This window comes from Pristis pectinata, chromosome 10 (assembly GCF_009764475.1).
Source record: "Pristis pectinata isolate sPriPec2 chromosome 10, sPriPec2.1.pri, whole genome shotgun sequence".
NCBI lineage: Eukaryota > Metazoa > Chordata > Chondrichthyes > Rhinopristiformes > Pristidae > Pristis > Pristis pectinata.
In genome coordinates, this window is record NC_067414.1 from 39,652,572 (window position 1) to 39,724,660 (window position 72,089).

Below are 72,089 nucleotides of genomic sequence, written 5' to 3' on the forward strand. Positions count from 1 at the left end.
TTCTGGTCGCCTCACTACAGGAAAGATGTGGAAGCCATAGGGAGGGTACAGAGGAGATTTACAAGGATGCTGCCTGGAATGCGGAGCATGCCTTATGAAAGCAGGCTGAGGGAACTCGGCCTTTTCTCCTTGGAGCGATGGAGGATGAGGGGGGACCTGATAGAGGTGTATAAGATGAGGAGAGGTATTGATAGGGTAGGAAGTCAGAGGCTTTTCCCCAGGGCTGAAATGGTGGCCACAAGAGGACATAAACCTCTTGTGCTGGGGAGTAGATATAGAGGAGATGTCAGGGGTAAGTTTTTTACTCAGAGAGTGGTGAGTGCGTGGAATGGGCTGCCGGAAACGGTGGTGGAGGCGGATACGATAGGGTCTTTCATGAGACTGTTAGATAGGTACATGGTGCTGAATAAAATAGAGGGTTATGGGTAAACCTAGTAATCTCTAGGGTAGGGACATGTTCGGCACAGCTTTGATGGCCAAAGGGCCTGAATTGTGCTGTAGTTTTTCTATGTTTCTGTTTCTATATTTCAAAATATTGATTTGGGAGAGAATAGACAATTGCTATTGATTTCCACTTTTCTTGTTTTACTGTAATATATACTAGGTTACCAGTTAAAGTGTGTTTTTTTTCCTTATTTTGCAATGATTTTGACACCAAACCCATTGCAATTTGTTCTTCATGATGTTGTTATATAATCCATACTAGTTATGATATCTGACCTGAGTCTGACTATCACTGAGCTGTAACAACGGAGTCCACTCCTAAGCAGAAAGGGAGTCTGCACCTGCCCCCCCTGCCATTAACTTTTAATGTTAAGAGAGAACCGTAAATTTATTTAAATTCATCAAGCAATCCACAGAGGTTGTGGTGCCTCAAATTTGCATTTATTATTTTGTATCAACATGCCTTTCCTCATAATAACACATTGTAACAATGAAAAAAAAACTTAAATCATTATGTTTGGCTTGTTTCAAGCAATGGTACCACAGCAATGTTATGAGCAAACTGTACAGATGGACTGAACTGTCCTCCAGACATGGAACCTAGTATCAGGATCCATATGGTGAGCCTAGAGTGCTTATTGATTATTCTGCAAAGGCTATCCATTGGGGACAGAAATAACTTGCTTTGCTGGAGCTTCTTATCATGGATAACTTTTGAAGTTTAGGCACTGTAGTGAAGCAGTGAAAAGACAGCAGCTGGAGTATTCACACCAAAGGAACCAGTGATTAGATGATGGAGATGAAAGTATGGTCCAGGCCACCAGATAGTTTCCCTGTTTACTAAAAAGAGACTTCTGGGATGATGCTACAAATACTGCTATCAGATGCAAAGTGGAGGTGGAGTGCGCTGATAGGGGACATGAGGAGAGGTGAATTCGTCTTATCAAAGATAACACAAAACTGCAGATGCTGGAAATGTGAAATGAGAACAGAAAATGCTGGAAAATCTCAGTAGGTCACCCAGCATCTATGGAAAGAAAAAGCAGTTCACGTTTCACATCAGAAAGAATTCATGTAATTCTTCCTGGACAGAGAGCAGAGGCTGGCATGCTTTTGCAGACATAGGACACTTCCTCATGTTTCAGGAGTGATTGATAACACAGGTTTCATGAAGGGATCACACCAGAACCTAAGCCTGCTTGTTGACCCCAAGAGCCTTACCCCCTAACCATTCAAATATTCCACAACCACAGCCAGATATTCACGGTCCAGTACGAAACGAGTGAGGAGCTCACACATTTCTTACATTCTAAGACAGTTAGCTGAACCATCGTACCTCCACATAAGACCACCCCCCTTGGCTCCTGGGGAACAAGTGCCATTCTCCGATATCCTGGCTTCCAAATCCATTTAGAGCCTCCATTACCAAATCGGATTGCTCTTACATTGAGAGATACAGAGCCGTCTGTGTGTTCATGTAGAACACTATTGGATCATGAAGTAAAGTCTAGACTGGTCTGGAAACACATGTCATTACACTTTATACAGCTGCCTCTCCCTTGTTGTGTACAGCTCATTCTGGCTTTGTAGTAGTACAGTCCTTGGTGACCACTGCACAATAAAGGGAGAAGGAAAAAAAATAGAGAGGAGAGGTGAGAAGTGAAAGGGTGCATGCTCACACAATCATCAGCTTTGAAATCAGAAGAGATTGTGGGATGAGGACAAAGTGGAAGTGCAAAGAGGATTAGAGTCACAGGGTAATACAGCATGGAAACAGGCCCTTCAGCCCAACTCATCCATGCCAACCATGGTGCCCATCAAGCTCGGCCTATTTGCCTGCATTTGTTCTATATCCCTGTAAACCCCTCCTATACACATACTTATCCAAGTGTGCTTTAAATGTTTTTATTGTACCTGCCTCAACCACTTCCTCTGGCAGCTCATTCCATATACCCACCACCCTCTGCAAGAAGAAGTTGCCCCAAGGTAACTTTTAAATCTTTCACCTCTCACCTTAAACCTATCCCCTCTAGTTTTTAGTTCACTTTCCCTGGGAAAAAGATTATGTGTGTTCACCCTATCTATACCCCTCATGATTTTATACCCCTCAATCTCTTATGTTGCAAGGAATAATTAGATCTGAGGATCTTCTCCAATTCAGCCCCACTGCCAGACACGTTAGCAATGATTGCTCCACTGATAATCAGCACGGTTTCCTCCTTGCAAGTAAGGTCATTTATCTGTTCCTATCTCTTGTCCAATAGCTGCTGTCTTTGAACATGTTCTGTATGAGAGGGAAGTGTGTCAATGTGTGTTGTGGAACATGTTTGGATCTGTGGCTATCATTGTTGAATAGTAGGAAATGTGTACAAGCTATGTGGTGTGGGCTGTGCTCGTTGTGTGAGGAAAAGATGAACTTATAATTGTTAGCTAAGAATCCTGATTCATAGAGATTGTTGCTGGATGAATGATGGGAGTGAGGTGCAAGGAGCAGTGACTAAGGCCAGTTATGTCATTGGTGGGGTAAGGCATTTTCTGATCTTGACCACATATATGAGCTCATTGAACATCTTGCAGCCCTGTATCCAATATCCTTGGGGCTCAACTCCTGGCATTGACCGCCACGGCCATTTGGTACCTCTCTTTATTTTTTCTGATGGTCCTTCTGCAGGTCCTGTCACTTCTTGCAGTTATCATGTACCTTCACATTGCAAGGTGCAGGGTAACTATATGCAGTGCAGCTTAACTTCTTAGTGGTAATACCTGCTCATAAAATTTTCCCCTTGCTAATGCCTGCAGCAAGTAAAAGCATTGGCTGGATCAGGCAGAGAAGTATTTCTGGACTGTATGCCTTGAAGCAAATAGGGTTGGTTAGAGGTATATTGCCAGACCCATGTCTGCTTTTGATGGTTATTGAATTTAGACTGCTAAATTTTCAATTATATGCAAAATATTATAAATGCGTACTGTCAAAGAGAGATACAGCACAGAAACAGACCCTTTGGCTCACCGAATCATGTCAAGCATTAATTTTTATGTGAACTCTACCTTAACTCATTTTATTCTCCCCACATTCCCAATTACTTGCCCTTTTCCCTAGATTCTATCATTCATGTACACACACGGGGCAATTTACAGTGGTCAATTAACCTGGAAACCCACACATTTTTGGGATGTGGGAGAAAACCAGAGCACCTGGAGGAAATACACACGGTCACAGAAAAATGTGCAAGTTCTACACAGACAGCACTGATTGCTGGAGCTGTGAGGCAGCAGCTTGACTAGTTGTGTCGCTGTGCCACCCTGTTAATTGACATAGAAATGCTCAGCTGCTTATAAAATAGTCACTGTTGTGGAGTTCTTATTGATACATCCAAAACATGAGAAAACAGGGGAATATTCAGTCCATTAAATCTGTTCCTTTCACGGAACAGCATACTCAATCATAAAACACACACAACTCATTTAAATTCTTGAGAAAAGGTCTTGCATTTTCTTTGTGAATGCATACCTAACCTTACATCCTAGCTTTACATTTCTCATTGGCTGGCATGCTTCTCAGCATAATTATGAAGCTTAATTTTGCTGCCTTGCATGCTACTGTTTCAAATTATATCTGCAGTGTTCTTATGTTCAGATATAGATGTCCAGAATGTGATAATAATGTTGGTAAATTCATTATTGCTGACACATTGCAATTCACTCATGCTCACAATTCATGTGGGAAATTCAAATGTGCAGAAAACTGCATTTAAATTTCCCATATGAATTACAAACATTAAAAACAATTCCACAATTTGAAAGACTTGCAAGAGAATTATGAGCATAAGTCTGCTCTGCTTGTCTGAAGAAAATAGAAATTATTTATTTGACCATACTATTTATCAGCTGCTTGAAGTTTACTTTTTTATTTCTGTGCTTTTTGTTTCCTATGCAATTCTTTATTCAAATATCATCTGCGCCACAGTACGAGGATCTTCTCCCTCCCAGCCTACATTCAAAGACCTTCTAGTAGACTTATCCTTATGTAGTGTCCTTTTATCCTAGGAGACCATCTGCTCCTTCCCCCCAGGAACATTTTCATGCAGCAGGCGTCTAACAAAGTGTCCTCACAAGTTTTTATAATTAATAATCAATATGTTCCAAATACTAAGCTTGCCTCATTGTGAATTATATATGCATTATGCATATCACAGAAGTTGATGTTGCTAAAATATCTTTGTTAGTAAAAGCCAAGAAACATAATCCTGGGGATTATGCTGACACTACAAAAGTCTGTAGGATCAATGTCAGTAAATTTAATTTTACAGAGAGAACATATGTGTAGGTAATATTGTGGTCACACATCTTGTGTCAGGTGGTCAGTCGAGATGTTTGCTTAAAAGAGTGGGAAATATCCAGAACAGGGACATCTAGAAATCATTATACCCAATCCCTCTTGATGCACCTTTATGCAGTACTATCCTATTTCTAAAATAACTAAATTTGAAAGAACGCTGGGTGTTGGGAGCTCCTGCTCCAATTGACTTTACAGCTAGTTAAGGGTTGGATGTACAGTATGTCCCTTCCTTCGCATTCTGGAAAACATCAGAAAACCATGTTCCTCCCATATTCACCTGAATTAATCTAGTTATGGTTATAAATGGGCAAGCTCAAAGTCAAAGTCGAGTTTATTTTCCTGTGCACAGGTGTAATGAAAAACTTACTTGCAGCAGCATCACAGGCACAATTTGAAAGACTTGCAAGAGAATTATGAGCATAAGTCTGCTCTGCTTGTCTGAAGAAAATAGAAATTATTTATTTGACCATACTATTTATCAGCTGCTTGAAGTTTACTTTTTTATTTCTGTGCTTTTTGTTTCCTATGCAATTCTGATGAGAGGGAAGTGTGTCAATGTGTGTTGTGGAACATGTTTGGATCTGTGGCTATCATTGTTGAATAGTAGGAAATGTGTACAAGCTATGTGGTGTGGGCTGTGCTCGTTGTGTGAGGAAAAGATGAACTTATAATTGTTAGCTAAGAATCCTGATTCATAGAGATTGTTGCTGGATGAATGATGGGAGTGAGGTGCAAGGAGCAGTGGCTAAGGCCAGGTCAGATAACTAGCATTTACAAGAAAATTATAAATTAAACATAAATTGTACACAATTTTTAAAGAAGGAACACAATCATAACAAAAAAAAAACAAAGTCCATTGCAGTGCAAAGTCGTCAAAGTGGACATAGTGTTGCTATACTAATGTAGTGATTAGGGTTGGTATTGGTATTGGTATTGGTTTATTACAGGCTGTTTGTGCAGTTGGTTCAAGAACTGAATGATAATGCGACTGTTCTACTTACCATGGGAGTTCTCTGCTGTCACCGTGACTGCAGTCCACATCTTACATCAGGCAGACATCAGGCTAGCACTCGAGGAACTAAATGTCACAACCAACAACAACGAAGCAACGTATTTTCATACTCTGCAGATTTTCAAAGTAATTTGTATCTGAAGGTTCCCCAGAATTGACATTTGCACTCTTGTGTCCTCTATAAGTTGGCACCCAACACGTCACAATTCTGATGAAGTCAGTTCTGATGCCTTTGAGAGGTGAGATCCCAGTTTTGCATATGGCAGATTTTCCAAGCTCTTGTAATATCAGATGGTTCCCTCCATATAAATTTCTAAAGAATATCTTAACTTTATTTTAAAGAAGTCAGTCTTTTATTAATTAATTTAATTCTTGCAGGATTATTAAAATGCAATTATATCTGAACTTGTTATGGATAGTTTTTGTTCGGCCTGTAACAACTGAAAATATGTATGTTATTGCAGGTGATGTGATTTCCACCCCCTCTAGCACCCCCACCCTTCCACCACCCAACTCCCCACACACCACGAGCTAGCAAAGCCAATATCTTTAATGCTGCAAATAATTAAACCCATTTTAGGGCAGGCATATCCTGCTCATTTCTGGTTATTTAAAAGAATTATAGTATCATGCCCATCTCAAGATCCCAACATGTGTCCTGTCCTGCAAAGTTTTTAAGATTGAAAGTGGACAGAAACTAACATTATGAGGATGGCTAATGACAGAGATTGCTTCCACAGGAGAAAAATATTCTCAGTACAAGATACACAACATGTTTGCGTAATATACACTTACATAATAAAGGCGTGCACAATAATAGGTCTTCCATTGTGTGGATCACTATTGTGGATTAAGTACCAATCAGAGTCCAGATTGCAATGAGCAAATGCAATGAGCAATTATTTGAGTGATACAATGTCTGCAGAGAGTATCCCCTAGAGCTGGAATGCACCAATCTGCTACTAATATGACCATTCATGGCTCTTATTTATGGCAGCTGAATACTTGGCCATCCCTTTCTCCTTAGCATAGGTCTGATACAGAAAGCCCCCTTCCCCCCTCCTCCTGTCCCACCATTATCTTAATGGTTTTAGCTTCCCTTGTTTTGTTACTAAACCACAGCTTATCCATCCAGTATTCACAGCCTATAGCCTACCCAACTATGATCCTATTCTATTCTCACTCACTCTGCACTCATCCATGGTCATGGTCCTCAGGCTTCAATACAATTTCCTTCCCTGACACGTTTGAATCATGTCAGCACTCAACTGCTGAACCTATCTGAGACTGGACCATTGGATTTCTTACTTCGGTCAAGTATCTCATCATGCTTCATGATTAGGTTACAGTCAGTTTATTACAATGTAGCAAGTGCAGAGCATATGATGAAGACTGAACTTCTCCCACTCAGTATTTAAATACAAACTGGAGTGGAGTAATCATAAAGAGAACTGGAGACATAAGGTCATAGATTATGTGATTCTAGTGCCTCCCTTAAATTAATTATATCAATGAACTTTGAGCCACGGTGAGATCACAGCTTGTATGGCATTATGAAACAGATGTAAGGTGGAGATCATATCTGAGAAAAATCAAACAAAAGAAAGATACTCCACACTATCACACAGTTTGCAACATCAAATGCTTTTGTGCTGTCGATAAACATCACTTTGATGTTGATTCTCGAAGATGTCACACAATGAAGGTTATATCCACTGTATCTCCACATTGAGGAGTAACTCTTCAGCTACTGGGAGGGGACAGCTGAGGAAGACACTTGCAATGATTTCCTTTGCAGATACCTCAATTGGATTTGTCTCCTTTCTTGAATGTAGTCAAAATTATGGCATACCTGAGGTCTACTGGTATGTCCTCCTTCACCTGGATGTCAAAGATGAAGTTATGAATTTCAGACTCCTCTCTGCCAATTTTAGAAGTTAAGCAGGCTCTAGCAAACCTGTATTACCACCCTAACGCTTTTTCTCAATCTTTTGCATTGCAATATTTCGCCTCACTTCCAACATGCTCCTCACTGAAGTGGAGCTTACCTACTGGTCAAATGGGAAAGAAGTCAACCTTTGTTGCCTCTACGTCAGAAACAAGGTCACTCCAAACTCAGTAATCGAACTATAGTACACATGCAATGTTTGCGTATATGCACAAATGGAGACTGATCTTATGTTATCATCAACTCACTCACTCAAGAGTACAAGGTTTCATAATAGTCTAGGAATGGGTTAGGTGTCTTTCCTTCTTTCTGATCCACAGTTTTTTTTCAGTCTTCTTTGTTTATATAATAGCTAAATCTTCTGCTCTTGGATTCTTTTATTTCCTCTACTCCCTTCTTTAAGAAAAAACCCAAGTCAAGGTATTCATTTAGAATCCATTTTGTGGAGAAACTGAAACCTATGAATATTAAATCTTTTCTTTCCATTTACAAAACCGATGCTGTCATTTTCCTTTAAACTTGAGATCTACTAATAGCCAATAATTGGAGTAATACTAATATTATCATACTCTTGATGTCATAATATTAACATGAGTGCTTGGTGGAAAGGGTAGAGTTCTACAACTGTTGAGTCTAAACAGAGTGTGGTCCTGGCTATTCAGAGTGAACACCACATCCATGGTAGTGACCGTCTTTCACTTGAGGTGCCCAGTGTAAATGACCACACCCCTGATCATATTCTCCAGAAAGATCTTCAGTACCTTACCAGTCTCCTCATAGATCAACTATGAGCTGTTTGCCCCATCAGGCTGAACTAGGTTCTATTTGCTGGTTTGGTGATGTCCTGGATGTTATCACAAAGCAGATTACAATGTTGCTTGGCACTGCCTGTGCCCAGTTCTTTGCTTCCTTTCCCTCTGCCAGATATTCTTCTGCTTGATTCAAATTGCTACTGAGTTCAATTATTCCAATTTGTCTGAGAAACTTTTCCTCCTTTTCACATGGAATTGTTAGCAATAACCTAACCCTGGCAAGTGTACACCTTTATAGTGGAAGAATGTTACTCTATAATCATTTTTTCTTTCTTTTATTCTAATCAAATGAATAATAATATCAAATGAATAATAACACTGCATAATAATAAATTCTCTTTATCGTTAAAAATTCAGAAGATGCTATGCAAGTTCCTCCAGAGAAGCATTCCTATGTCACCAATTACTTTTGGTTTTACTGAGAAGAACCCACTTAAAATCTTGGAGCTGTAACTATGTAATAGCAAATTATGCATTGACCCAGGCAATCATCCTTTTGTAATTATTCACTTTACGCTTGACAAAATGATTCCTGTCCTTTTTTGTGATGAATATTTATGAGATTGTGTAAAGTATACAGTCTTCCTTCAGGCAAGACCATTTGGAGTTCATCAATGTGCATTACCAAGGACTTATGCAAAATAGACCAAGGGACAATCACCAGATATACCTGTGCTCTGTTCACCTGATACATGCCTTTCGTGTGACATACCAAGCAATTGTATGGCTGAAAAGTTGCAATTGTATTTGGAACATGTTTTATCTCTTGTGTACTATAATTGTGATTTAAACAAGGCCTTTGTTCAGTCATCAGTGCATGCATCTGGATAATATAATTGTTCACAGAGATAAACTTGTGGATGATGATGCAAATGATCAAAAAGTCTTCACTTTAAAACATGCAGTTGTTTTGATGCATTTTTCTACCAGATCACAATGCACCACAAAATTAGACCATGAATGCAATCTTTAGTCAACTTAGTTCCTGTCATCACTTTATTGAATAATCCCAGTACTTTTACTTATTATCTCAGACCTTCAACTCACCTCTAAGCTTAAATCATTCCAATGCAAATCTTTGACAAATCAATCTATCCAGTGCATCATGTGGGAAAGACAGCCAAGATATAGTCTGAATTCTGCTCTAGTGAATGAAAATGGAAATCCAACATTGGTTGGTCCAGGGTACACAATAGGAAGTTCTTCATGATTTTGTACAAGCAGCAGAACAAAGTAATCTCTTCTTGGTTGAGGCCTGGTCAGTTGAAATGCTGTCAGATCTGTCAAGTCCCACTGATTTAAAGTAACACTCACTAGTTCTTTTTTTTTAATGTGCAGCATCTTATTTTTGAAAATAGGTGGCGTTCAATATTTTTTAAGGAGATCACAATCTGTTTCATTCATTTCCATATTTAATCTCCCCCTTGCTATAGGTAAACCATTAATTTTTAGAGCTGGATCTATAACACTGTCTCAATAAGCCACAAGAAAGGTGGCTTCAGTGCAGTATGCAACAATGCTGTGACATTTTCATTTTCTTTCCACTCCTATCTGACATGCATTAAAATGAAACTGCCAAACTGATGACAATCCATTTATGCCAAACTTAAGACATATTGGTATTCAGTGCTTCGAACAATTGGATCTTAACCCCAGAGATGTGAAAATAGCTTACAAACAAATGTTCCAATTCAATTCTGCACACCGTTTAATATTTATACATTTTTCTTGGTTGAAGTTTTGCATCAAGGAGTCACTCAATGCAATATAGATGAGTATAACTGCATTACATTTTTCCAAAGTTGGTCCTGAGGCAAAACTAAAATTGCACTCTGAAAGTCAATATGATACATGGTTGACAGGTGGGTTCGAAACATATTCCAGATGACTAAACCACACTTTAAGACGAGTTGGCCTGGAAATTCAATCATTTAACATTGTTTTCTTTCTAGCATTATGCCATGAAAAATCAACATTTCCCAGAACAAAATGCCATAAATACTATTTCCCTTCACTCTGGAAATCACACCAGGCACTTCTGGATTCATCTCACTTTAGACACCTGACATAAGTTCCTTGTCAGCCGCAAGTAGGATGGCTTTAGTCCCTGTGCAGCTATACTTTTGGAGCATTGCTGAGAAAAAAAAGCCCAAATTGTCCTGGGACTACCAAATGATGGCAACTGCTGGGACAAACATATTTCCACAATGCAGCTTTGGATTGGAAGCAATGTAAGGTAAGTTCCTTACTTAGTTTCAATCCTTGAACCTCAGTCCATACGACATAGTGAATACCCTCTGCCCTTTCTATTACTACCACCATCTTGCTTCCAATCCTCAAGGCCTGGGTACCGACCCCGAGATATTGCTCCTGATCCCCAAGCCCATGAGGTCCATGCTTCAATGTTCAGAGCCCATACCTTAATTCTTCCCACTTTCACCCCTGAATCTGTGATTCCGGTCCAAACAAGCCCCAATCCCATGAAAGTCTTGAACATTGGGCATAATTGAAGTTTAATCTAAATGGTGCATTGCTGCTACAATCTATCAAGTGCATTTGGGTGCACTGTACTGTCGAGTCTTTGGATTTTACTTATCTTTTGCCTTCCCCCTCACCACTCAATGGCACACACTTCCTCATATCACACAGCACAATATTCGGATCATCTTCAAAGATCAGGGATGAACCATAACTGGATTGCCTTTAAGTACTTTTCAACTTGTCCCACAGAGCCATTTTCTGTGAAGTTTCAGATCTGCATGCTGTCAACTTCTTCAAACACATGAATTCAATTCTTTATAATTATACTGCAGTGTGAAATTCAGGTATATAGATAAGAAGGCTCTGGTTTCAATCCCCTGACTCTGCTCAGCTAATTTCAGGCAGGACAAGAGTGACAATGCTAATCTTTTTATTTGTAAATTGCATTGCTGCTGAATTCCAGTGCATCAATAGAAAATTGATGAGGTCTGAGAAAAAAAATCATTGTTATTTTAATGTAAAAATTAAAAATAAAGTGCAAATTCTATGATTTTTTTCTGAAGCAAATGTTATGAAAAAGAAATGAATGTATAGGAGTGTGGGTGGAATGAAATTGGATGAATGTTAGATTAGTGTAAATGGGTGTTTGATGGTTGACTGTAGGGACTGTTTCTATACTTGACAATCTATGTTAAGCAAACTCTATATATTGTTATATTCTGAATTGTGCAAACAGCTTCAGGCTGACAAGTGGCAAGTAACATGCAACACTCATAAATGCTGGGATGAGACTATATACCTTTCCCTTGGCATTCAATACTATTACCATATCAAGTATGTCACCGTCAACAGTTTGGGTTTACCACAGACCAGAAACTCAGCTGGACCAAACGCATGGGGCTACAAAAGCAGGTCAGAAGCTGGGTATCCTGCATTGGGTGACTCTACTCTTGACTCTCTCATACCTTCCACCATCTGTAAGGCTATAGTCAGGAATTTGAAGGAATATGCTCCACTTGCCTTGATGGGTGCATTTCCAGGAACACAAAACCATCTGAAACAAAGCAGACTACTTGATTTGATGTCATACATTACCCTTAACAAAGAACAAATCCTGTATGACTGGTACCCAGTGACTGCAGTGTGTACTAAATGCAATGCAATTACTCATCAAGGCTATTCTAACAGAACCTCCCAACTCACAACCTTTACCAACAAGAGCAACAGGAGCAGTTGCATGGGAATACCACCATTTTTCTCTGAGTCACTCACCATCCTAATTTTAAAATATATAGCCATTCCTTATCAACATTGTATCTAAATCCTGAAACTCCCTGCTGAAATATGATTGTCAGAAGGATTGCAGCAGTTCACTACCTTCTTGAGGGCAATTTGGAATGGACTATGAACGTTGACCTTATAAGGAACATTCATATCACACATAAATAAATTTAGCCACACATTGCTTCTGATTAGAATTAAGCAGTGACAAGATTTTCAACAATTATTTAGTTAACATTATGGAATTATTAAAGGGTCATTATTACAAGTACAGTGTTGTTGGCTACTACCTTTATATTTACTGGAAAGGACCACGTACAGAAAAGCAAGGCCAACAGAAGAAAACACGGCACTCATGAGATCCAAAGGGATACATATTATTTATATCTTTGTTGTTGAATCCATTATAACTTATGCTTACGTGGCCAAGTCAGCTGCGATGACAAACAGTTCTGAAACATGAAAAATTCCTGGGGGCTTGTCAGGGTAGATATTAATCTGATGCATCTCCTGGTTGGGTGTCTGGAACCAATTGTTGCAATCTCAAAATAAGGGGTTGGCCATTCTGGATAGAGATGCAAAGAAATTTCTTTACCCAGAGGGAAGTGAATCTTTGGAATTCTCTATCAAGTGTGCTGTGGACGCTCAGACATTGTGTATGTACAGAACAGAGATCAATAGATTTTAACAGAATCTTAGCACCTTCCAAATCAATTCACCCAAAGCCATCCACTGACTTACAGCACTGTCACTTTAGGATGTCCTGCTCTGGCATCACATGTTCAGGTGTGTTCACTGTTGTGTGGCCTGAAATTCTACACAGTCTCTATGCACACAAAAGTTAATTAATCATATAGTTTACAGTTCCAAAGCTTTGCTCAATATTACCAATGAAAAACCTTCTCCAGTGGCAGCAGAAAAAAATAATATGGTCCCACACAGAGAGTCATTTTAATGTATGCTTTCAGACATTAATGAATTTGTAGGCAATTGTCTTCCAAATATCCTGGGGGGCCCGAGTCAGTGAATTTACTCACATTGACACAACACTTGTAGGATTATATTTGTGAGAGTGATCTTTCCCACCAAAAATATGTTTATATTTTGCCATGATGCTTTTAGCTAGAACCCCATGGGGTTTGTTTCATGGAATTGCTTTATGATGTTATTTGGCCATTTATGACTGCAATATTACATTCCTGAGCTGGAATCTGTGCCTTTTTCTAATTTATGAGTGTTCACTGCCTTATTGGGACCATCAGAAATGTAAAGAGAACAGGGTTGCAGGTGTCTCATGACAAAATAATACCTTTTTCTTGCCTCAAATGAAATCTACATCAGAATCTTAAATCAAAGTTATAAACTTACTACAGTGCAGAACAAGCCTTGTTTTTTTTGTGGAATGTTAATCCTGATATTTCCTTATTTAAAGTCACTTAAAAAAATCCCTGTAGAATCAAATGCCTGAGTATGTTGTATAGAATGTAGACAATGAAGTCACATGTATGTTCTTTTCTAAAACAGTTGGAAGCCTTGTGCCCACTGAACAACTAACAGTCCACTGCATCATTTATTATACTCTACAAATTTCTCCTAGATCTTTTCCAGTGAGAGACAGTAATGAGGCAGCAGCTTATTCTTTCCTGTTGCTTATGTTGTCTTTTTCCAGTGTGCACTCTGCAACCAAGAAAGCTCACCAGTGCCTCTACTTCCTCAGGAGGCGAAAGAAATTGGACATGTCTCCTTTGACACTCACCAATTTTTATTGATGCACCATAGAAAGCATCCTATCTGGATGCACCATGGCTTGGCATGGCAACTGCTCTGCTCAGGACCGCAGGAAACTACCGAGACTTGTGGACACAGCCCAGTGCATCACGGAAACCAGCCTCCCTTCATGGACTCTGTCTATACCTCTCGCTGCCTTGGTGAAGCAGCCAGCAAAATCAAAGACCCCACCCACCTGGGTCATTCTCTCTTCTCTCCTCTCCCATCAGGCAGAAGATACAGGAGCCTGAGGGCACATACCACCAGGCTCAAGGACAGCTTCTATCCCGCTGTGATAAGACTATTGAACGATTCCTTTATACAATGAGATGGACTATTGACCTCACAATCTACCTTGTTTGACCTTGCACCTTATTGTCTACCTGCAATGCACTTCCCTGTAGCTGTGACACTACTCTGTATTCTGTTATTGTTTTTACCCTGTACTACCTCAATGCACTGTGTAATGAATTGATCTGTAGGAACGGTATGCGAGACAAGTTTTTCACTGTACCTCAGTACAAGTGACAATAATAAACCAATACCATGATTCATCACTGTTTTCAATTTAACTCTTTTACTGAATATTTTCTTCAAAGCATTGTGGAGACAAAGTCCCATCTTCACATTGAGGACATCTTCCATCAGCTTGTGTGCATTGAAGTTGCCACTCAGAATAGACCTGGCAGCTCAAAACTGGGCATCCATGAAATGCTGTGGACTTTCAGCAAATGGAGAAGTGAACACCACCACAATCTGTCATCTCCTGCCCCAGCATATCACCTCATCCATCTATCAACCATTAGGTTCTCGAACCAACCTGTACAACTCTAATCACTACCTCAGTATAGCAACACTATGACCACTTTGCACTACAATAGACTTTGTTTTGGTTCTAATTGTGTTCTTTCTTGTATAATTTATGTTAAATCTATGTTTTTCTTACGAATGTTGTCTCTAATGCTATGCAGCCGTGATACTGCTGCAAGTTATTTTTCATTGCACCTGTGCATACATATACTTGTGCATATGACAATAAACTCAACTTTTTGACTTTGACTTTGACTTTACCATCATGTGAGTATTAAAAACAAGGCTGAAGTACTTGCAATCGTGTTGAAATAAACAATCTATTTCAGCTTCTGTCTGATATCTTTATAGAATCCAGTTCTTAACCAATTTGATTCACTCCACATGATATCAAGAAACAGCTGATAGCATTGAATGCAACAAAATCTTGGGGACTGGACAACATCTCAGCTGCACTCCAGAACTAGCTGCTCCTCTGGACAAGTTGTTTCAGTAGAGTTACATCACAGTGCTATCAAGTGGCATTTACTTATCATTAATCTGCTCAATAATGCCTAGTTTGGGTTTCACCAAGATCACTCGGCTCCTGACTTTATCACAGCCTTAGTCCAAACGTGAAGCAAATAGCTGAATTCCAGAGGTGAGGTAAGAGTGCTGTACTTAACAAAAAAGCACATTTGACCAAGTATAGCTTCAAGGTGCCTGGTAAAACTGAAGTCAATGGTATTAAAGGGTAAATAATCCATGATTGGAGTCATACCTTGCACACAGGAAGATGGTAGTGGTTGTTCGAGGTCATTAATCCCAGCCCCAAAACATCTCTACAGAGGTTCCTCAAGACAGTGTCCTGCACTCAGTCTTGATGCAAGATCTTAACCTGGAATGTCACTGTACACCTTTTGCACGCACAGACGCTGCCTGAGCATTGACTTCTTTCAGCTTTCTGTTTTTTCTGTTCTACCTATCATCAGTTGCTTTATCAAAGGCCATTCTTCAACCATAAGGTCCGAAATGGGGATGCTTGCTGATGATTGCACAATATTCAGTTCTATTTGCAACACATCAGCAAATGAAGCAGCCTTTGTCTGCATGCAGCAAGACCTAGGCAACATTTTGGCATGGGCTAACAAATGGTAAGTACCATTCACACCACAAATGGCGTGTATAACATTCACCACAAATGGTGAATTTGTGAGTGTTACACTTAATATTCACACCTGACATTCAATGGTATTAACAACATTGAGTCCTCCAACATCAGCATCCTGGGTATCACCATTGACCAGAAACTCAGCTGGACCAACCAGCTAAATATCTATAAGAGCAGGTCAGAGTTTGGGCGTCCTGTGGTAACTGACTCACTTATTGATACCCCAAAGACTTTCTACCATGTATGAGGTACAAACCAGGCAGGAGGTACAGAAACCTGAAGTCCTACACCATCACATTCAGGAACATCTACTTTCCTTCAAGCATCAGGTTCTTGAACCAACCTGCACAACCCTAAACCTACCTCAGCAACAGAGGACCACCTCTTGCACTACCATGGACTTGTCTCTGATTGTGATTGCATTGATGTCCTGCTTTTGCACAGTCTTTTTTTTCTCTCTCCACTCTCTTATATAATTTATGTATAATTTATATTCTGCGTGTTGTCTGTACCTATGTGCCTATGATGCTGTGATGCTGAAATTTTTCATTGTACCTGTACCTCACCGTACTTGTGCACATGACAACAAACTTGACTTTACTTGAATTGATTTGATAAATCAGGATCATGATAGGATATTCCCCATATGTCTAGATGAGCCAAGAAACTCAACACCATCTAGGAAAGCAGCCCATTTGACTCGTCCATCAATCACTAAATTTCCATTCCCTGCACCATCATTTTACCATGACTGTATATTGTACCATCTACAAAATGCACCTGGCTAGGCTATGCCATGAGCTTCCAAATTTGTGACCTCTACAACCAAGAAGGATAAGGGCAGAAGTTGCAGGGGAATACCACCATCTTCAGGTTCCCCTTCAATCCCCACAACCTCCCAGCTTGGAAATAAATCACCAGTGCTTCATCATTCCTGGGTCTAAACCCTGTAGCTCCTTACCCAATAGCAATGTGAAAGGACCTTCATCAGAAAGACTGCAGCAGTTCAAGAAGGAGGCTTATTATCACAATTTCAAGGGCAACAAGAAATGGGCAAAAATGCTGACCTTGCCAGTGATGCCCTGATCCAAAGAATGAAATAAAATAAATGGTTCATAAATAACCTGTTTATTTACCCTCTTTAAATATTCCATTTTTTTCAATGGATTAGTTCTTGAAGACACAGAATTTTACTGTAACACTTGACTGAATTGTTTTTTAATTCTTTCAATGGAATTCACAGGCTGAGCCAGCATTTAATTGCCCATCCCTAATTGCCCTTGAGAAGGTGGTAGTGAACTGCCTCTTCAACCGTTGTAGTTTTTGAGGTGTGGGTATATGCACAATGCTGTTAGGGAGAGAGTTCCAGGATCTTGACCCAGCAACAATAAAGGAACGGCAAAATATTTCCAAATCAGGTGGCGTGTGGTTTGGAGGGCAACTTGCAGATAGTGATACTGTTGCCACTGTCTGTCAGTGGTGCAGTGAATGAATGGTTGTGGATGGGTTGCCTATCAAGCGGGCTGCTATGTCAAGTTTCTTGAGTGTTTTTGAAGCTGCACTCATCCACGCAAGTGGACAGTATTCCATCACATGGCTAAATATTGTGAAATTAGCAAAAATAAAGTTAAACAAATTGTTAGACTGCTTTCACTGTGATTTCTGTTTAAAAACTTTACTAGCTTGTCACTAATGCCAGCTGCTTGGTCATTGCTGCATGAAAATTTTGAAAGCAGTCAGAGCATCAAAGGAACTCTCCCACGCAGCCACAAAGTGCAGAACAGGCTGCCAAGGAGGTGAGGGAAAACGCAGAGAAGGAGGGCAAACGTTTTCAAAATGTCTGACCCATTACCTTGCCACCATCCCTTCATCATCCCCCACCCCATCCTGACTCCACACCCCACACCCACCATAAACATTTGTGCAGATCTGAGGCATGAGCTTATCACTCTGACAGAGATCACACCATGTATTTCTGCTGTACACCATGAAGAAAGGCTGCAACATGTTGTGGAAATCCCTGTAGTGCAAATTGAAATATGCTAAGCAATAAAATCTGAGGGGGAACAATAAGTTAAAAGAACTGTGGGGAACTCAGCCACATTTCTTTGCCAGTCTGCTGCAGGGTCATTGTTTTGTCAGTGATAAATGTAGATAGACGATCACACCTTTAAAATTCAACTTCTTTTGCTAATTGTGGAAATAAGCACGGTGTAACACACCATGGCATTAGATGATAATCTGATACTGAGCTAATGTTAGACGCTTTAAGGTGAAGTGTGCCTAGATTGATTTCCTGATGATTACTAGTTAACCCAGGAATGGTCTCTGTTATGACCTAATATATGTAAAATTGCTTTTATGTATGATCTTCACATTTAAAAAAACATGCATAATGAGTTTTATTCCTGAGCAAGTATTCTTACCTTCCATGACAATTACACAGAGATCTCTAGGGATACAATATTATAGAAAGTTACATACAATGCAGTATTGTTTACTATTTTAACTGGGAATAGTGGAAGTCATTTTTGAAAGATATTGATTGATTATTTAGGTCATGTTAAGGGATTTAGAAAAAAATGATTGAGTCAAGGTTGGTTTGGAAGTAATGTATATATACTTTATATATGTATGTATATTAACTCCCAAGGTCATTTTAAGCAACTAAGCATAGATTAAACTTGCAGATAAACATTGCAGAACACTTAGCAGAGGAAGTGAGTACAGATAGGAATATTTTTAATCACACATTCAAATGCTCCCCTGAAGGCAACTGAAGCAGTTTGCCACAGGAATCACCGGTTAGAGTACTCCAAATCTTTAACCTTGAGATAGAATGTTGAAATTAAAGTTCAGTTTTGAAGAGGCATTCATTAGTCAGTTAGCTTGAGCAACATTAGAGAATTATTTGACAAAGCAACAGTTATCTTGTGATGCCTTTCATGTCCTCTGAACATTCCAAGTCAATTTAGTTGGAAGAGTAATCTCTGCGTTAATGTAGAAACATAGAAAAATAGGAGCAGGAGCAGGCCATTCAGCCCTTCATGCCTGCTTTTCCATTCAATATGATCATGGCTGATTATCCAAATGCAGTACCCTGTTCCAGCTTTCTCCCAATATCCCTTAATCTCTTTAGCTGTAAGAACAATATCTAACTTCTCGAATATATTTAATGATTTGGCTTCAATTGCTTTCAGTGGTCATCCTTCAGATTTGTCTTTTTTATCATTCTAATCATCTTAGAGTGTGATCATGTTTGTTTATTGATTTTCACTATTCATTTCTATGCTTTCCATTTTTGCCTTTTTGTTTCCTACCTTTTGTTTCAATTCCTTCTGCTTCCTCCTCAGTTTCCCTGCTCAACTTCTCATGCATGAATTCAAGTCGAATAGATTACCTGCCACAGGTACCTCAAGGCACTTCTCCAATGCTTCTCCAAAAAGTTTTCCAAATCCACTGGCAGGATAAGTTAGCCAATGTCAGCATTCTCCCCCAAGCCACCATCCCCAGCACCAAGACTTGAATTACCCTCAGCCAACTCTGCTGGGCAGGCCACATCATTCGCATGCATGATGCCAGCCTGTGGAACCAGGCACCTATCCACATGCTACGTCTCTCTGTGGAATTTACATGCTCTCCCCATGACTCTGTGGGTTTCTGCTGGGTTTTCCACTTTCATCCTGCATTCCAAAATACGCTGGTGGGTTAATTGGCTACTGTAAATTACCCATTACATAAACAACTAATGTAACGTACCCAATACATAAAAGCACCAAAGAAGAGTTGATGGACATCTGAGAGAGAATATGTTGCAGAGCTACAGAGAGAAGGAGAATGGGACTGAGGAGATTGCTCTGCTCGAAGCTAGTTTCTACCTGATAGACTTCTGTTGCTGCAATTGGTAATATAAGTAAGTCATGAAAAAGTATTACCAGATAGAAAGAGAATAAAAATGTGATGGTGTTCTCACAGGGTCCTTCAAAATGAGCATCATCCTCACCAAATCATGACAATACCTAATCTACGACCATTCAGAGTGGAGAAATACTCGGGATAAAATTGAGAATCTTGAGTCCACACAGAAGCCTAGAGTAAGTGGCAGAAAGAGTTCACTACTTCCTTAGCTACAGACCTCATCAAGCATCTCCTACCCTACTTGTGACAGTGTCTACAAGTCCCAACTGGCTTTATCAACACCTCAAAATACACAGAACTGGACTGGAAGCAAAATTGCTTGCTACAAAAATTCAACTCAATAAGTCAGTCATGCCTTATCTTCCACCAATTCATGCTGATCCTTTATTTTACCTCAAAGTGGTCCAAGTGTTGTACACTTACAAATGCAATTTCTTAATTGGTATTTAGAAAAATGATCCCAATTAATTTAGAAGCAGCCTGAATGCACAGATTGGGTATATGTCATTCCACAGCTCGTTCATCATAATTATGTGCATTCTATGCATGAGAATTTAAACCTTTCTGTCCGGTGGAGTTATAACAGAATGTAGCACCGAAGGAAGCCATTCAGCCCATTGTGCCTGTGCTGGTTCTTAGAGGGATGATCCAATTGATCCCACTTCCTTGTTGTTCTTATTTTAAATTTTAATAACAGCAAGGAAATGTGTGATTGTCAAAAGCCCAAGCAAGAAAATCCAATGAGTAAGGTTTGGAAAAAGATAGCACATTAAAACTTTGTTTCCATGATTTCAACCTATCTGGCAATCATAAAGCACAAGATAAAGTCCCAGTATAATTTACCAATAGCCACATTATTTTTTGAAGAAAAGCTTACACTAAATCAACTAAGTTGCTTCTGTTGATTTATTTTTAGGCTTGCTTGTGTTGTTGATAACTTGTTCATTCTCCTCACTGTAAAAATGCGTACTAAGTACATTCATCTAACTACTTCCTTAATGTCAATTGCAGGCACATTTTCATCTGCCTTTAATAGGCTCTCATTCTCCCTTACCAATCATTTCCTCTTAATATATTTCTAAAAGCTTTTGCAATTAGTATTGTCAGTTTTCTTTTGCATTCTCTTCTTGCAGGTCATATTACTTTTTTTCCCCATTGTTTCTTTTTGAAGGCTTCCCATTGCCCTTGAGTTCCACTTCTCCCTGCAATCAGCTTGATGGTGTCATGTACCCATTTGTTGACCATGAATATTTCATTTTACAAATGGAGTATTTGCCTTCAGAATCTTGTACTGATGTTATAACATTCCAGATCAATTTTTGAGTCTTTCCATTCTCTGGCCACAAGCTTAGCCAAAACCAGTTTTCAATCTACCCCTAACCCAGCAGCAGAAGAGGAATTCAGCCTCTAATCACAAGAAGGAGGTGTTAAAAGAAAAAAATATAGGAGTTATTGAAAGAGAAGTATGACACTCTGCTTGTTTTAATGACATTCAGAAAGCTACTCTAACCTAGAGAGATTATTCAAAATCGTTGCAAACTGTAATTTTCTCTATAGCAGTTGTTATGGTTTAATATTATTTTCCAGTTGTTACAGATTTTATGTCAATTTCAATTTATAAAACCCCTTGTGAACAGACTAATGGCCTTTTAATGGATCACAAGATGTGCAGACGGTCATGCCCATTTATAATTGCCTGAATGATAAGGTTTCTTGAACAGCTTTTCAGTCTTCTTCATCGCCAGACTAGAGCCACCTCTGCGGAGAGACAATGAGAAGGCCAGATTCAATAGGAAATTAACAAGTAAAATGGGAATGTTTAATGGAGCAGGACTCAAAAACATCCTCCATGTATGAGTGTCATTGCCAAGTCCAATTAATTTCAGTTTTCATTTTTCATTCCAAAATGGAATTATTTGCTTGTAAAAGAAAGAAGGCAAATTTTTTCATCAGTTAGAATGTGTGATACTTACTTATCTGAAGAAAATCATCCAAGGAAGAGCTATCTCGCAGAAACTCTTGCCACCATTTGCATTTTATATTTTGCTTATTGCATTTAAAAATATGGTTCTCTTTACCCAAAAGGTTTGGGTAAAGATAATGCATTAAAGTTGTTGTTGCCACAATTTTGCCCTTGGTGCAGTCGACTGGTCCCAAGTCCCATAATTTCTCCAGAGTTGCACCCTTTGAAATGTATGTACAAATTTGGGAAATGTACCACACATGTTTACATATCAAACATACATTACCTCTGAATAGCCAAGGAAATGAGGCACGTCCAAGGATCAAAATAGACTTGTGAACTTTTCGACTCACAATTTCATCAATTGCTCAAAAGAATGGTTGAAGGACACACAGCTTGCAAATGTGAGTAAGAGGCTCAGAACCTCTACCACAATGGTATCCATTGCTCATTTTTTATCTACTAAACAGGAATATAGTTAACTACATCTGGATTTCTAATCAGCCAATGAAAAGCAAAAACAAAACTGCAGTTGCTGGAATTACTTACTACAACACAGAAGGACATTATTTGGCTCATGGCAGTTTCCACAGAGCAATCCCATCAGTCCCATTCATCCTTTCCTTATTTCCTTGTACACTTATTCTCTCTCAAGCACCCTTCAACTCCCCTTTGATTCCCTTTGCCTTTTAACTATAACAAGGAGTAATTTTGAGTAGCTAATTAACCTACCAGCACATCTTTGGGAAGTGGGAGATAGAGTACTCAGTAAAAATCAACACAATCAAAGAGAGAACATACAAACTCCTCATGGGCAGCACTCTGGATCAATGGAGACACAAAAGACTGCAGATGCTGGAATCTGGAGCAACAAACAATCTGTTGGAAGAACTCAGCGAGTCAAGCAGCATCTGTGGGAGGAAAGGAAATGTCAACGTTTCGGGTCGGATCCTGAATTAGGGTTTCGAACTGAAACATCAACAGCTTGACCCACTGAGTTCTTCCAGTAGGTTGTTTGGCACTCTGGATTAAATTTGAACCCAGTTAACTGGAGCAATGAGGCAGCCACACAACCTAACACACCACCACGTCTTCTTCAACTAAAAACAAAAAATGCTGGAAACACTCAACAGATCAGGCAAGATCTATGGAGAGGAAACTAATGCTTCAGAGCAATGACCTTTCTTTAGGACCGAAAAAGTGAGAAAACAAGTGTGCTTCCTTTTTCCTTAACCATGGCTTCCCCTATACTACAGTTAACTGGGACCTTAACCACGTCTGCTCCATGTCGGGCACTCCTGCTTTCACCTCTTTCTTTCCACCAGAACAAGGATAGGGCTCCTCTTGTCCTCACTGTCCACTCCACCAGCTTCCACATGCAATGGATTATCCTCTTCAACAAAGTTCCACCTCCAGACACATCTTACCCCACGGCCACCCACCTGTTTTAACATTCCCAAAGGACCATTCCTTCTGTGACTTCTTGGTTCACTCTTCCATCTCCACCACCCACTCTCCTTCTTGTGGAACCTTCCAACACAACTGCAGAAGACGCAATGCCTGCCCTTTTGCCTTTTCCTAACCCACGCATTCATGAACCCAGTTGAACCCAATTAGGCCATCCAGGTAAAAGACAACAGACAATAGGAGCAGAAGTAGACCATTCGGCCCTTCGAGTCTGCACCGCCATTTTGAGATCTTGGCTGATCCTCAACAATCAATATCCTGTTCCTGCCTTGTTCCCATATCCCTTGATTCCCCTATCTATAAGAAGCCTATCTAGCTCCTTCTCCAGAGAATTGGCCTCCACTGCCCTCTGAGGCAGTGCATTCCACAAACTCACAACCCTCTGGGAGAAGAAGTTTTTCCTCACCTCTGTCCTAATTGGCCTAGCCCTTATTCTTAAATCATGCCCCCTGGTCCTGGACTTCCCCAACATCTGGAACATATTTCCTGTCTCTATCTTGTCCAATCCCTTAATAATCCTGTATGTTTCAATCAGATCCCCTCTCAATCTTCTCAATTCCAGCGTGTACAATCCCAATCTCTCCAACCTCTCAGCATAAGACAGTCCCGACATCCCCGGAATTAACCTCAGAAACCTACGCTGCACGCCCTCTATAGCCAGGATATCCTTCCTTAACCCTGGAGACCAAAACTGTACACAATACTCCAGGAGTGGTCTCACCAGGGCCCTGTACAAATGCAAAAGAATCTCTTTGCTTTTGTACTCAATTCCCCTTGTAATACAGGCCAACATTCCATTAGCCTTCATCACTGCCTGCTGCACTTGCTCATTCACTTTCAGTGACTGATGAACAAGGACTCCTAGATCCTTTTGTATTTCCCCCTTACCTAACTCCACACCATTCAGATAATAATCCGCCTTCCTGTTCCTGCTCCCAAAGTGGATAACCTCACACTTATCCACATTAAACTTCATCTGCCAAGTATCTGCCCACTTACCCAACCTATCCAAATCACCTTGAATTCTCCTAACTTCCTCTACACATGTCACACTGCCACCCAACTTTGTATCATTGGTTCTTTGTATCAAAGAACCAATTCACTTGCACTTCCTGCAGTTTTGTGGATTGCATTCAGTGCTCATGATATATTCTCCACTACATCGGAGAAATGAACACAGTTTGGGTGACGCTTCGCAGAGCACACTGACCTACAGCTTTCAGTTGCCTGTCATTTTAATTCTCCATCATACTTCCTTTCTGGTGTTGGACACCTGCATTGTTCCATTGAAGTTCAACATAAGCAAAGGTTACTCAGTTTCTTCATAGGCACAATACAGCTGTGCTGATGCAATATTGAATTTAACAATTTCTGATATCCAGTTTTTCCTGCTTGTGTCAGAACTGGATAGTTCTGTTGTAAAGTCTTACCCCTGTAGCACTAACTCAGTCTTTCTCTCTCCACAGATGATGCCCGACCTATTGGGTATTTCCAACATTCGTTTTTATTTTGGATTTTCAGTGACTGTTGTGGTCACTGTTTCACAGCTCCGGCATTTCTTCTATTTTTTCTTCTGCCCTCAACCATCTCCCTCTATTTACACTCCTCCAGACTGATCAGTTGTGGTTAACAAGTATTCAATCCCCTCTCTTAGACAACATCAAGAGCACTTGTGTCACATGGACAACCTTAGTCTCCACCCTTTCACAAATAATCCCTTTGCTCCCCCTCTCTCTGGAACTTTCTCACTCTTTCAGTTTTGATGAAAGATTATAAGCTGCAACATTAACTCTGCTTGTTTCTCCACAGATGCTACTTGACCTGCCAAGTTTTTCCAGGGTTTTTATTTTTATTTCCAATTAGCCAGTCTTTGGCCTTATGACAATCATATTTGTAAACTGTTTTAGAATGTCCTGATGATGAAATAGGGTTTTATTAATTCACGTTTTATTTCAGTACTTTTGTCCATGTGGTGACATAGGATTATAATTAATACAAACCCACTATTGGTGAAGACTGCTATGCTTGTTTATCAAATAACTCCGGAAGCAAGAAAAGGCACTTGGTGCTGTGACAGGATGGCATGGTCCTTCCATTACTCCTAGTTCAGGCAATAGCTTGGCTCATCCTCATCTCTGAATCAGAACACTGAAACCTCTAACTGCACTCAAAAATTTAAACAAATTATATGAGCTGGTTATTCAATGCTGTAGTATTGTTGCACTAACAGAAGTGTAATTTCTCAGACAATTTAAATTGAAGCTCTATTTAGCTGGATATAGAAGATCCCATGGCATTAATCATTAAGGTGAGAAGGGTTGGTGGACTGGCCAACATTTTCTTAGCTACTGAAGCCAAAGTTACTTGTCATTTGTCTTGCTATGTGAAAATTGACTATTGTGTTTGCCCAAATGAAAATAATATTTGTAACCTGCACTGCAAAGTTCTGAGGATGCAAAAAGTATTTTACTAACTCAAGTTCTTTCTTCTTTCTTGCACAGTGAGTTCCAACTTCATCATCTTTCATGAAATAACTAAAAAAAGACACCCAACGATGGAGCAAAATGCTTAAAAAAACACTTCTGAGATTTCTCAAATAAAGAGCAGAACAAAATGGAAAAGCTTTGTGTAAATCAAGACCATTTTGCAGCAGCACAGAGATGTCATTTTTTATCATCGCCACTGTTAAAGGCAATTTCCTATTATATACCTCTGATAATTTTACATTATGGAGGGTCTCCAAAAATTATGAGTCAAATAAGTAGAAAATAAAAAAAAACTGCAGATGCTGGAAAGCTGAAACAAAAACAGAAAGTGCTGGAAACACTCAGCAGCTCAGGCAGCAAGTATGGAGAGATGCTTTATCTGACTGGTCCCTCATTTTTCTTTTTCCACCAGCTGTGTGGGAAAGGATTGAGGGCTGTTTTAAGCCTCTGTTTTGATTAAATTACTTACAAGACGTTATGCATGGTGGACAATGATTATGAAGTGCAAGCCTCCTTGCTACATTTATGACTTCAACTTCATCTAATTAGTGAAGGTTTGAAAGTGCAATACAATTACAATAATCCTGTTGCATCTACATGGATGAATAGCTCAAAATATTTAGGAGAAAAAGACACCAAGCAGGAAGTGAAAGGAGTTGAAGATGAGAGAGAAGCAAGTTCAAAAGTTTGATCGGTTTAGGGTCCTAAACATAAGCAAAGGAAACTATGATGGTATGAAGAGTGAGTTGACAAGGATAGACCAGGAAGTTTCATTAAATGCAAGGCAATGGCTTGCCCATAGATGACATTTAAGGAATGAATACAGGAAACACAACAGTTTTACATTCCTGCCTGCCATAGTAATAAAAAAAACGAAAGAAGGACATAGAAAATGAGTAAGCAGTCAAAAATAAGTACATAAAAGGAAATATAGAAGTGGACTGTATCAATGTATGTAAAAAAGAAGTTAAGTGTAGGTCCCCTGTAGTAAGAAATGCATGGGATCATAAGGGGGAACAAAAAAATGGCAGAGCACTTTAACAAATACTTTGGTTCTGACTTTACAGAAGAGAACACAAGTAGCTTTCCAGAAAGGTTAGGGAACCAAGAACCTAATCACAACAAGAAACTAAAGGAATTAATACTAGTATTGGAGAAATTAATGGCAGAGAAAGCCAATAAATCCCCAGAGCCTGATAACTTGGCCCAGTGTACGAAAAGGGGTAGCAATGGAAATAGTTGATGCGTGGGTTACTATTTTCTAGAATTCTTTATATTCTGGAATAGATCCCATAGATTGGATGGTGATCCACTCTTTAAAAAAGGAAGAGGAAGCAAGAAACTGCAGAGTGGTTATCTTAACATCATAGTGGGGAAATGCTAGAAACTGTTATAAACGATGAGATAACTGGACATTTGGAAAATATCAGTCGGACTAAACAAAGTCAGTACAGATATCTGGAAGGGAAATTGTGTTTGATAAACCTCCTCGAGGATGTAACTGGTAGAATAGATAAAGGAAAACCAATAGATGCAGTGCAGTTGAACATTCAGAATTCCTCTGACAAAATGCCATATAACATTTTTGTGATTAAAGTGGGAGGCTTTCAACAGTGAAATATTGAGAGCACAGAATCAGTATGTTCCTGTTAGAATAAAAGGCAAGGCTAACAGGTTTAGGGAACCTTGGTTATCAAGGGATATTGAGGTCCTAGTAAAGAAAAAGAAGGTGACGTATATCAGGTATAGGCAGTTAGGATCAAATGAGGCGCTTGAGGAGTATAAGAAATGCAAGAGAACACAAGAGGGAAATCAGGAGGGCTAAAAGAGGACATGAGGTTGCTCTGGTTGACAGGGTGAAAGAGAATCCCAAAGGTTTCTACAAGTATATTAAGAGCAAAAGGATAATAAGGACAAAATTGGTCCTCTTGAAGATCAGTGTGGTCGTCTATGTACGCAGCCAAAAGATATGTGGGAGATCTTAAATGAATTTTTTTTGCAGTCGTACTTACCCTGGAGACAGACACAGAGGCTATAGAACTGAGGCAAAAGAGTAGTGAGATCATGGACCGTATCCGGATTACAGAAGACGAGGTGCTGACTCTCTTGAGGTGAATTAAGGTGGAGAAATCTCTAGGGCCTGACAAGGTGTCCCCTCGAACTTTGTGGGAGGTTAGTGCAGAAGTTGAAGGGGCCCTGACAGAGATATTTAAAATATCCTTGGCCATGGGTGAGGTACCAGAGAACTGGAGGATAGCTAATGTTGTTCCATTGTTCAAGAATTTTATTGACAGGTATTCTAAGAGACAGGATATATAAGTATTTGGATAGACTTGGCCTGCTTAGGGATAGTCAACATGGCTTTGTGCGTGGTAGGCCATGTCTAACTAATCTCATTCCAGGTTTTTCCAGGAGGGTACCAAGAAGGTCCATGAGGGAAAGGCAGTGGACGTTGTCTACATGGACTTTAGCAAGACCTTTGACAAAGTCCCACATGGGAGGCTGGTCCAGAAGGTTAAGTTGCTTGGCATTCAGGATAAAGTAGCCAGTTGGATTCAACATTGGCTTAGCGGGAGAAACCAGAGAGTGGTAGTAGATGGTTGTCTCTCTGACAGGAGGCCTGTGTCTAATGGTGTGCCGTAGGGATCAGTGCTGGGTCTGTTGTTGTTTATCATCTATATTAATGATTTAGATGATAATGTGGTAAACTAGATCAGCAAATTTGCAGATGACACTAAGATTGGGGTCGTAGTGGACAGTGAGGAAGGCTATCAAAGCTTGCAGCGTGATCTTGACCAGCTAGGAAACTGGGCTGAAAAATGGCAGATGGAATTTAATGCGGACAAGTGTGAGGTGTTGCACTTTGGGAGGACAAACCAGGGTAAGACTTACACAGTAAACGGTAGGGTCCTGAGGTGTGCAGTAGAACAAAGGGACCTGGGAATACAGATCCATAAATCCTTGAAAGTGGTGTCACAGGTAGGTAGTGCCATAAAGAGAGCTTTTGGCACTTTGGCCTTCATAAATCACAGCATCGAGGTCAAGAGTTTGGACGTTATGTTGAAGTTGTACAAGGTGTTGGTGAGGCCAAATTTAGAGTATTGTGTGCAGTTCTGGTCACACACCTACAGGAAAGATATCAACAAGATTGAAAGAGTGCAGAGAAAATTTACAAGGATATTGCCAGGGCTTAAGAGTTATAGGGAAAGGTTGAATAGGTTAGGACTTTATTACCCTGGAGCGCAAGAGAATGAGGAGAGATCTTAAAAAATTATGAGGGGTATAGATAGGGTGAATGCATGCAGGCTTTTTCCACAAAGGATGGGTAAGTCTAGAACTGGAAGACATAGGTTTAGGGTGAAAGGTGAAACGTTTAAGGGGAATCTGAGGGGAAACTTCTTCACTTAGAGGGTGGTGCGAGTGTAGAACGAGCTGCCAGCAGAAGTGGTAGATGCGGGTTCAATTGTAACATTTAAGAGAAGTTTGGATAAGTAAATGGATGGGAGGGGTTTGGAGGGATATGGTCTGAGTGCAAATAGATGGGACTAGACAGAAGATCAGGCCAGCATGGACTAGATGGGCCAAAGAGCCTGTTTCTATTCTGTAGTGCTCTATGACTCTATGACTAAAATTAATTCCATGTTATTAGGGATAATGTATCTGAATGGATTGGAAATTAGTTGAGAAAGTATAGGAATAAATGGATCTTTTTGGGGTGACAAGCAGTGACTTGGCTACTGCAGAGGTGTCCTTAGGTCTCAGCTACACATAACATATAACAGTGATTTTGATGAGGAAGCAAGTTACAATATTTCAAAGTTTGTATATGAAAGTAAACTAGGAGGGATTATAAATTGTGAGAAGGATGTAAAGAAGCTTCAAGGTGACTTATGTGGATTGAATAAGTGGACAAAATCTTGGCTGATGCAGTGCAACATGGATAAATGTGAAGTTATCCACATCAGTGGGAAAACGAAAAGGTGGTATCTTATTCAGCTTGCATAAATAGGGAAGTATTGATGCACAAAGCAAGTTTAGCAAGCAGCTAGGATGACAAATGGTACGTTGACCTTCGTAGCAAGAGGATTTGAGCACAGAGCAAGGATGCCATGCTATAATTTGCAGTCCCTTGGTGAGACCACACGCATGGAGTATTATCTGCAGATTTGATCTCATTATCTGAGAAGGGACAGATTTGCCATTGAGGGAGTGCAATACCGGTTCACTAGACTGAATTCCAGGATGGTAAAAATGCCACTGTGAGAAGGATTAAGTCAACAATATTTGTATACACTACAGTTTGAAAGAATGAGAGGAAATTACATCCACCAACATGAAGTACTTCGAGAGGCAGGTCATGGAACACATTAACTGGTCCTGGTCCAATCACGCATATCCAGATCCAACCACGTTGATGCCATGGCCAAGGAAGCTCGCCAGCGCCTCTACTTCCTCAGGAGTCGTTGGCATGAAAGAAATTTGGCATGCCCTCACTAATTTTTATCAATGCACCATAGAAAGCATCCTGTCTGGATGCATCACAGCTTGGTATGGCAACAGCTCTGCCCGTGACCGCAAGAAACTGCAGAGAGTTGTGGACACATCTCAGCGCATCCACCCCGGATATTCCCTCTTCTTCCCTCTCCCATCGGGCAGAAGATACAAAAGCCTGAAAGCCTGTACCACCAGGCTCAAAGACAGCTTCTATCCTGCTGTTATAAGACTATTGAATGGTTCCCTAGTATGATAAGATGGACTCTTGACCTCACAATCTACCTTGTTATGACCTTGCACCTTATTGTCTACCTGTACCACACTTTCTCTGTAACTGTAACCCTTTATTCTGCACTCTGTTATTGTTTTACCTTGTAATACCTCAATGTACTGTGTAATGAATTGACCTGTATGAACAGTATACAAGACAAGTTTTTCACTGTACCTCAGTACCTGTGACAATAATCAACCAATTTACCAATTTGCTTACAAAATTCTGACAGGACCACACTGACTGAATGCGGGGAGGATGTTTCCTTATCTGTGATTTAAAGGATGAGGGGTCACAGCTTCAGGATACAGGGTAAAATATTTGGGACTGAAGTGAGGGAATGGTTTTGATGGGATTGCTCTGAGTGCTGGAATAGATTTGAGGGCCAAATAGCCTCCTCCTATGTTGTCAGAGAGTTAAAGTCGAATCGAGTTAACAGCATGGAAACAGGCCCTTTGGCCCAACTTGTCCATGCCGACCAAGTTGACCACCTGAGCTAATCCTATTTGCCTGACTTTGGCCCATATCCCTCTAAACCTTTCCTATCCATGTACCTGTCCAAAGGTATTTTAAATGTTGTAATTGTAATTGCATCCACCATTTTCTCTGGTAGCTTGTTTCATATACCCACCACCCTCTGTGTGAAAAAAGTTGCTTCTTGGGTCCCCTTTAAATCTTACCCCTCTCACCCTCTAGTTTTAGACTCCCCTACCCTGGAAAAAGTCCAGTTCACTTTATCTATGCCCCTAAGATCACCCCTCAACCTTCTACGTCCCATCTACTCCAGTCTCTCTTTACAACTCAGGCCCTCCGGTCCCATCTGGTAGGAAATAAGATATGAATATGAGGAAAAACATCTTCACTCAGAAGGTAATGTACCTTTATTGAATTTGCTGCCACAAGGGTTATGGAGGCCGAATTGCTGAATGTATTTAAGGAGGAGATATTGATTAATTTCTAGATGCAAAAGCTATCAAGAGATATAGGGAAAGGCTTGTATTGAGACAGTGGATCAGCAATGATTGTATTGAGCAATGGAGCAGGCTTGATACAAGGTAGATTTTCATGCCTTTTCTTGCTCCTGGAAAATTCCTATAGGAAGAGGATGAGTGCTTATTGAAGTTGTTCTGTTCTATCTCAACCTCACCCAAGGAAGCCAGATTGAAGAGATAGCATGTCCCATCGGAACACATCCTTCCCCATCTCCCACCATTCATCAGTCCCATATCTTGCCTTGCTGAGCATCACAAAAACTATTTGGTCGCAAAGTCAAAATAAATGCCAACACCAAATGAACACTGCAGGCCAAATTTAAATGCGGCAAATTGCATACATGCGTTTACTAATCACCTTTGTGCATTGCCTAAGCATCTGCCTTCCGCGTGTCTTTGCCCGTTCTCCTGTTTCTATATAGTAATCTTCTTGCAGCTTCAGCCTTGCTGATCAAAAACTGCCAACTCTCAACAGGAAACTACAGATGGCCTTGGAGGTGACCTCGAACAGCTTTAGGCATAGATGATCTAGCTTCTCAGTTACAGCATCAGCAGCCTAGGCTTGCTGACTAACAGGCAACAACAAGGGTGTGACCTGAAAAGAGTTGAGGAGAGGGCAAATTAGAGCTGCATGCTTATCCCACAAGCAAATTACAAGTCTGCATAGATTTTGGGATGAGGGTGAGGTGGGATGTGTGAGGGGAATTAGATATGAGGAGTCCATTATCTTCATACTGCTGGCCACAGAGTAAGTAATGGCCTCTATAATGATGACTAGCGTCATCCCCTCCATGGGGACAAACTGCTGCTTCCTTCATCGGTGTGCAGCCTGGTTCTTCACTACACAGGGGATTTTATTAGTGAAGTAGAGTCATTCACCACAGAACCAGCCCCTTCAGCCCATCCTGTCCATGCCAACCTTCAAGTACCCATCTATACTCTTTTTGTAATCTGTTTGGTTGATACAACATCAACATCAACAATTGGGAAACCAATGCCAAGGACAGGAAACTCTGGCAAACCATCATCCGAGAAGGAACAGCAACCTTGGAAGCCAACAGATGTGCAGAATTAGAGGAAAAGAGAAGAAAATGGAAAGAGAGGCAGCAACAACCAAAGCCCGATCTGCCATCTGGAACTACCTGTCCTGAATGCGGAAGAACTTTCAGAGCCAAGATTGGACTCATAAGCCACTTGAGGGCCCATAAATAGATCAATGGAACGAAGACCATCATCCTCGACCTCGAGGGATAGCCATGATGGACGGTTAATAGGCATGGACATTTGGAAGAGTCTGCAAGCTGTGAAACGTGGGTGCAAGGCTTGCAACACTCCTCTGTTTTTTTTAGTGGAGCACATGAATACTACCAGAAGGCATAGATTTAAGGTGAGAAGAAAGAGTTTTAAAGGGGATTTGAAGGGGAAGGATTTTTTACTCTGTGATTAATATCTGGAACTCACTGGCAGAGGAGTTGGTGAAGTCAGATACAGTCAGCATGCTTAAGAGATATTTAGACAGGTACTTAAATAGGCAAGGCAAAGAAGGATACAGACCTAGTGTGTTTGAATGGGATTAGTGTAGATTGGTAAAAAGGTCAGCATGACATGGTGGGCCGAAGGGCCTGTTTCTGTGCTGTACAACTCTATGACTCTTTGATTCTATGACCCTAGCTGTGAATGAGTCCTGATTGATAATAATTGTTCCACCTGGTACTTGGCTGAATTAGAAAACGTTGAAGCCCATTCTCACTTATACTATGTCACTCTTGAATGTTGCCCAGGTCAGCATTAATTCCAGAATTCCTGCTGGCACTTGCTGCAGCCACAATCAATGACGTGCAGACCATCTTTAAATAGTGCTAGCCTCGCTGTTATTGGGTCCCCTGATGAAGCAATAAACCCATGTACAGCAGGGTCAGTGCTGCTGCGCACTAAACTCTTTCTATTAAGCAGACCACACAAATTTGGTGTGCTTCCCGCATCTGATCGAATGGGTTAATGATGAATTAAGTTTCCTGGACTCATGACAAGGGACAATCCAATTAAATCGCTAACAGCCTTTATAAGAATTCTTTCAACCTTAAATCTTTATCAATTATATAAACCCCTCTTATAGCAACAATAGATGGGTGTCTTGGTTTATTTTATTATTTGGCAGATGTTTTAACACATATAATTCTACACATTTCAGAGCATCATTATCACCAATATGTAACATGTACATGTTATCAGATGGATTAGTCAGTGAGCATAATTTAGCAATGTGAAAAACTTTTATATTCATCTACATGAACACTTGACAATGACATGAAAGAGTGGACAGTTCAAGAGCAAAATTCCTCTTCAGTTCAAAAAAAAGGTGACCCAGCTATGATGCATTCAGTTAAATCCAATTTTACAGTCTTCAGCTCAAAAATGATGCAGTGATTTATAGTGGTATTGGCTCAGAAGCCCTCATGCAGTGAGTTAGCATTGAAAGGAAGTAGAAGAACTTGACTCCGTTGCATGCCTTCAAAAAAAGATCATGTTGATGAGTAGATCTAATCCATGTGAATTGGCATGGTGGACTGAGGTGGAGATGCAAGGGCATGGGTCTGAGACCTCTGCAGCTGACTAATTGTTCACCATCAGAGAGGAAAATGTGAGAAGGAATTGTGAAAGCTGATGTTGGGAAGTAAGGGGATGAAGCTGAGGAATTCACCATGAATTTGGCAAGTGGTGCATGGGAACATCAAGTTCTCCTCCAAGTTGGACATCATTCTGAATGAGAACAAATTGCCCTTCCTTCATTGTTGCTTGGTCAAATTTGTGGCATTTTCTGTTCAGCAGTGCTCTGGGAGTATCTCAGTGGTTTAAGCAGGTGGCTCACCATCTTCTCATGACAACTGAAGATGGTGAATAAATTCTGAGTATCTTCCAATAAAACACATATTCCAACAAATAATAAATATTTTGTTTTAATAAAAGATGTATTACTTGATTGAACCATTTCATTCAGTACTCCAATGGAAGTTTCATTTCAATGAGTGTGGTTCCCAGCACAGTACAACTGTGATATTTGTTTGAATAACAAAGATTTTGACATTAGCATCAATAAATTTCTGGAAACAAAACAAGAGTATTATTCATCTTATTCCTTGATTGACCAGCACTTCTATAAGGAGAGACTGACCCAGCATATCTTGCCCAGTGAGCTGAAATACTCTGTTATACAATACCGTCTCTCTAGCAGACAGAGAGCAGAATCATTTCACAATGAGAATCAGAATATGAAGTTAAACTCAAACACACCAAATAAATTTTATCACTCCATACCTGCAGACTAAGCATTACTGCTATAGAAATGTCTCACTGAAATCATTTTCATAAAGTGGACCTAGCTATTAAAGAATATATTTTGCTGACATAAATGCATCCTAATGTTGAGCTTGAGCACTGAAAAAAGTTCTGAACATTTTTCTCACTAATGGAACTACTTGGAGTTTAAACCAGCTGTCACCAATGATACAAACAGTAGAGACAGTAAAATACATTGAAATGAAGTCGTTATCTGAAAAGGCGTCTCTGTTGCTTGTGCTTTTTAAACATAATGTAATGCATGATATTAATAATCTGCCAAGACAGTATAAATTCTTGAGAACACAGTCTAAATATTTTAGTCAAGCTCCTGGGGTATGGAAGATTTTGAAATATTTCCCAGCTCTGTCATGCAGTACAATAGCTGTTTCAGCTAATAAAGAAAAAATGATTTAGTGAAAGTTAAAGCTTTGTAGTCTTGATTTTTATATTGTCCAGTTCTTTATCATCCATCATCTGACTGTGAACTAGGGCTAGAAGTAATGCATCAAAGACATCTGAGATAGCAGAAGCTGTAATGTGTTTATCTTAAGGATAACAAAGATCTCAATGTGAGTTCAGAAGCCTCCCCCAGTCAGAGATGGATAACCAAACATCATGCTACAACAAATACGTCATATCAATGGATTGGCCACTGTTGTGTCATTTTAAGTGGGATGGGTCCTTATTAATTTAAATGCAAGATTATAATGAATTTCTATGTGCCTGTCATTAATTTTCCCTAAAATTAAAAAGGAAAATTTTTTTGAAAAGTTTTGTTTTTGGTAATGAAAATAATTTACTAGTAGTTAAACATATGTAAACAAATGTAAACAGCAATTATTCCCAGACTGGGAGGTAAAATCAACACTAGGCAGTAATGTATAACAACAGACAAGATTGGATCAGTCACCCATTACACATTTCTTCTTACTCTCATTCCATTTACTTCAAAATGTTCAAATCCCATGGCACTTGAAGAAGACCAGAAATGCATCTCTCAGACTATACCAAAATATCAAGATGTTTGTCTGGTTTGGTATCTGGAACATGATTGCTGGAATTATCTCCAGAACATTAGTTTGTGCATTCCATGAAGTAATTAATAATGTACAGATTGCATTGACAGGTTCCTCTGAAGCAAGATAAGGAATTATATGAAACCAGTTTTTTTTTACTTTAATACTTTGATTGTTTTATTTTAACTTTGCAAAGTAAAATAAATATTTAAATTTGAAGCAGCCAATTGTGTTCAGTTGTAAAAGGTTTTAGATCAGGAAACAATTTTGGCTTACCCCCCAGAATTGAGCCTGGGAAAGGAATAGTGTACTTATGTTCAGAAAAACAGAACAACATGGCCCCTAAAACAGAACAACATGGCCCCAACAGCAAGGACTTAGCTGTTGGTCCACCACAACTTCAGTTGTTGCACCATTTCTCAGAGAGTTCTGCTGTTCTTTCACCAGTGTTACCGAAAATGATAGTAGATTTATAAAGAGGAGACCATGCCTATCAAATTGGTATAACTTTCTTTTGGACAGGGAACTGTAATATATATGAATTTCCAGCAGACATTCAATAAAAGCCCTTATGCAGGACCACTGGGTAAAGTTGAATCTCTTATTTTATTTAACTGTCTAGGTACCTGGTCGAGCAATGAAAAAGTGGAAAAGGATAATGGACAAGTATTCAAATTGTCTACATGTGACTTTTAGAGCTACAACTATTTGTTGTAATTTTAAATGTCTTTGACAATGGGATAGAACTTATATCCAGATTTCCCAATGATGCAAAGATAAACTCCTTTGCAAACGAAGTTAATAGACACATTAAATTACAAAGAGATATTAATAGATTGACAGGGAGAATGAATTTCAATGCAGGCAGATGTAAGGTCATCCACCATTAATGTAAGATTGATAGAACACTGTATTTTATAAATAGTGAAAATCTATAAACCTACAACCCGTAACGATTCAAAAAATTGGGGGCCTGTGTACGTAGACCATTAACACATCATGGATAAGTACAGAATGTAAGCAAAAAAGGTAATAAAATGCCAGTTTTTATATCTGGAGGACAGGAAATCCATGGAATAAAAGGTATGCCAAAATCATAGGAAGACCACACTGGAGAGCTACGATTAGTTCTGAACAGATCGGAGCAGATCAGGAGGCAGATCTTGAAAAGGTGCAAAATAACAGGGTTGTTGTCATGGGTGATTTCTACTTCCCTAATATTGACTGGTGCCTACTTAGTGTAAAGAGGATAGATGAGGCAGAGTTTGTTAGGTGTGTCCAGAAAGGATTCCTGACACAATATGTGGATAGGCCGACTAGAGGAGAGGCCATACTGAACCTGGTGCTGGGCAATGAGCCTGATCAGGTTTCAGATCTCTTGGTGGGAGAGCATTTTGGAGACAGTGACCATAACTCCTTGATCTTTACCGTAGCCTTGGAGAGGTATAAGAGCAGACGATATGGGAAAGTATTTAATTAGGGGAGAGGGAATTATGATGCTATTAGGCAGCAACTTGGGAATGGAAATTGGGAACAGATGTTCTTGGGGAAGTGCACAACGGAAATGTGGAGGTTGCCTAGGGAGTACTTGCATGGGGTTCTGGATAGGTTTGTCCCATTGAGGCAGGGTAAGGATGGTAGAATGAATTGACATGGTTGACAAGAGACACAGAATATCTTGTCAAGAGGAAGAAAGAAGCTTACCTAAGGTTTAGAAACCAAGGATCAGACAAGGCTCTGGAGAGTTACAATGTAGCCAGAAGGGAGCTTAAGAATGGACTTAGGAGAGCTAGAAGGGGGCATGAGGAGGCCTTGGTGAGTAACATTAAGGAAAACCCCAAGGCGTTCTACACATATGTGAAGAATAGGAGGGTGACTGAAGTGAGGGTAGGACCGATCAGGGATAAAAGAGGAAACATGTGCCTGGAGTTGGAAGAAGTAGGGGAGGTCCTGAATGAATACTTTGCTTCAGTATTCACCAGAAAGAGAGATCTTGATGTTTGTGAGGATGGCATACAACAGGCTGATATGCTAGGGCATGTCAACATGAGGAAAGAGGATCTGCTGGAACTTTTGAAAAACATTAGGATAGATAAGTCACCGAAGCCAGTCAGGATATATCCAAGGTTATTACAGGAAGCAAGAGAAGAGATTTCTGCACTTTTGGCGATGATCTTTGCATCCTCACTGGCCATAGGAGTAGTGCCAGATGATTGGAGAGTGGCAAATGTTGCTCCTTTGTTTAAGAAAGGGAGTAGGGATAACCCTGGGAATTACAGACCAGTGAGTCTTACTTCAGTGGTGGGCAAATTATTGGAGAAGATTCTTAGAGACAGGATTATGGGCATTGGAGAAGCATAGGCTGATTAGGGACAGTCAGCATGGCTTTGTGAGGGGCAGGTCGTGCCTCACAAGCCTGATTGAATTCTTTGAGAATGTGACAAAGCACATTGATGAAGGTAGAGCAGTGGATGTGCTGTACATCGATTTTAGTAAGGCATTTGATAAGGTTCCTTATGGAAAGCTCATTCAGAAAATCAGGAAGCTTAGGATCCAGGGAAACTTGGCTGCGTGGATTCAGAATTGGCTCGCCCATAGAAGACAGAGGGTGGTGGTAGATGGAGCATATTCTGCCTGGAGATCAGTGACCAGTGGTGTTCCACAGGGATCTGTTCTGGGACACCTGCTTTTTGTGAATTTTATAAATGACGATGAGGATGTGGAAGGGTGGGTTTGTATGTTTGCAAATGACATGAAGGTTGGGGTTGTGGATAGTGTAGAAGGTTGCTCTAGGTTATAACAAAGACATTGATAGGATGCAGAGCTGAGCTGAGAAGTGGCAGATGGAGTTCAACCAAGAAAAATGTGAAGTGATACACATTGGAAGATCGAATTTGAAGGCAGAATACAAGGTTGGTGGCAGGACTTTTAGCAGTGTGGAGGAACAGAGGGATCTTGGGGTCCATGTCCACAGATCCCTCAAGGTTGCCGTGCAGGTTGATAGGGTTGTTAAGAAGGCATATAGTGTGTTGGCCTTCATTAGTCAGGGTTTGAGTTCAAGAGCCAGGAGGCAATGTTGCAGCTCTATAAAACTCTGGTTAGACCACACTTGGTTCATTTCTGGTCGCCTCATTATAGGGAGGATGTGGAAGATTTAGAGAGGGTGCAGGGGATGTTGCCTGGATTGGAGAGCATGTCTCATGAGGATAGGTTGACCGAGCTAGGGCTTTTCTCTTTGGAGCAAAGGAGGATGAGAGGTGTCTTGATAGAGGTGTACAAAGTGATAAGAGGCATGGATTGAGAGGGCAGTCGGAAACTTTTACCCATGGCGAAAATGGCTAACATGAAGGGGCATAATTTTAAGCTGATTGGAGGAAAGTATAGGGGGGATGTCAGAGGTAAGTTTTTTACACAGAGAGTAGTGGATGCGTGAAATGCACTGCCAGCAGATGTGGTTGAGGCAGATACAGTAGGGACATTTAAGAGATTCATAGATAGCCATATGAATGATAGAAAAATGGAAGGCTATGTGGGAGGGAAGGGTTAGATAGATCTTAGAGCAGGATAAAATGTCGGCACAACATCGTGGGCCGAAGGGCCTGTACTGTGTGTAATGTTTTATTTTCTATGTTCAATGAACTACACATAATAAGAAGGAAATATTAGTTTTGGAAGGATTGGAGTGTAGGTTCACGAGAACGATGCCTGGACTCTAAGGGTTAAATTTACAATACAGAATTATTCAGACTAAGGATGTATTCCCTGGAATTTAGAAAGTTAAAGTGTGTTTTCTTTGCAGATTTCACAATCTTCTTCAAGGAGAAGTCGTAGTGTAAAAGGAAAGAAATTATTACTTTTCTCGGATCAAAGGAGATAATACAAAATCTCAAAGGAAGCCTTTCAGGAGTAATATTAGGAAACACTTCTGCAAAGAAATGGCAGTAGAAATTTGGAATTTTCTTCCACAAAAGTGATTTGATGCTAAATCAATTGTTAATATTAAATAGAGATTGACAGATGTTTAGCTAACCAAAATTATTAGGTGACGGCTCACAATCACCTTTTCAAGGGCATAAAGGATAGACAATTAATGCTCTTATTTCCAATAATGCAGTAAATTAATTAAAAAAATATGGAGGGGATGGCATGAGGAGTTGGATCACCAATTTTTATTGAATGGGAGAAGTAACCAAAGCTGCTAACTAAGTTATACCTTTCTCTACCTTCTGCTCTTCTAATGCAATCCCTCTCTGGTTCTGTGAGTCCTGAGGTCACAGATGAGGCAAGTGTAGGCTCCACAGTTTCTACCACAGATGAGGCAGGAGGAGCCAAAAAGGCCAAGCAGGTGGATGGTTTGTAAGGTGTCCACTTCTTCTGCTGTTTGTGTTTGTCTTCCGTGTGCTCCTGATGAATGGATTCTAGTTTCTCAGTACCATCCCCAGTGCTCCCTCGCTGCTTTGGACAGTCAAGGACAAATGATTACCAAAGGTCAGTGCAGATGTTACATGGAGTGTTTGAGGATTTTTTTAAATCTTTTATTGACCATCTGGTAACTTCTTGTTGAGATAAAGGTCAAAATAGAATATTTGTTTCAGGAGTCTGAAGTAGACATGCAAACAAGGTGCCCAGCCCAATAAAGCTGACTGAGTATAACCAGAGACAAAGTTGGCGATATCTCTTGCAATGACTATTATAGGTAAAGCAAATCTCAGAAACATACAGGAGGGTGTAGATTACTGCTGCCTGGTAGACCATGAGTTTTGTGTCAAGTTTAAGCTTTTGCTTCACAAATATCCTTTTCTTCAATTGGCCGGTGGCAATGCTGGTGGATTGAATGTGATAGTGAATTTCATCAATGATACCTGCCTTCACTGGCAGATGACTCCCAAGATATTTGAAGTGGTCCACATTTTCCAGAATCTTACTGTGAACCTTTATTGTTGGAGGGCGGTGTGGTGCAGCAGGAACATGTTGGCAGATGGGATTTGTCTTCTGGATGTTGAGAGTAAGGCACATCTTCCTACATGCTTCAGTGAATGTTTGTACGTGGCTTGGAGCATACTGTATGTGCAAACCAAAGTGTCATCTGCATACTGCAGTTTAATGTAAGAGTTGGGGCGACCTTCGTTCTGGACTGGAGACTACATAGGTTGAACAGTTTCCCATTAGTCATATAGATTAATTTCACTCCAGTGGTAAGTTCATTAGAAGTGAGGTACAGTATTTTTTTATATAAGATATCTTTATTAGTCATATGTACATTGAAACACACAGTGAAATACATCTTTTGCGTAGAGTGTTCTGGGGGCAGCCTGCAAGTGTCGCCACACTTCCAGCGCCAAGATGGCATGCCCACAACTTCCTAACCAGTACGTCTTTGGAATGTGGGAGAAAACCGGAGAAACCCATGCAGACACGGGGAGAACGTACAAACTCCTTACGGACAGTGGCCGGCAAAAAGGTTGAGGAAAGTGTTAGGGAAATGTTGCAGCTTTGCTTGACATCAGTCTGCATTGAGATTGGGTGTGTGCATGTGTGCATGTTTTTGTGCATGGATGTGTGTGTGTGTGTATGCATATGTGTGCGTGTGTGTGTGTGTTTGTATGTACATCCACGCGCGCGCGCGTGTGTGTGTGTGTGTGTGAGAGAGAGAGAGAGCGAGAGAGAGAGAGAGGAGTGTAGCTATATCCTTATAAACAAGCAAACACTTGTTGAAATACCTCCCATAAATGGATACAAAAGAACTTTTATGCAAGATGTCCTGATAAAAAGGTCAAAATGACTCTCTAAAACTTTCTGGTTCTGGCATTAGTTTTTGAACAAGCTGACAGCCACATTGTTGTTTATCTTGCTGAACTGATAAGGGGAGAAAAAATTCTTTTGAAGAATTACCATGTGGAAGAACAACCCCAGAGGAGGTCAAACTTGTTTTATCAGAACTATAAATACTGCCACGAATGATGAACTAATTTTTCCCACCGCAGATATGACAACATTTCCAGGAACCTCCAGCAACAGCTGGAGAGACGGCTGGAATCCTGTGAGTCACTGCCCACCATTTGGATGAGGCTGACCTTGGAGCATTTCACCCCAAGTGAACTTCACCTTCCCAGTCGATTTTAGGTAATCATGGTCCAGCATCCATTGTCAGCTGAGATAAAACAATCAATTGGTCCTCCAGAAGCCATGGTCTGATATGCCTATAGACTGCTTGCCGGACATGAAGAGTCAATTGTGTGCCTCTTACTTAAAATTCATCCATGGCATTAACCATTCCTACTTGATCTAGAACTATGGAGTTTGCTATTCCATCTTAGAAGGGCAGTGAAGAGTCAACCACATTTGAATCACTGAGAGACCAAACTACAAAACAAGGCTAATTGCCTTCTCTGAAGAACGTTAATAAACCAAATGGATTTAACAACCATCGTATGGTTTTGTGGTCAGCATTACTGATGCTAGCCATTTATTCTAGATTTATTTAATTACTTAAATCTTCTGTCTGTTGTGTGAAAATCGAACTCACATCTCAAAATCAATGCTGGATACTGTAATATATCTTCAAATGCTTGCAACAAGCAGTGTGATCTATAATCCTGTTGGACAGAAGAATCATGTGGTGTGCCTGCTTTCCAATAATGAAACAAGGACACTGAATGTGATCAAATAGTCAGTCAGAGTAGGTACTAAGAACTTTGGGAATGAACATGTACATAAGCTACTAATTCATTCTTGTAAATAAAGTTTTATTTCTTCTGATAACCATTAAGTCCACTTGCATGTGTTAGTACCACTAATAGAAAGTACTACAAATTGGGATAGAACTTTGTAGGAGAGAAAAAGATCTCTGTTGGAGGTGAAAGCAAGATGACTATAACTTTTAAGAGGACATTAAGAACAAGACTGATTTTAAGGCAACCAAATCTTTTTGTCACAAGATTATTAAAAAACACAATTCCAAGTCAGTTTCCATTGGGATACATACACAACTGAATCCAAAGTACAGTCATATCTGGATTATGGGCTACTACCTGCAACAGGATTCTTGACATACCACAATTAGCAAAGCATTTGATAACAGCAGTAGTGACAACAGCAGTCATCAGTGTGGTAACACCTGCAGCAACATCTCTTCAAACAGCAGTAATTTGTGTGTCTCCAGAAGCTGAGTTCTGTTTTTTACAATGGTTCAGGCATGTTCGGAAGCAAGACTGTTTCTTCTGAAGGTAGAGGAGGAGAGTGTGTAGGCACCTGAGATGACTACAAAAATTTGCAAATCTGTGGAGAGACTAAATTCATAATTCAGGTTGTTAATTGGTAAAACAGAATGTATGTTTGTTTTAGAGAAAGAAGCAGGGTTGGAAATGTGTGAAACATGCTGTCTGTGTGTTTCTGTGATCTGCAGTCCTTTAGAACAGGAGATGGATCAGTATATGTGCTTTGCAAAAATTGATCAAGGACACTGAACGTTGATAAATAGACTAGGTAATAGGAGCTTTGAGAATAAACACATACATACATTAAATAAATCTTTTAATATCTATTAAGTCCACTTATATGTGTTAGCCCCACTTACAGAAGGCATGACAGATACTAGTCTCTGGATACTAGTCCAATAATTTAACCACAATACTACCATACCCATAACTAACAGATCTGTCTTTACAATATATTTAAAGAAGTGAGGTTGAGCAAAAGCATGGAGAGGTTCCTCAGCACCTTACTTTACTCCCTTTCCACTCACAACTGTGTGGCTGGATTCTCCTCTTACTCCATCTACAAGCTTGCAGAGACACCACCATAAGTGGATCGGATCTCAGACAGCAACGAGATGGAGTACAGGAAGGAGATAGAGAGCCTAGTGGCAGGGTGTCGAAACAACAAACTTTCCCTGTTAGCCTCACTGTCAGCATCAATGGTACTTAGGTGGAGATGGTTGAGAGCTTCAAGTTCCACGGTGTAAATATCACCAATAACTTGTCCTGGTCCAGCCATGTAGATCCTATAGTCAAGAACACTGCATCTCAACTTTCCTCAGAAGGCTAAGGAAATTCAGCATGTCCCCGTTGACCCTCACCAATTTTTACAGATGCACCATAGAAAGCTTCCTACCCAGATGCATCACAGCTTGGTATGGCAACTGCTCTGCTCAAGACTGCAAGAAATTGCAGAAAGTTGTGAATGCAGCCCAGTCTATCGTGAAAAACAGATTCCCCTCCATTGATTCTGCCTACACTTCCCACAGCCTCTGGAAAGCAGCCAAAGTAATCAAAGACCCCTCCCACCTTGGTCATTCTTTCTTCTCCCCCTTTCCATTGGGCAGAAGATACAAAAACTCGAGAACACATGCTACCAGGCTCAAGGACAGCTTCTATCCTTCCGTTATAAGACTCTTGAATGGACCTCTTGTACAATAAAGAACTCCTGATCTCTCAATCTATTTCAGCATGACCCTTGCACTTTAACTGTCTACCAACACTGCATTTTCTCTGTAACTCTAACACAATATTCTGCATTCTTTTAATGTTATTATCCTTTTGTACTAGCTCGATGTAATTATGTATGGAATGATCTGTCTGGATGACATGCAAGCACTATCTCAGTACATGTGAATAATAAACCAATTATTATCAACTAATTTTAACAGGAGTTTTTAAAAAAAAACTTACATAATTACAGGAAGTTAGTCTGCCTGTTTTGGGGACCTGCCCAAAAGGTCTAATACAGTAATTGGATCCAATGAATTTGATCATGGAACTAATGCCTGTACAGATGGGGAACGAGCTTCACACTACTAAATGCTGTGCCTATTTTGTGCACAATCAATGGGCTAAATACATCTGCTTCTTTCCCAAAGACTCTATTGTAATCCAGGAGCTGGTACCAAATGTAAGGTTTTTCTGTCCTTCTGCTGTATTGTGTAGTATAAAAGCATGGAATTTCCCACATTTTCTCCTCCCATAACTTAAGAGCAATAACTGCAATTGCATCAATTTCCCAGGCCTTCTGCCAATCTTCCACTGTAGACATGGCGAATAATCATGAGATCATTTGCATATTAACATAAAAGTCCCTTTTCTGCTGCACAGTCTTAGTCCAATTTGGTGGTCACAAGATTAACCCATAACTTCTAAATTTAAAGAAAGAATTGCTGTTCTTTGAAATAGTTGGTTAGCAGGCATACCTGCCTTGAAAAGCTACCGACAAATATCTCGTTGGATTGTAACACACTCAGAGACTGTGTGAAACACTCGATGCATTCTCTTTGTTGCTGGACAATTATGTACAATTTTATAGTAAAATAGGAAAAAATCTTTCTGACTTATCAATACTGAGAAAAATAGAAATTCCACATCCTGTGTGTGTGGGGGGGGGGGGAGGCGGGGGGGGGGGGGTTGTTGGTGGTGTTCTGTGTACATATGTGTAGTGATGTGCATGCACATTTGTTTGTGTATCATAATGTGTGTGCATGTCTGCTGTGTGTGTGTGTGTGTGTGTGTGTGTGTGTGCATGTTTGTCTGTGTGCATGGGTGTGCATGGTGTTGGTTGTGTGATTGCATTTCAATGAACCCATGTGTTTTTCTGTAATGTGCATGTCATTTTAAATCCGCAGCCTTCAGATGGAATGCAAGTGCTTTAAATGAAAATCTGTACTGGGATTTCAGAGCTGATTTGTCTGTGTCAACATCTCAGTAAACTTTGATCTAAGATTAATCAAACTATTGATTATCTCTGAAGGACTAATTATGGGATATTTTAAATGATGGATTAAATGACAATTCTGTCATTGTCCTCAGGTCAGAAGACTATTGGCTCCTTGTGGCTCTATACATTAACACCGATGGCACTTCCAGCATCTCCAAATTAATTTCTGGATTCATGAGGTCTTTTGTCCTCATAGTAAACTGAGATTTAATGTAAAAATAGTTTTGATTTAGATCATGATCACTAGGTAACAAGCCATTTTGTTTTACAGCTTAATGTATTCTATCTGATGGGGATACAATCTTCAAAAGTGCACTTAAACATCAAAAGGCAAATCACTCTAATAGCCTCAGGTCTTTCTTGTGATCTGCAATTTCCTAGTCATCATACTCTGCTACAATTCAAGTTGACTCCCAACATCACTCTGCTGAAACCAAAGGGTGGATTCCAAGGACAAATCATCTTGGAGCCATTGCAAAGAAAGAATGGGCCCCCTCACCAGATATTTATCATATAATCTCTTGGGAAATCTCAAAGGCTGAGTACCTTACATCAGTCTCCAGGTCATCCACAGTTTCCAGCAATACTCTTACAGAGTTTGAAAACAGTATCTGGCCTGATCAATTTATTATAATGTAAAATAGAAGTTCACATTGAAAACTTACTGCAATGGAAAGATTTTGCCAAGATGGAATTATCAACATATAAATGGAAACAAATCTGGGACTTTCAAACATGTGTTGTAAAAAACATAATTCCTGAATTTGCTAACAGATTTGAAGCTCCAAATGTCAGTTTAGAACAGCACAGGAACAGGCCCTTCACCCCACAATGTTGTGTCAAACCAATTACATTAGCAATAAAATGCCCAACTAAACTAATCCCTTCTGCTTACACAATGTCCATATCCTACCGTTTCCCTCACATTCGTGTGCCTATCTAAGAGCTTCTTGAACGCCCCTATTGTATTTGCCTCCACCACCACTCCAGGCAGCGCATTCCAGGCACCCACCACTCTAAGTGTAAAAAAACTTGCCCCGCACATCTCCTTTGAACATTTCCCCCCTCACCTAAAATGCATGCCCTCTGGTATTAGACATTTCAACCCTGGGGAATAGATACTGGCTGTCTATTCTATCTATGCCTTTCATAATCTTATAAACCTCTATCAGCTTTCCCTCAGCCTCCACCGCTCCAGAGGAAACAACCCGAGTTTGTCCAGCCTATCCTCATAGCACATACCCTCTAATCCAGGCAGCATCTTGGTAGGCCTCTTCTGCACACTCTCCAAAGCCTTGACATCCTTCCTATAATGGGGTGACTAGAACTGAATGCCCCAGGAGAGCTCAGTCTTGGAGAGATTCTGCAGCTTTTACTTTGGGAGATCATCTCTCAGATTCAGTGTCAGCTTAGATCCACTGCAGGACCCAAAACTCTAATAAGAATGGTAAGGCTATGGATTAGAAGGCAACCAGGGAGGCCAGTTCTGCAATAAAATAACTGTTTCAGACTGATTTATTGCTTTTTTTTAACAATTATATGTATGTTAGTGGTGTTATTAGCTTCCTCTTGAACAATCATATTTTTTAAATTGTTTACTCGAAGCGTGATCATTTTTAGTTGTCCCTGAATGTCACAGACAGTTAATACTGTCAAATGATGCTCACAGCTTTTATAATCAGGCAACACTGGGGGTACAGTTTTAATGGCTGTCAACATTTTCAAGACAGTTTTGGGCACGGGCTTCCACACGGCGCCACAAGAGGCCTCACCATCAGCTAGACCATGCGCCGCTAGCGGGGATGCTTTGGGCCGGAAAGATGTGTCAGTTTTGGCTTGGCAGACTGCAGGCAACTCTTTCAGGTGGAAAGACCAGGCCAGCAAGATCTCACTGAATAAACTTCCAAACAGCTTGTTTAATCTTCTGAAAATGCCGAAGTTATTTAGAATCTCAAAGATCCTTTGGGACACCATCTCTTCGAATCCTAGATGTGATGATGTGGAAATGCAATTGAACTCATTTAATTCACCTAAGTACTTGTTGAAAGCTCCATTTACCAAAAAAATATTTGATGTTACAGATATCAATTTTGATAAAACAACTCCTATTGTTTCTAGCTGTTTCCCTGAAGGGCTACCCATTACAATTTAAGCAGGTTTTCATGCAGAACTTGGATGTCATGCCCAGAATACTTGTTTAATCACTTCATGCAATTTAGGTCCCAAAACCTAACTAATTAAAATGGAGTAACAAACAAACTGCTAGAGGAACTCAGTGGGCCAAACAGCATCCGATTAAAGTGGAGCTGATGAGCTACCAGTGCTCCGTGCCTGTTCATTGACAACTTGCTTAGTGGGGTACTAATGTCATATAGTGGTGAAATGATTCCATTTTAAGGTGACATTCATATCTTAAAGAGACAGTGCTTCTTAAAGAAATGGCTGTAGCTATTGCTACCGCGGAATAAAACAAGACTCTACTCGGAGGATTGCCAAACAGAACTGGTTTATTTTCCCGCCTTGCGCGGGCCCTTTAAGGGAGAATGTTCCCGCCCAAAACAACCGGTAATGACGTAAGTCCTACGTCATCAGGACTTTCCCACGCGCGGGTTCTCCCCGTCGCTCGGAAAGACGAGGCCCGCCGCCATCTTGGGCCTCATCGCTCCGACGCCGCGTGACTCGACTGCCGAGCCGGTTCGCCCGACTAGACGGTGAGTCGCCACACAACCCCCCCCAGAACTGGCGATACAGTCCCCAAGGTCCGTGGGCTGTGCCAGCTGCCGCTTAGGGGGGCGGCCTCTGCGTCGCGGCGTGGCAACCTCGACAGGCTGTTGCAGATCCAAATGGGCCGGTTTGAGGCGGTCCGCCGTGAAAACCTGTTCCCTGCCTCCAATGTCCAAAATAAAAGTGGATCCGTTATTCCGTATGACTCGGAACGGTCCCTCATATGGTCGTTGCAATGGCGCCCGAGGTGTGCCCCTGCGAACGAAAACAAACTTACAGTCCCGTAGTTCCTTGGGCTGGCAGGATGGGGCTTGACCGTGCCGTGAGGTGGGAATCAGGGCCAAGTCGCCAAGCTTCTCATGCAGTCTTTGTAGGACTGCTGGGGGTTGTTCCCCTTGGTCCCGAAGGGCAGGTATGAAATCCCCGGGGACAACTAGTGGCGCCCCGTATACAAGCTCAGCTGACGAAGTGCGGAGGTCTTCTTTGGGGGCAGTGCGTATGCCGAGCAGGACCCAAGGCAGCTCGTCAACCCAGTTAGGACCCTTCAGGCGGGCCATCAAGGCCGATTTCAGATGGCGGTGAAAACGTTCCACCAACCCGTTTGATTGAGGATGGTAGGCCGTGGTGGTGTGCAGCTGCGTCCCTAGCAGGTTCACTAATGCAGCCCAGAGACTGGAAGTGAATTGGGTGCCTCTGTCTGAAGTGATGTGGGCCGGAACACCAAAACGTGAGACCCAAGTTGTGAGCAGCGCCCTGGCGCGGGAATCAGTGGTGATGTCAGTCAGGGGGGTTGCCTCAGGCCACCTCGTGAACCGGTCCACGATGGTAAGGAGGTACCGGGCTCCTCTTGAAACCGGCAGAGGGCCCACGAGGTCGACGTGTATGTGGTTGAACCTCCTACGGGTAGGGTCGAACTGCTGTGGTGGGACCTTGGTGTGTCACTGGATTTTTGACGTCTGGCAGTGCAGACAAATCCTGGCCCACTCACTGACCTGTTTGCGCAGGCCATGCCAGACAAACTTGCTGGCAACCAAGCGGACAGTAGATCTGATGGACGGGTGCGCCAACCCATGTACCGAGTCAAAAACGCGTCTCCGCCAGGCTGCAGGGACTATAGGGTGGGGCTGACAAGTCGCAACGTCGCAAAGTAGGGTCCGCTGACCTGGACCAACCAAGAAATCTCGGAGCTGCAGACCCGAGACTGCGGTTCTGTAGCTGGGCAGTTCGTCGTCGGCTTGCTGTGCGTCAGCTAGGGCCGTGTAGTCGACACCCAAGGATAGGTTGTGGATGGTTGGTCTGGAAAGTGCATCAGCAACGACATTATCCTTTCCGGAGACATGTTGGATGTCAGTTGTGAACTCGGAAATGTAGGATAAATGTCTCTGCTGACGAGCTGACCAGGGATCGGAGACTTTGGAGAAGGCAAAGGGCAGAGGCTTATGATCAGTGAAAGCGGTGAAAGGCCTGCCTTCTAGAAAGTATCGGAAATGCCAGACCGCCAAATACAGCGCTAGAAGTTCCTGATCAAAAGCGCTGTACTTCAGTTCGGGCGGTCTAAGGTGCTTGCTGAAAAATGCCAAGGGTTGCCAGCGGCCTTCGAGTAGCTGTTCCAGTACCCCACCCACCGCGGTGTTGGACGCGTCTACCGTGAGGGCAGTTGGGACGTCAGTCCTGGGGTGTACCAGCATCGTGGCGTCTGCCAGGGCGTCTTTGGCCTTAACGAAAGCAGCCGCAGCCTCGTCAGTCCAGGTGATGTCCTTGCCCTTACCAGCCAGCAGCGAGAACAGAGGGCGCATGATACGGGCTGCTGCAGGGATGAAACGATGGTAAAAGTTGACCATCCCAAGGAATTCCTGTAGGCCTTTGACTGTGTCGGGGCAGGCAAAATGGTGGATAGCATCCACCTTGGCGGGTAGGGGTGTTGCCCCGTCGCTGGTGATTTTGTGGCCGAGGAAATCGATAGAGTCAAGTCCGAATTGGCACTTGGAGGGGTTGATCGTGAGGCCGAAATCGCGGAGGCGGGAATACAGCTGGCGGAGGTGGGAAAGGTGTTCCTGGCGGTTACGGCTGGCGATCAGTATGTCGTCCAAGTAAATGAACACGAAGTCCAGGTCTCGGCCTACCGCGTCCATCAGCCGCTGGAAGGTCTGTGCGGCGTTCTTAAGGCCGAACGGCATCCGAAGGAATTCGAACAGGCCGAATGGAGTGATAATCGCAGTTTTGGGGACGTCATCTGGATGGACCAGGATTTGGTGGTATCCCCTAACAAGATCCACTTTGGAAAAGATGCGGGTCCCGTGTAAGTTCGCTGCGAAGTCCTGGATGTGAGGGATGGGATAGCAGTCCGGGGTGGTGGCGTCATTCAGCCTGCGGTAGTCGCCGCAGGGCCTCCACCCTCTGGTGGCTTTGGGGACCATGTGCAGGGGGGAGGCCCAGGGGCTGTCTGACCTGCGAACAATCCCCAGCTCCTCCATGTGACGGAACTCTTCCTTTGCCAGGCGGAGCTTGTCTGGAGGTAATCGTCGTGCTCGGGCATGAAGGGGTGGCCCTGTGGTAATGATGTGGTGTCGTACCCTGTGTGTGGGCCTAGAGTTTGTAAACGAAGGTGCCAAAATCGATGGGAATTCGGCTAGGAGCTTGGCGAAATCGTCGCCAGAAAGGGAAATGGAGTCCAGGAGCGGGGCTGGTGGGCTGATTTCTCCCAGGGGATAGGTCCGAAGAGTGCTAGAGTGGACAAACTGCTTCCTTCGCAGGTTGACTAACAGGTTGTGGGCCCGAAGGAAATCGGCTCCTAGGAGTGGTTGGGGGACGGTGGCAAGGGTAAAGGTCCAGGTAAAACGGCTGCCGCCAAAGTGTAACTGAAGCATACGGGTGCCGAAAGACCGTATCGTTGTACCGTTGGCGGCATTGAGTAGAGGACCTGGTGGCCTGTCACGAGTGTCGCGGCCTGTCGGGGGCAAAATACTGACCTCCGCTCCAGTATCAACGAGGAAACGCCGTCCAGATTCCTTGTCCTGAATGAATAGGAGGCTCTGTCGGCGGCCAGCCGCTGTAGCTATCAGCGGCGGCTGGCCCTGGCGTTTCCCTGAAACTTGCAGGGTGGGCGGCATCGACGGGCCTCTGCACCCCACCTCTGATGGTAGAAGCACAGCTGGTCACCCGTGTCGTCGTCTGCGTTCCTGGGGCGTGGTTGCTTGGTTGCTGGGGCCGGGCGAGGCGGGCGTTGGGCTCGCGGCCTGGTGATTTGACTGACGGACGAACCGCTCTCGCGCTTGGCCCTCCACAGAACATCTGCCTGGGCGGCCACCTCACGGGGTTTGCTGAAGTCGGCGTCAGCTAACAACAAGTGGATGTCATCGGGGAGCTGTTCGAGAAAGGCTTGTTCGAACATCAGGCATGGCTTGTGACCCTCGGCCAATGCCAGCATCTCATTCATTAGGGCAGATGGGGATCTGTCCCCCAGGCCATCCAGATGAAGCAGGCGGGCGGCGCGCTCACGACGGGAGAGGCCGAAGGTCCGGATCAAAAGGTCTTTGAAAGCCGGGTACTTATCTTCCTCCGGAGGCGACTGGATGAAGTCTCCAACCTGGGCAGCTGTCTCCTGGTCCAGAGAGCTAACCACATGGTAGTACTTCGTGGAGTCGGAGGTGATCTGCCGAAGGTGGAATTGCGCTTCGGCCTGTGTAAACCAGACGCTGGGCCGAAGTGTCCAAAAGGTGGGCAGCTTGAGGGCCACTGCGTTGGCTGCTGCGCTGTCGTCCATTTCGCGGGTCCAAAAGCCGTTTGGACCGTCGGGGTCACCAATGTAGTGGTTGCTACCGCGGAATAAAACAAGATTCTACTCGGAGGACTGCCAAACAGAACTGGTTTATTTTCCTGCCTTGCGCGGGCCCTTTAAGGGAGAATGTTCCCGTCCAAAACAACCGGTAATGACGTAAGTCCTACGTCATCAGGACTTTCCCGCGCGCGGGTTCTCCCCGTCGCTCGAAAAGACGAGGCCCGCCGCCATCTTGGGCCTCGTCGCTCCGACGCCGCGCAACCCGACTGCCGAGCCGGTTCGCCCGACTAGACGGTGAGTCGCCACATGGCAGACTTTATTTGAAGGCAACTTCATGAAGTTTGCTGAAAATGTCTTAGAACATAGAACATAGAACAGTACAGCACAGAACAGGCCCTTCAGTCCACAATGTTGTGCCAACATAACTAATCACTTCTACCTATAGAATGCCCATATTCCTCCATTTTCCTCTCATTCATGTGCCTATCCAAGGCCCTCTTAAAAGCCCCCAATGAATTTGCCTCCACCACCCTATCAGGCAACACATTCCAGGCATCCACTACTCTCTCAGTAAAATACATACCCCTCACATCTGTTCTGAACCTACCCTCTCTCACCTTAAGTGCATGCCCTCTGGTGTTGGATCGCTCAATAATGGGAAAAAGGTATCGCTTGTCCACCTTATCTATGCTCCGCATAATTTTATACACTTCCAACAGATCACCCCTCAGCATCCGCCACTCCAAAGGAAAAGAGCCCAAGTTTGTCCAGCCTCTCCTGACAGCACATGCCCTCTAATCCAGGCAGCATCTTAGTAAACCTCCACTGCATCCTCTCTAAAGTCTCAATGTCGTTCCTGTAGTGAGGTGACCAGAATTACACGCAATACTCTAAATGCGGCCTAACCAGAGTTCTATAGAGATGCATCATAACCTCTTGACTCCTGTACTCAATACTTCTTGCTGAAGATTCCAAGAAGAAGATTGTTTTGGAGGTTTGGCGGAGGAGATTGGCTGGATGAGGAAAATCTTTGTTCCACAAGGTGGCAGAAATCTATCACAGCAAACTACTTGGCATGGAGCTGGCGGAGAATGGTACAGTGGTGCAATGCCAGACTATCATTGCTTCCACAACAAGCCTTCCCAAGACTTGGCTATAACATCATTAGAAGTCCTCAAACAGTTCCTTCCTTACTCTTCATATTCCAGCACTGGTAACCTTTGTGTTCATGCTAATCACTCTCCAGGAACTGTCTCAAGCCTTCACCCAACCCCCTCTCCCACACACACGCACCACCAACCCGTGTCCATCTGCCTTTATTTGCCTGCCTTCACCTGTCATCCATCAGCCTCTGTCTCCGATTCCACCCCTCGCCTTCCCCTGCCTGGCTCCATCTGCCCATCGTCCTTCACCCATCTGCGGTCCTCCAATCACCTACTGGCCTCTGTCTCACCACTCCCCATCTCCTTTTTATACTGGGCTGTCGATCTCCACACTCAGTCCTGATGCAGGATTTCGACCTGAAATATCAATAATTCCTTTCCCCCCACAGAAGCTTCTCAAACTGTTGAGTTCCTTCAGCAGATTGTTTGTCTCTTAAACAATTGTTTGCTTTAGTAAGCTTCCAATATCCTTCCTATGATCTGCTTAAGCAATAGAGGCAACATTCAAAACCGTCCCACAAAGTCCCTTTACCGGCTCCAGTTGTGGCAGTATACCTCATTCCGTCGCCTCATGGGAATCATAGATATTCTACACATGCCGTCAAAAAGAGCTGCCTAACCCAAGATCACCTTCCAACATTAGGTCCATAGCTCTGCAGCTCACTGATCTTAAAGTCTACATCCATGTACTGTTTAAATATGATCCCGGTTTCAACCCTACCCCCCTTTCAGGTTGTCAGTTCCAGAATCCCAACAAAATTTTTCCTCCTTCCACCATCTTTTTAATCTATTTCTGCTGGTCTTTGACCTCTTTGTGGAGGGAATTAGATCCTTGCAATGTACTTTCTTTAAGGACTCTATAATTTCATGGAGTTCAGCTGTCTCTGTTCTGAAGAAAACAGCCCTACCTTATCCAATAGTCTTCATGGCATAGTATTTTCCAGACCTAGCTCTTATTGTAATAATATTGCATTTTCTTCTTTCTTGCAGAATGTCATAAAAATGATCAAACAATCATGGAATGTCATGAAAGAAGCTTGAGAGTTATCAAGACCACTCAGCATTTGTGGAAAGATAAACAAAGTCAACATTTCAAATCAGAGGCCTTTCAGCAGAACTGGGAAAGAGAGATTAAGCAGATAATTTGAAGTTTCTACACGACATTGGAGTGTAGTTTCTCTGTATTAGAGAAACCAAACACAGATTGGGTGATTATTTTGCAGAGTACCTGCAATCAGTCCGCAGGAGCAACCCTGAGATCCTGTTGCCTGCGCCTTTGATTCTCCATCCTGCTCCCTTTGTCTGTCTGTGACCTCATTATAACAGTAACTGGAGGTCCAATGCAAGTTTGAGGAACAACACCTCATCTCCCTTCTGGGCATATTGGAACCTTCTGGAATAATATTGAATTCTGCGGGTGACTTGATTTTTAAGTCTAATTTGGCCCCATAGGTAAGTGAATAAATTTCTCTGTTGGATAGGTACATGGAGCTGAGAAAAATAGAGGGCTATGGGTAAACCTAGTAATTTCTAGGGTAGGGACATGTTCGGCACAGCTTTGTGGGCCGAAAGGCCTGAATTGTGCTGTAGTTTTTCTATGTTTCTATGTTTCTATGTAACTCAGACCTAAGTGGTCAAGTCTTATTTTGAGAATATGAGCCCTAGTTTGAGACTTCTTTGCCAGTTGAAATTTCTTCCCCATATCTACTCTGTCAGGCCCTCTAAGATTTCTTTGGAATTGGAATTGGAATTGGTTTATTATTGTTACATGTACAGAGGTATAGTGAAAAACTTGTCTTGCATACCATTCATACAGATCAATTCATTACACAGTGCATTGAGCTAGTACAAGGTAAAACAATAACAGAATGCAGAATAAAGTGTCAGAGCTACAGAGAAAGTGTGGTGCAGGTAGACAATAAGGTGCAAGGTCATAATGAGGTAGATTGTGAGGTCAAGAGTCCACCTTATCATACTAGAGAACCGTTCAATGGTCTTATAACAGTGGGACAGAAGCTGTCCTTGAGCCTGGTGGTACGTGCTTTCAGGCTTTTGTATTTTCTGCCTGATGGGAGAGGGGAGAAGAGAGAATGTCCAGGGTGGGTGGGGTCTTTGATTATGTTGGCTGCTTTACTGAGGTAGCGAGAAGTATAGACATAGTCCATGGAGGGGAGGCTGGTTTCTGTGATGTGCTGAACTGTGTCCACAACTCTGCAATTTCTTGTGGTCGCAGGCAGAGCAGTTACCATACCAAGCCATGATGCACCCAGATACACCAATAGACTATAGGCTATTTTTTACTTTTCAATACCATCATCTCTCATTCTTTAAACTCTAAAGAATAGAGGCCTAGAATAAAAAGACTGGGATGGGCATGTTGGGCCAATGGGCCTGATTCTGTGCTGTATGACTCTATGAATTTATGACTCTATCTATGATTCTGTCAAATATGCCACCCCAGGTAGAATAGAATCAAGGAATCTTACAGCACAGAAATGGGCCCTTTCTGCCCACCTCATCCATTCTGACCATGATGCCTGTCTATGCTAATCCCATTTGCCAGCATTAGGCCCATATCCCTCTATGTCTTTTCTATCTAACCATCTGTCCAAATGCCTTTGAAATGTTGTAATTGTATCTACCTGCACCACCTCCTCTGGCAACTCATTAGAGGTAACCACAAGAGATGGGTCAGAGTGGGATGGAGAATTTAAGTGGCAGACAACAGGAAGTTCAGGGTCACCTCCACGGACTGACTGCAGATGCTCTGCAAGACAGGCACCCTTTCTGCATTTGGTTTGTCCAATGTAGTGGGGAGCACATTGTGAGCACTGAATGCAGTATCCCAGAATGGAAGAGATACAAGTGAATCGCAGCTTCACTTAGGTTCCAGGAAGGTGGGAAAGGAAGTGGTAAAAGGACAAGTATTGCATCACAGTGCCACAGGCAGGGAAGTGGTTGATGGAGATGGAAGTACAGACCAGGGAATCTTGAAGGGAATAGTCCCCACAAAATGCTTAGAGGAGGGGAAGGTGTGTCTAGTGGTGAACTCTTGTTGAAGGTGGTGAAAATCGTGAAGAATGATCTGTTGAATGCGAAGGCTTTTGTGGTGAAAAGTGGGAGAACTTCCATTCTTGCTCTGTCCAGGAGGAGGCAGAATGAGAATAGAGGTGTGGGAAATAGATGAGATGGAGTCAATGTTTCTGTCAAATATGGTAGATTGGAATCCCAAATGAGGAGGGTTTGAGGGCTTTCTGCTTCTTCCTTGAACAGAGATCATCAGTTCCCCTCCATCAACACACTCATTCACTCCATCAGACATTTCTTGCCCTGTGCATAGAAGAGTCTCTAGTTCCCACAGTGGCTTCATTAGCCTCCTCAAAAATTGGATTGTAAACGAGTTATCCTTGATTCTAAGGAACTACCTAAGAAGGAGAAGGATTATTTCTTTAAGTACAAGTGATCCACTCTCTACAGTATTTCCCTTAAATGTAGTTTCCCAATATACCACAGTCAACTAGCCCCTCATGCCTTCATCATTACCTTGTTTAGATTGAAAATCCTAGATGGAGCATTTAGTCAGACTCTGCTGCAAAGATAAAGAAGAAGAGATGGAGAACTAATCATATGTAATAATCGTAATGCCGAAGCACACTAACCTGCCAACCAGTGGATTGTAAACAATGTCAGAGAATATTGGGCAGTCCAGCGCCAATGTGGATACAATTTTTGTGCATGGTATTGAAGCCCTGTGGATACGACAGTGAGTCGTCAGCTCTTTGAACACTGCTGTGATTAAAGGGCACCCATAGCAAAATAGCCTCTGGGATCACCTCCAACAGGAAAGTTCAGGCTGCTCACCCTATGGGTCTGAGTCAGTCATGTTTCAATCACTGTGAAACTGATTGTGAGCAATTACTCTAGGCTTCAGAGAATTCATAGTGGAACATGAACTATATCACATGCTACCAGAGCATGTTTAGCTGCTTTCATTGACTATCATCTCAAAGCAATTTCCTAATTTATGTTTGTAGGTCACTCCCATAAAATGGAAGAAGATTCAGCATCCAGCCTGGGAGTAATGAACTTCAAATTGGTGCCTGAGAAAACACAGCAAAGATTTTGTTTTTGCCACGTTATGGATCTTTTGAGGATATGTGTACTTGACTTACAGATTTATATGTGTTTAAAAAATGTTTTCATTATCTGCGTTCAGAGATATCTTCAAAAGAAATGGAGAGGATCTTGAGCTGTGTGGCACCGTCAGCAATCATTCTGAAGTTTGCTGCAAATGAGAGAGAGAGAGAGAGAGAGAGAGAGAGAGAGAGAGAGAGAGAGAGAGAGAGAGAGAGAGAGAGAGAGAGAGAGAGAGAGAGAGAGAGACTGATGGTCTCTGTATCAATGGATGCAGAACAATAGCTGTGTCTGTCACTACAATCCATGTATGGATTTTTGGAGCAATCAAGTGGAGTCCACTTTGTCGTTAACCTATACTGGAAAACAGGTATTTCTGTGGACGGCCACGTATCAAATGCCTTCGGGGTGGCAGATACTTCGTAACAAAGCAGTAGAGGTCATCGGAGATTGAGGTGTCATATTGGTTCCATCATGGAACATGGGGATTTTGTAATTTCTCTCTACATTCTCTCTACATTTTCTCTTCAGTCAACAATGGTTTTGCAAAAACCTTTGCTCACGTTTCACCTTATGACTTGCTGAACTGAACTTTGAGAACTATTCCTAGACTTGGGGTTGGGAATTTGCCACACACACACTTTGAGTTTATTAGTTTTGGGGATTATGTTTAATATCTAACATTTTTACTTTTCTTATTATCACAAGTAGTTATTAATAAAATGGTTTCTAACACGTACACACGACTCGATGTGTTTCTATTGTTGCTGGCTGGTACGTAACATAAAGCCAACAGATTCACAGGTGGATCCAAAGCATACCATCAAACATTTGCTATTCAAACCCTCAACTTGCTACACATATGTAAATATTAGACACTACTTGGCCCTTAGAGAGCTCAGGCTCACTTTTTGGAGCATTTGACAAATCTGAAAAGAAGAAAGATTTCTACTAATGAAATCACAAAACAAAAGTGTTGTTTCAGTAATGAATTCCAGACCCCTGAAAAACAATATTGCATTAAGAAACAAAAGCAAAATATTCCAACTTTTTCCAGAAAAATAAACATAACTAAGTGTAGAGAAACAAAGGACTGCAGATACTGGAATCTAGATGAAAAAAACAACAGGATGGTAGAGGAACTCAGCAGGCCAGGCAGCATCCATGGAGAAAAACAGACGGTCAACGTTTCGGGTCAGGCACTGAAGGTGGGAAAAAGAGAAGCCCAATATATAGGGGGGAGAAACAGAGCAGTGATAGGTGGACAAAAGAGGGGAGGCGGGGTGGGCACAAGGTGCATAGGTAGATGCAGGTAAGAGACAGTGATAGGCAGGTGCAGGGGAAGAAAGGAGAGCAGATCCAGCAGGGGATGAGTAAAGGTATGGAGGCAGGTGCCCCATGGGGGGAGGGGAGGAGAGGAAATAAAAGAGAGAGATAGGCTAGGAAAGGGAAGAAAAGAAGAGGCATGGCGGGGGTGGTGGTGGAGGGCGTTTGGTTTACTTAAAGTGGAATAATTCAACATTCATGGCATTAGGCTGTAAGGTCCCAAGACAGAAAATGAGGTGCTGTTCCTCCAGTTCCTTCAGATGGATGTGGATTCAAGTTCCACTTCAGGGATCTGAGCACATTATCTGACTGACATTTCAGATGGAATGTGCACAAAGGCCCTACCTGGACTCTCAGATGACATTTATTCATCAACATAATTACAAATCATATTATCTCATTGTTTATCTGAATGCAGTTTATGGAGTGTGACTGTGCACAAAAATTAGTTGTGGCATTTTGTAAGATTATCACAGTCACTTTTTTGGCTGTGAAGTGCTTTGGCAGATAGAGAGCTCATAAGAAATGTTATATAAATGCAAGCACGTCTTTTAACAACAAGGTCACAAAGTACTGTACTGAATTAAGCACAGACAACATCACAAAACAAAATATAAAGGTGCTTGAGTTCCTTCGCCCATAGAGTTTCTGAGGATCCAGTTTCAAATTAATGCAAAAAAAAACAAAAACTTGACATAAGCACAACTAAATCAAGCCACTTGTTCATTTGAGTATATTTTCATTTTATTCGGTATCTTAATCAAGGAGATAAAATGGATGCAAACACTTCAGTTCACTAATAACAGGAGAGCAGTCATTACAGAGTCATAAAAAATACTCAGCTCAATGCTCTTTCAGTGTTAGTTATTTAACTGATCAACTGGTGCATAGGATCATTGAATGAGTCAATACATGTAATAAAAACAGAAAATGCAGGAAACAATCAACAAATCAGGCAACATTTGAGGAGAGAATAATCAGAGTCCAAATAGAGTTGATATGCACTTTTTCTGACTTCTTTCTGCCAATTAAAATAAGTTTGATTATTCCATATGTCCTTAATGGTTATATTTGGAATTTTGGCATTAATATTGCAGCTTTTTTTCTTCTCTAAAATACTGATGTTTAAAGGCAAAACTCTTCTTCAAAGTTCAAAGGGTCTAGCTGTTCCATTGCACAAAAAGTTAGTACGCAGGTCCAACAAGTAGTTAAGAAGGCAAATGGCTCATTGGTCTTCATTTCACGGGGGTTGGAGTTTAAGAATGTGGAGGTTTTGTTACAGTTGTATGAGATATTGGTGAGGCCACACCCAGAATACTGTGCACAGTTTTGGCCCCCTTATGTTAAAAAGGATATAGTAGCATTGCAGGCAGTCCAAAGGAGATTCACAAGGCTAATTCCTGGGATGAGAGGGTTGTTCTATCAAGAGAGGCTGGACAGTTTAAGGCAACAAACAATCTGCTGGAGGAACTCAGTGGGTTGAACAGTAAACGTGGTGGGAAATGAATTGTTGACATTTTGGGTCAAAACCCTGCACCAAGATTGAGAGTGGCAAGGGGAGGTAACTAGTATAAAGAGGAGAAGTGGAGTGGCAAGACAGAAGCCAGAGGTGATTGTTGGACTGGGGGGGGGGTGTGGGGGGGGTGTGGGTGTTGAAGGATGATGGGCAGATCGAGCCAGGTAGGGGATGGGAGGAGTGGAGCTGGGAAATATGAAAGATGGAGGCAGACAAAAAAAGGAGGAAGATGGAGCCAGGAGCAGGGTGGGGTGGAGACACTAGGAGGGTGATAAGTGGGAACACAAAGGATACCCAACTGGAATATGACAAGTAAGGAAGGTGATAATGGGAACCATTAGGGAAGAGGTGAAAGGCAGATGGAAGCAGGGCCAGGACCCAATGGATGTCCAGTCCCTATAAACCTCCTAAAGGATTTGGGTTTATATTCCTTGGCGTTTGGAAGAATGAGAGATGACCTTAAACAAATAAGATCCTAAGTAGTTTGACTGGGTAGATGCTGAGATGTCATTGTTGAGATGACTTGACATTGTCAAGCTGGTGACGATGCAGAAGAGATTTACTAGGATGCTGCCTGGACTGGAGGGCCTGAGTTATAGGGAGACGTTGGCCACACTGGATCTTTAGTCCATTGGAGAATGTGGGATGACCACATAGAAGTTCATAAAATCATGATGGGTATGGATAAGGTGGACGGTCATAGTCTTTTCCCGAGGGTTGGGGTGTCCAAGATAAGAGGGGAAAGATTTAAAAGAGGCCTCCTTTACACGGAAGGTCATGAATACCTGGTCTCGCTCCATCTTACAGCCTGGTTAGATCACATTGTCTGATAATCAGCTACATGAAACCAACTTTTATTTTTTACCCAGTATATTTTTCCAAATTACCAGCTAAGTATACTTCACAGTGTACTCTAGCAGAGATGTAATATGTTAGCTAGCCTCAAGGAGATCTTTTGAAAGATAGAGGTACATAAATTGAAATTAAGTCTTCTAAATAATAACCATTATTTTGAAAGGTATATAAAAGGCAAAGTCAAAGGAGATGCAAGAAGTACAATAGGTGTTGGTTACAATCACGAGGTGTTCTGGTATATTAAATAGCAGAGTACTATTAAGTTTAACACTAACCCTGGAATTATTTTAAATACTTGAGCTATGTCTACTTCAGAATCAGAATCAGATTTATTATAAAACTTTAAAACTTTATACAGCACAGTAACAGGCCCTTCTGGCCCAAAGAGCCCACGCCACGCAATTACACCCATGTTAACCTACTAACCTGTACGTCTTTGGAATTATCACTGACATATGATGTGAAATTTGTTGTACTTGAGCTATAGCCAGTGGGAGATAGAAGAACAGATATATAGACAGATCAAGGGAAGATGTAAAAGCAACAGGGTTGTCATAGTGGATGACTTTAACTTTCCCAGTATTGACCAGGACTTCCTCACTGCAAGAGGTTTACATGGGGCAGAATTTGTTAGGTGCATCCAAGAGGGTTTCTTGAAACAGTATGCAGATAGTCCAATTAGACGAGGGGCCATACTAGACCCTGCATAGGGAAACAAGCCTGGCCAGGTGATTGGGGTTTCAGTGGGAGAGCATTTTGGAAACAGTGATCAAAACCCTTTAAGTTTTAAGATATTATGAATAAGGATAAATCTGGACCCTGGGGAAAGTGTTAAACTGGGGGAAGGCAAATTACAACATTATTAGGAAAGAGTTAGGAAGAATAGATTCAGAGCAGCTGTTATAGGCCAAGTCCACATCTGACATGTGGGGGTCATTTAAAGATCAGCTGATCAGGATTCAGGACCAGCATATTGGAATTCAGGACAAGCATGAAAGTAGTTGAGGCAGGTACAATAGTATCATTTAAGAAGCACTTGGACAGGTACATGCAAGGGTGGGGCTTAGAGGAATATGGGCCGAATGCGGGAAATTGGGTCTAGATGGGTTGACACCATGGTCAGCATGGACTCGTTGGGCCAAAGGACCTGTATCTGTGCTGTATTACTCTATAACTCTATTGCTCTATGTTCCAGCAGGGATGAAAGAGAAGGATAGCAAGGTTCAGGAACCTTGGATAGTCAAAAAGAAAAAGGAAGCTTATGTAAGGTTTAGGAAGCTGATATCAGACATGGCTCTCAAGAAGTATAAAGAAAGCAGGAAAGAACTCAAGCAGGAGATTAGGACCAAAAAGGGCCATGAAATGTCCTTGACAAGCAGGATTAAGGAAAATCCAAGCACATTGTATGGATACATTGAAAACAAGAGGGTAGTAAGGGAGAGAATAAATCCATTCAAGGATAAAGAATGGATTTTATGCCTGAAGCCAGAAAAAGTAGGCAATGTATTAAGTGAGTACTTTGCATCAGTATTCACCAAAGAGAAGGACATGGAGGACAGTGTGGGGTATGTTAATAACCTAGGGCATGTTGAGACCAAGAAAGAGGTGGCGGTGGCATTGGGTCTATTGAACAACATTAAGGTGGATAAATCCCCAGAGTCTGATGAGATCTATCCCAGGTTATTGAGACAGGCAAGAGAGGAGATTTTTGGGGCCTTGACAAAAATTTTTGTATCCTTTCTAGCTACAGTTGAGGTCCCAGAAGACTGTAGAGTAGCCAATATTGTTCAATTGTTTAAGAAGGGCAATAGGGATAATCCAGGAAATTATAAACCAGTGAGCCTCACATCAATTGTAGGGAAGCTATTGGAGAGGATTCTTAGGAATAGGATTTACTCACATTTGTAAGAAGCATGAGCTTATTAGGGATAGTCAGCATGGTTTTGTGCAGGGCAGTTCATGTCCTATAAACTGGATTGAGTTCTTTGAAGAGGTGGCAAAGATGATTGGTGAGGGTAGGGCAGTGGATGTGGTAAACACAGACTTTAGTAAAATTTTTGACAAGATCCCTCATGGTAGTCTGATGCAGAAGGTTAAGGCACATGGGATCCATGGAGACTTGGTAGATTGGATTCAAAATTGGCCTGGCCATAGAAGACAGAGGATAGTGGTGGAGGGGTGTTGTCACTGTGACCAGTGGTGTTCCGCAAGGAACTATGCTAGGACCTCTGCTTTTTAAGATATATAAATGCCTTGGATGAAAAAGTAGGTGGGCTGGTTAGTAAGTGTTCAGGTGTCCCAAAAATTGGTGGATTTGTGGAAAGTGAAGAAGGTTGTCAAAGGATACAGCAAGATATAGGTCAGTTACAGATATGGGCAGCGAAATGGCAGATGGAGTTCAATCCGGATGAGTGTGAGATGTTGCATTTTGGGAGGTCAAAGGTAAGGGGAAAGTATACAGTAAATGTCAAGACCCTTAAGACCATTGATGTACAGAGGGATCTTGGGGTCCAAGTCTATAGCTCCCTGAAAGTGGGAACACAAGGCATGTGGCACTCTTGCCTTTATCATTTGGGGCCTTGATTATAAAAGTCAGGAAGTCATATTGCAGCCGTATAAATCTTTGGTTAGACCACACTTGGAGTAGTGTGTGCAATTCTGGTTGCCCCATTACAGGAAGAATGTAGAGGCTTTGGAAAGGGTACAGAAGAGGTTCACCAGAATGCTGCATGGATTAGAGAGTATTAACTACAAGGAGATGTTGGAAAAAACATTGATTGCTTTCTCTGGAATGTCGGAGTCAGACCAAAGAAGTTTACCTGATAGAAGTTTATAATATAATGAGAGGCATAGATAGGATAGACAGAGTAATTTTTCCCAGGTAGAAATGTCAAATATTAGAGGGCATAGCTTTCAGGTGAGGGCGTGGAAGCTTAAAGGGGATGTGCATAGCGTGTTTTTTAAATAGAGAGTGATAGATGCCTGGAACACACTGCCAGGGGTGATGGTGAAAGTAATCACAATAGTAGAGATAAAGAGGCACTTAGACAGGTACATGAACAGTGACTGGAGTGATATGCATCTTGTACAGGCAGTTCGGATTAGTTTAATTTGACATCATGGTCAGCACATTGTGGGTTGATGGGTCAGTTCCTCTGCTGTACTGTTCTATGTTCTATGTCAAAGCACAAGTTAGTCCCCCAGACTTTACTGAAAGTTGGAAGCAGTTATCTTGGGAGTGCTTCATAATTCAAATAGATCTGCTGATTATGCTCAGACTAAAGCAAGGACTACAATGATAAGTGGATAGGATTTTCCTTTCAGAATATGTGCTGGAAAAAAGAAACAAGGCACAGATAATTGGAATAGAGGACTGGCAAAAGGGAAGCCTTCATTTTATTTTGCCCCTATGTCATGACTTATTTTTATCTAGATTGAGGAATGGATTGTTTGGAATACAGAGATAAGAAGAGACAAATATTCCAGTAGTTTATTGTACAAACACAAAAACCAATGGGAGATTTTGTCTCCCCTTTCATTGTCCTCATTTTCAGCATTATCATTCTCTACTTTGGATGACATGATTTTTTAAAAAATAGAGTTTTTGGTGAAATTGCTTTGTCTTAATATTTGAAGTGCATATTGATTCAGATTGCCATACTTTAATACTGTTGGCCCCTTGGCAACAATTCTTGTTGCAAAGAAATTGTATGGAAGTGTAGATGGAGTACCTCTCTTCACATTAAGAGATTGTGTGGCCCTGAGTTGATGACAGCAATTCTTCACATTGCTATTCTGGTACAAAATAGCATTTTCTATTACTATCTAAACCCACTTGTTCAGATATGGTGTAACTTTTAACATTTTTTAAACAAAAAAATGACAAGGAACAATACTGAATAGCTTTGAATTCCTTAACTTATTTTACAATGAGAATGGAAGATTTACAAATGGAAGACAGCCTATAAGCTAGTTTATTACAAGTACTTCATCATACAGTGAGTCAGAAAAGGTAGGTATTATTACTTCTGGATTGTAGATTCAAGTCCAAAAGATCCCAAAGAGATAAAAGGGATCTCACAACAGACTTTTTTTTTGTTTCCAAGTGCATTGAATTTAATATGCCTTAACTCATGGGGTTTGGACCAATTGTATCAAAGTGAACATAAATCAAAACTCATTTGGAGCCTTGAATGAGAAGGAGCAAAAGGATCAGTGGTGTCAGGTACAGAAATCCTCATTGTGGCTATTGTGGAATGACATACATCAAGGGATTTTTACATCTGATTATATCATGTATAGTCTGGGAGTGCTTCATTCTACCACTGGGCCACAGTGTAGGAAAGTTACTCTATCCCAAGTTACCAAAGTATCTCACTTTAATATATCGAGAGAGAAAAGGTCATGAAGGAAATGAGTACAATTGAAATTATTCTTGACAGTTCTGAATGTCTGTATGTGAGTTTCTTCTTGTTAGTTCATGTGTTAACATTGATTTATTTAACAGAATATATAGGTAGAAACAGATGGTTCAAAATCAAGGCCTTACCCATCATAAGCATAATTCCGTTTTGTGAATTCAACAATATAATTGGAAGTTGATGTACCAAATCTCTACATTTTAATCAATGTATTTGCCATTTTCCCTGAGAACAAACATAGGTCTTCAAAGGACTTCTCAAGTGCTCAGCATCAGATTGGTGATGTGGTTATTTTGTTAACTTACATAAAGACATTATCTTTCAGTAACTATGGCATTGATTTCCAAATGGCAAATTGTTAGCTCTTATTTAGCATCTTGTACTCTTTTTTACAGAAATTTATGGCAGAGAAGAATTACATATGCTGGGCAAGTTCTTATTTTGTCTTTCTTAAAATTAAGGCACTTGAATGGTCCTTTTGTGTGATAGATAACTCCTGATCTCTCAATCTACCTCATCATGGCCCTTGCACTTTATTTGATTGCCTGCACTGCACTTTCTCTGTAAGTGTAACACTATATTCTGCATTCTGTTATTGTTTTATCTTTTGTACTACCTTGATTTACATATGTACGGAATGACCTGTCTGGATGGCATGCAAAGCTTTTCACTATATCTTGGTACATGTGACAATAATAAACCAATTACCAAAATTAATCATAAACACATTAATCAGTGAAACATTAATTTACACAGCTCCAATCCTTTTTTTATCAGTATTTGTTAATGGAGTAATTTACATCAGTAATTACGTGAGACCTGATTGTCTTCAGTTTTACATCAAGCTCAGATTGAAACACAGACAAACCTATGAATGTGTTATGCAGGATAAATCCCTGTAAAAGATAGCAGCTGTTGAATAACTTGAAGACTAATTGCTGTATCTCAAGACAACAGCTTTCATGCATACCCAGTGCACACAAAACACCAAAGCAGGTTGCAAACTTAAGCAGTTTTCTTAACTTTCAATCACAAGATGATGCAAATAGGTGTTAACAAGACACATCCAAAAAAGTAAAACTGTTAAATGCCTATTCTTTTTCTAAACATCAAGTATCAAGGATTTTTATCTTCTTGTAAATATTCTTTATTTTCTTTATTATGTTTCTATAACATTCTGATTTATAAGGTTGGGAAAACATGATTTTTGTTGTATTTCATTAGCTGAACTCATTGCCAATAAAAATGATCTACTCAGCCCCGTTACCAAACATTTAAAATAAATAACAGGAAAGTGCTACAAGATTATAAGGTGTTCAGAGGAAGGCAGAAATTATGACAAGAAAGAATCAGCAGTGTGTGAATCCTTAATGTGTCATAAATATGTCTTAACCAGCACTAAATATATCTTAACCAGACGTATGCCCTTGGTATAATTTGATGAGCATGGGAAAAGAGTGGCAGAATGCTTCTGACAGATTGCTCCATGAGGAGCTGATGAGCTGAAAGGTCTCCATCTGTGCCATGACAATTCCTCGATTCTATTGCTTCACTTTCCTATTCTGATATTCTTCAAAAAAATACCTGGTTGCATCAATGAAAGCTCAAGCACATTCTTAATGTGTGGATATGTACTGCAGCACTGCTTAGTTTTTCTGGGTTTGAATAAAATATCTAATTTGCTGTTCTTGGGCTTTCCTTTAATTTATCTTTCCTAATCCACTTATTATTATTCTACAGATTTGGTGTCCTGAATTCCATCATTAATTTGACTTGGAAAAGTCAGATGTCTGAACACTCCACATGTGTAATTCCTCAGAAATGGGAGTTTGTTGGTCATGTCTCTGAAATTATATTCAGAAGAGAGGAAGACAACAGATTCCCTCCCCCACCTACCTTCTGCAACCTAGACCAACTTGTTTTCTTTCTTTCCCAGTTCTGATGAAGATCTCAGACCTGAAGTGTTAACTATTTCTCTTTCCATAGATGTTGCCTCATCTGCTGTGCTTTTCCCACATTTTCTGGCTTTAATTTGGATTTCCAGCATCTGCAGTTTTTTTAAAATATATATTTCAATTTAAACTTATGGTACATCAAAATTTCTAGTTCTAGCAAGATTTGGCTCAGCTTGCATTGTTTTGATTTCTATTCATGGAAGTTTCATTTTATTGTTAACTTCATTATGTTGAGAACTACCACATACCATTGTGGAGTAAATGAATTTTACAAGCATTCCATTGCAATTAAATGGAAAATATCGATTATATTGATAATGCAATGATGTTAAAAATAGATAAATGTAAACATGGGATGAATCCATCAAGGAGCACAACAGAAGACATAATTCATGAGAAGGGTCTTTGAGCAGTTTGCAAACAGCTGAAAAAAACACTAGATTACAGCACTAAACACATTCTGTGTCAGGTATTAATTAAATAAAGTATGGAAATTAAATAGAATAGAATCTTCAGTTCTATACGATTGAATAATGTTCATTGAAGACTGTAATTTTTCTCTGATATAATTCTCCATATCTATAGAAAATACTGTGCACTTTATCCAACATAAAACACTTTTGTTCACATATGAATGTGTATTTTATGAAAAGTAATTAACTACGTGCAACATTCAAATGTGGTTCATATGGTGGCAAAATAATGGGAGAAAAGACCTAGCTTTTTTTAATTCAAAAGAATCTATCAGTTTGGATTAAATTTGTAATATGCTATCCTGGCAAGTTATAAGTTGCAAGGCCTCTTCTATTTTGTTGATTTACCAACAGCAGCACATTTTACTAATCTTGAGGGAAACTCTAGTCACTATTCCAATAAGGTTTTTTTTCAATGACAGTCATGACAGTTGTGTAGAATAAAGACAAATAAGTAAGTTGTTTTAATTAAATAAAAAAGCCTGGGCAAAACAATCTTACACTGTGTAAAGTACGAAACAACTAGTAAAGGTCATACGTACATTTTGGACTACTACTTTAGCTTATCTTTGCATTTTCAATTTTAAATATGGATCAGCCAAAGACCATATCAGCTTCCCAGTGAAGGTATGACCAGAGCTGCCTCCTTCACTACTTTTCAGTGCAAAACAACTTAAGCTTGACTGTTCAGTTACTGTTGACTAGAGACAAAGAATCTACATTGCCAATAACACTATATTCAAAGTTTCATTTGTCTCTTTGTCACTACCTAAACATACAACTGAGCAATAAGCTTGATATCGTTTTTTTAGAGTCACAGTGGACGAAAATTTACACCAACTTGAATCTGAATGAAACCCATGAATGGAAATATGATTTTCTCTAGCCATTATTAATTCAGAGTTTATACTTCAACAACAAAACTACACGTTTCCCCATTGCACCTTTTACTACACATTGTTATACATGGGGTTTTAGCCATTGTTTGCCTGTGATTTGGGAGGGTGCAAGGGTAGGAGCTGGCAGTTGTTGATAAGTGAGAGTTAATTTTGCCTTAGTCATCACTTGTCTTGTATAACAATAGAATTATAGAAATATTCCATTGCAAGTCTGGCCACAACTACAGACTGCATACGATGGATTGTTCATTGTGAATAGATTTACCTAAAACTCCTATTTAGTCATTATATACTATAACAATTAATTATCTCACTTAATTCCTCAATGTTATTATAAATAATATCTTCTTTTCCTATTTACATTTACAAAAGTTTGCACATTCACTCAGTTTCACCTCTGGTGGCAGGTAGAGTGAAATCACAAATACATCACAATCTCCAACAACCTGTCTGTAGTCACAGAGATGTCATCTGTTTAACAAGGACTTCTTTATAACCCTTTGTTTTAAAAGGATCCCAAATATTAAATTTCCTCCTCTGATTTCTTCATTTACTTTTTCTCATTTTTATACAAATTATGAAGACCATCCAATCTTGAGAAGAAATTTCAAAATTAATTCTAATATGGCAATCATCCATTTGATAGGAGTTGTAAGTGGACAGCCGTAACCACAGCGATTTAAATAAATGGAGTGATTAAAAAAAAGATGTTTCTGTCTTTTCAATGGCAATTTGGTCTTTAAGAGGGGGGATTCAGAATTCCCAATTGGTGCAAACACTGCCAATAGCAAAAACCATCATGACTTAATAACAGTGTCCAAATAGCACAGACAGATATTTAAAAAGAACTGGTTAATCAGGGTACTAAAAATAGTACACCGAGGAAATTAAACCAATACAGTAGCAGATGCTGTTTCAACATCTGTCAACAGTAGTTCAAGGTTCATGCAGTTGCTGTCAGATGATGTTTCTTCTATTTTGCCCTGTCGGGAATATAGGAGGTTTCAAAATGTTGCACAAGGCAGTAATTATTGGGGACCTTCATAAATTGAAGTCATATGTCATTTTAAAGTTGTTGTGGTGAATATATCATTCCTATAAGTTGAACGTATGTTTGGGTTACATCTAGTGCAGAGTAAAGATGGATTTATTTCAGAAATTAATAAAACCATGGGTGCTGGAAAATTTAAAATAAAAACAGAGAATGCTGGAAGAACTTAGCAGGTCAAACAGCATCTGTGGAGAGAGAAACAGAGTTAATGTTTCTGGTCAGTGATGTCCATTTCTGGACTTACTTGTCTTGTTACTGTAGGTAATGACTTTCTAACGCCACTTAGAAAGAAAATTTTTGTTGCTATAGTACACAATGTGGAAATCTTTGCTCCAAATGAGCACTTGGTTTCCTACAAATAAGAAAGATGTTTAACTGTAATCCATTCACAAATAATTCAGGACAGAACAGTACAAAACATACAACCCTTATAGCCATGATTAGTATATAATTCTGACTGAAAGCCTTTTAGATGTACTGAAAGCTTCTCTCAACTTGCAAGTTCTTCAGAAGCTGAAGGACAAAGTACACTGTAGATGGATGTTCAATTCACCCTGAAGGACATCATTGAAAGTTTTAAGGGTATGCAGTGTACAAAAAGAAAAATCACTGGTCCATTTGCCTACCCTATCAAATTTTATGAGACAATTGTGACTATTGCTCTAGTTCTGATGTGATTATTCAATTATATCTAGAAGTTCATAATAGTAACAACTACAGTCCCACCTAAAGTTATCACAAAAGAATAAAACATTTCATTGAAGCCAACTGTTATTCAGAAGGTATGTATATATTCCATCTGTAATGTCAGTACAGAGGTTTTGCTTCACACTGGTATAATTTAAAAACAGTCTAAATCTGGATTCAGAGCCCAACATGGCACTGAAGTGAAACAGAGTGAAACTCTCCAGAGAAAGGAGTCTCATTACATTACCCTTTATTACATTCATTTAAGCAGCCATATTTTAAGGTAATTACTTTCCTCATATTTCTTTCCCCAGTTGTCCCAAGGGTCTGATAGAACAGGGAGAACAACCTGTTCCCAGACTCCTGCCGCTAGATACAAAATTAGCTCATTTGCTTCCTCCTCAGTCTCTGTTGGAGGCTGCTTAATACTCTCACACAACAGTATAGCTGGGATCAAGATTGTAGAAGATGAGGGTTGGAATGTGCTGACATAATTTGGGCTTCTCCCAAAATCATTTTTGTTCAAATGTTTCATATGAAACTATGATGAGTTTCATATGAGACTCATGAATATGAGCTATTATGAACCCAGAATATAATCAGTGTATATGGATTAGCATAACTTGTTGAGTAAAGAATTAGAATATGTGTCTTCCTGAAAATTACTTTCCATCACTGATGCACCATCACCTAGAAGTAAAAGAAAATGTATAATAAAGAAAACGCATCATAAAGAAAACGCAGATGCTGGAAATCTAAAATAAAAAAAAGAAGATGCTGAAACAATTCAGCAGGTTAGGTTGCATATGTGGAAAGAGAAACAGAGTTAATTTTTCAGATCTTCAACCATTAATGTTACAGGTAACTGGAGAGAGGTCAAGAGATGCACCGCTTAAAAATGGAGTAGAGAGCAGCCCCTTTGCTCAAGCCAGCTCCACAGCAGAGTTGAATGTAAACCAGTATAGACCAGTGTGGTATGCTGGTAAGAAAGTAGATGAAGCAATCAATAAGTATGGGTTAAATCGGTTATGTTAGCAATATGACCACACGGGCAAGAAATTTAAGTTCCTTTCTCTGCTGCTCCACACTCAGGTATATGCATTCAGAAAAATACCTGGTTGACTACCTTAGAAACATAGAAACATAGAATTGTACAGCACAGGAATGGGCCCTTTCAGCCTACTTCATCCAAGCTGACCATAATGCAGGTTAGCTATGTTAATCCTATTTGTCTGCATCAGGCCCACATCCCTGTTCTTCCTATCTCAGTACCTGTCCAAATGATTTTTAAATGTTGTTATTGTAACTGCCTATACCACCTCCTCTGGCAGCTCATTCCAGGTAATCACCACCCCCTGTTGAAAATCTTACCTCTCATATCTCCTTTAGATTTCTCCTCCTCACTTTAAACC